The sequence below is a fragment of the Pelodiscus sinensis genome, chromosome 11 (assembly GCF_052426305.1).
Source record: "Pelodiscus sinensis isolate ZL-2025 chromosome 11, ASM5242630v1, whole genome shotgun sequence".
Lineage (NCBI taxonomy): Eukaryota > Metazoa > Chordata > Testudines > Trionychidae > Pelodiscus > Pelodiscus sinensis.
The window spans coordinates 26,966,026-27,038,114 of NC_143062.1; the positions used below are offsets into that span (position 1 = coordinate 26,966,026).

The 72,089-nt window shown below is 43.3% G+C and overlaps 1 protein-coding gene across 10 annotated transcripts; it reads right to left on the reverse strand.

The window, feature by feature from the left end:
• Positions 1 to 6,014: 6,014 nt before the first annotated feature.
• LOC112545315 (uncharacterized) lies at positions 6,015 to 50,926 on the reverse strand. 10 transcript variants are annotated; one of them, XM_075938817.2, is made up of 7 exons: positions 50,590 to 50,926; positions 27,626 to 27,739; positions 14,859 to 15,071; positions 10,133 to 10,180; positions 9,713 to 9,766; positions 8,123 to 8,934; positions 6,015 to 6,304 (listed from the first exon to the last, which is right to left on the reverse strand). In XM_075938817.2, the coding sequence occupies exons 6-7, from the start codon at positions 8,816 to 8,818 to the stop codon at positions 6,212 to 6,214; spliced, it is 789 nt and encodes a 262-aa protein (XP_075794932.2). In that variant the 5' UTR covers positions 8,819 to 8,934; positions 9,713 to 9,766; positions 10,133 to 10,180; positions 14,859 to 15,071; positions 27,626 to 27,739; positions 50,590 to 50,926; the 3' UTR covers positions 6,015 to 6,211. The 10 variants fall into 10 exon arrangements, with proteins under 10 accessions (XP_075794932.2, XP_075794931.2, XP_075794936.2 ...); XM_075938816.2 differs by having other exon boundaries at positions 10,117 to 10,180; XM_075938821.2 differs by lacking the exon at positions 14,859 to 15,071.
• Between the last annotated feature and the right edge of the window lie 21,163 nt (positions 50,927 to 72,089).

Consider the following 72,089-nt stretch of genomic DNA (forward strand, 5'->3'; position numbering starts at 1 on the left):
CGGGGGGCGGTCGCATGTTGGGGGCCTCCTGTATTTTGCCCTGACAGAATTTGATGAGAGGGAGCTCACTCTGTCTGCAACCAAGGATGGTTAGAAGAAGCTGGCACGAGGCGCCTAACATGCATGCACAGTCCAGCAAACTACTGCTGACAAATCTCCTATCTGCCGTGCCGGAACAAGCCTGACACCTACAGTGGAGCGCCCATGGGGACACACATCTCAAAGACAAATCAAGAGCTCTGGCCCCTTTTATCCCCGAAGTGATGAATACCAAAACTACATTCTGTTTCTGCTTGTATCTCCCTATTACAAGGGACAGGAAGGCTCTCTGGGAGTGCAGTCGCCCTACCCCCACAGAGACTTTTCTCCACTTGCTTTCCCAACAGCTTTGCTTACCTTGCACACAAACCTGCTTCTCTTAGTTTTTGATCACACCTTGGTTAACTTATATCGGTGGCATATTCAAGTAGGCAAAACCACATTCCCTTATGTGGAAGAGGCATGACTTAAGGCACTGCTTGCTAAATAATTTTAAGAACATATGTGCAGCATATATTTAGAAAGTCTGGTGGGTTTAACCATCCATATGGATGATAATAAGACCATAAGAAGGGCCATACTGGGTCAGACCAAAGGTCCATCCAGCCCAGTATCCTGTCTGGAAATAGTGGCCAACACCAGATGCCCCAGAGGGAGTGAACAGAACAGGTAATCAAATGGTCCCTCTCCTGTCATCCATTTCCAGCGTCTAACAAACAGAAGCTAGGGATTCCATTCCTACCCATCCTGGCTAATAGTCATTGATGGACCTAACCTCCATGAATTTATCTAATTCTTTTTTGAACCCTGTTAAAAATCCTGGTCTTCACAACATCCTCAGCAAGAAGTTCCCCAGGTTGACTGTATGCTGTGTGAAGAAAAACTTCCTTTTTTTTTTTTTTTGTTTTAAACCTGCAACCTATTAATTTCATTTGGTGACGCTTAGTTCTTATGTTATGCAAATAAGTAAATAACTTTTCCTTATTCACTTTTTCCATTCCAGTCATGTTTTTATAGACCTCTATCATACGCTCCTTTACTAGCCTCTTTTCTAAGCTGAAAAGTCCCATTCTTTTAAATCTTTCTTCATATGGGACTTGTTCCAAACCCCTAATCATTTTTTATGCCCTTTTCTGAATTTTTTCCAATGCCAATATATCTTTTTTAAGATGAGGTGACCACATCTGTGCACAATATTCAATATGCAGGCATACCAGGGTTTTATATAGGGGCAATAAGATATTCTCTGTCTTATTCTCTAGCCCTTTTTTAATTACTCCTAACATTCTGTTTGCTTTTTTGATTACCGCTGCACATTGAGTGAGTTTTCAGAGAACTATCTACAATGACACCAAGATCTCTCTCGAGTAGTTACAGCTAAATTAGTCCCGATCATTTTGTATGTATAGCTGGAATTATTTTTTCCAATGTGCATTACTTTACATTTATCAACATTAAATTTCATTTGCCATTTTGTTGCCCAATTACTTAATTTGGTGAGATCTTTTTGAAGCTCTTCACAGTCTGCTTAGGTCTTAGCTATCTTGAGCAGTTTGGTATCATCTGTCAATTTTGCCACCTCCCTGTTTACCCCTTTCTCCAGATCATTTATAAATAAGTTGAATAGGATTGGACCCTTGGGGGACACCACTAGTTACCTCTCTCCATTCTGAAAACTTATTTATTCCTACCTTTTGCTTCCTGTCTTTTAACTAGTTATCAATCTATGAACGGACCTTCCTTCTTATCCCATGACAACTTGCTTTACTTAAGAGCCTTAGATGAGGGACTTTGTCAAAGGCTTTCTGGAAATCTATGTACATTATATCCACTGGATCCCTCTTTTTCCACGTGTCTGTTGACCCCCCTCAAAGAACTCTGTTAGATTAGTAAGTCATGATTTCCTTTTACAGAAACCATGTTGACTTTCCCTCAGTAAATTATGTTCATGTATGTGTATGACAATTTTATTCTTTACTATTGGTTCAACTAATTTGCCCGTTGAGTTATTAATTTTCCAGGGATACAGTAACTGCCAGCTTTTGAACATATCTCTTGATAACAGTGAGTTAGGGTACACTGAGTGTGTCAAGTCTGAGAAGAGTTGCTGACTCAGAGTACTGAGCCACCTGTGGAAGTCTGTGTCACCAAGTCTTGTATGTGTAATATAGCCTTGCATACACAGACATACTTATCATAAACCAAACTTCTTAAAAGTGAACAGAATGTAACCCTTCCAGATCACGAGATGACACCTGAATACTCCGCTGTCTTTGTGCTTTCTCTTACAAGCATCCAAAATGCCATTTTAAGATTTTCCACATGGTGGTTTCTGTAAATCACCCTACTCTCTTGGAGCGCTGAGGTGCAGGGAAAATTCTGCACTTGTATAAAGCCTTTTATTTCTCTTGTATCATGGACATATTGGAGAGTAGATTAACCGGGGGAGGGGAAAGGGTGAGAAAAGGGGAAAGAGAGAGCAAATGGTATTGCCAGTGATCTAATCCTTCCTATTAGAGGGGGAAACAAAACCCCTTATGATATCTAAGGAAGAACTTGCCTTGTAAACAAGTCTCCTGTATAGAACAGAAACAAGAATGGGAATGATTGACCCAGAGGGGCAACCAAAAGCAAGGAAAAGTTTAACAGATCTTAGATTTTCACTTCAGTGCAGCAGCAGGTATTAGAGCGAAGGTCCTGTCTACATTACAGAAAAAAACTATGCAAATGAGGAAAATTAGTGGATTAAAAGATCCTTTGGCCACAACTATATTTTAACATTATTTGTATGCTATCTATTTAATGTGTATCAGATTGTATAAGCTACAGACTTGTGTTTCATTGAAGGGATCTCTCTATTATAGCATTCGCTCTTGTTAAGGTTTTTGTACTTCTCCCTAGGTACCACACATTAAATCCCCCTGAATCTGCCCCAATATATCACCTAGTGTCATAGTAATCCAGTATTTGAAGACGACTCAATTTTTACAGTATATATAAATGCCAATTATAGTACTACTTAAGTTCTTTTATCTGAGCACTTTAGGAAGGTGGGTCACCAGAATCATGCTCTTTTTACAAATGAGGAAACCGAGGGCCAGAGAGATTATGTGACTTACCCACAGTCATAAAGTCAGGCAGTCAAACCCAGAAGTCAGTTCTCCGGATGCCAGCTTCTTGCTCAATCCACATTTGATACTGAAATGTTTCATTTATCATAGCAGATCAGACAAGCAGTCCATGGCGCCCAGTAGCCTGTCTCTAAATAGAGTTCAGTGAGTAGTTTGAAACAAATCATTTATTAGATGAGTTAGCCTCATTTTCTGCATGTGGAACAGCCATGAACAGCTCATTATTTCCTTCAGTTTTATTATTAAAAAATTTTAATGGGCTTTTTTAGGTTGTTTTAGGAAGTTTGGATAATTATTTTAAAGCTTCTTCATTAGACCAGTTCTCTGTGAGTACATCTGATTTGCTATTTGAGCTGTGACTGGTCAGATCATTGCATAGTATCATTTCTCTTCCCTGACTGGAGAAGCACGCAAGCATGTCAGGGCGCAAACACTTACACATGCAAATTTCACATTAGGCTTCCATGTGATTTTGATATTTGATTTTTGGAATTTAATTTACTCATTGATAGTAAAACTGAATGGCAAAAATATTCGTGGAGCATGTATTCCAGAATAAAGTGAACATGGTATCAGCTAATTCACTTTTAAAATTCCAGTGAAAGTACATATACCTTTTTAAAAAATCTTTCAGTATTCCACCAGCTCCATATTCAGAATATCTGGCATCCAATGTTTCTTACAACAAGGTGGCAAAGACAATTGCAGCAGGAGAACAGGAATTTCTTCCTGACCCCTGCAGACTACCTTTGAAACATAAGATCTAATTCAATCCATCTAGCTGCCCATCACTAGCATATAAAATACTATAGTCCTAGACACTAATTTGACTGATTTGAACTCAGTATCTTGAAATTTCATTTGATTTCACCAAAGGATTTTTCCCTCCTTCATTTGTGTTCTCTAAAACCCCTTAATTTTCAATTGAATGGAAATATAGATTTGGACTCGGGGGGCTATTTCTTCCACTTAATGTGCAATCCCCAAAAAATAAACAAATACATTGACACAATGTTGAAGAATGAGACTCACCAGTTTAAACTAAAGTGACTTTTACAGAGTAGCCCAGCTGGCAAAAAAAAAAAAAAAAAGTATACATTTAACTCTGAAACCTGAAGTGTTCTTTGAATATGTTTTAGCCTTAAAGGGATCACAGACTGCAATTATATAATTCTTGTTAACTGATGTTAAAGATAGGCTGGAAAGAATGTATGCTGAGGCCCTGTAATAAAATGAGCTCCTTTACTCCTTTCAAATGTTTGCAAGTCTTGGAGGTTATCCAAAGGTCGAATACAGGAAAAGTCTTGGTGAACAGAAAACATAATCATAAGCTTTTTTAATATGAGCCCTTCTTGTAATAAAATAAAATTATTGTAGGGCAGGGGAGGGCTAGCTCTGTCTCCTTAGATCTAGGGCCAGGGGGTCTGAGCTTTAATCAACTGCTGCAGTTTTTAACCCCCACCCCGCCCCCCACTGAGCTTGTCACTTAGAGAACCAAGTTTAGGTGCATCAGGGTGTGGTGGAAAAAGTAGCAGCAACATAATGAGTTAGGTCCAGCAGTTTTTACATAGGTACAAAGACAAATGTCTGGAATTGCACCCCCTTGGGTTCACTGCAGTAATGGGGACAGGCACTCCCCAAAAAATAAATATACAGTTCTTCATCATTGGCTACCTCAGCCTAGGAATGACGGAACAATACAACCTTCTGTATACATTATGCTTTTTGGCCTGAAAGCTCCAAAATTACTTTACAGAACAGATAAAGAAGAGTCATCTGCCACTGAAACGCAGCTGCTTCTGAAGTGGAATAGAACCACTCTAATTTCATACAGAAACCCTACACAACAGTGCTGGAAGGAAAGGGAATCATATGGAGAACACCACATCCAACTGCAGATACAGGGGAGCTTGGAGAAGCAGATTATAATAATCCAAATAGAAATTTGGAGAGAATACTAGGGCAGCAATATTTGCTTTAGCAAAAGTGCTGTAAGTTCTTTAATGGCCATGAGAGGTCTCGACAGAAATACGAGCATCAATTTTGCTTTCAATAAAGTACTCTCCATCCCACTTAACCCTCAAGTCATTTATTATGGAGTCTATGTCACATGATCTGAGCTTTACAACCCCACTGAGACTAGGGCTTTCCCATGTCTTCATTGACCAAAAAAAACTCATCTTCCAATGTGTGAAAAACTCTTTCCCTCTGTGTTAGTGTCATGATCAGCATACTGAGGAACAATCCCAAGGGGACTTCTGTGACCTCATCCGGTCAGAGCCCTCTGGCAGAAGTGCTGGGTTAAACAGCATTAATGAGCACACAGAGATCCTGAAACCTGAAGGATCCCCCATTATACTGAGGAAGTTGCTCCTCCCCAGTCCAATTTCTTCCTGTGCTGCATTACTTCCTTTACTCATGCATTTCCTCCTCTTCTTTCCCCATCATCATGTCCTGGGGGAAAGAGCCCTCCCCTCTAGATTGCTGAGCAGAGTTATGAAACAAAGCAGGACTTCAACTTTCGCTCCACCCAACCAAAAACTTTACTCCAGGGTTTACGCCCGACCCAATGCATGCTAGATGAGGTGTTGGGAATTGTAATTAATGTGGTGTAGATGCCAGTGCAGTGTGAACACATGGCTCAATCTTGCATGCCATGGCTCCACAAGTAGTCCAGCTGAAGTCAGGCAAGCAGGATCCAGTCCCTGTTGAGTATATTTACTTTGACTCCAAGTCACAGTGCACGAATTCACCCACTAACTTGGAGTGCAACTGTCACCAGTATATTTTCCTGCTCACTCCTGTTTCCAGAAACAGTATTGGAGGGGCCAGGTTTTTCACAGTCAGACAGACAAGCCTTCTAAACATTTAATAAACTTCTACACTTGGAATACAGGGCATATTTATTATTTGAACTTTTTCATTGAGGACCCACCCTCTCTCTAAAGGGATGTAACTGGTCCATATTCAAACAGCAACAGAACTGGACACTGCTTGTAGACCGTGTTCCTTTTTTGGTGGTATTACACAAAGCAGCACTTTCATTTCACTTCACCATCCTTCATCCCTTCCTCCTCTTCTCTCTGCGTGGGATCCCTCAGCTTTAATCTTGCACCACTCCTTCTGTCTTTAAGCTGAAAATCCAATAACATACATTTGTCAGAAAATTCAGTTAAACCATGCTCTTGAGAATTCCAACTTTTCCCCGTTCAGGTCCCAAATCATGATAGCACCAAGCATGTCCTAAAATCCCACTGATTTCTAGGATATGTAAACACATGCTTACGTAGGTGTCAAAGAGAGCATGTGTCAAAGAGCCCATCCTGAATATTTGTCTCTACAGGGGCCCAAGGTAATAGATGATATCCTATAGAGGGGACATGTGTGCTGAATGGCTTGTTGGGGACAGACAAGGAGAGTGTCAGAGTGAGGTGAGCCCAGGGGTCAGTAACCAGGTCAGAGACTGAGGATGAGAACATGTATTAAGCACCAAAAGCCTGCGGGGTGCTGAGCCCTGGCAAATCAGGTCTCCTAGCTCCTTGAAAAATTGCCTCCACGGATTTAAAAGTCAGGCTAAAAAACAGTTTTTTCACCCTCAGTGAGCTCACCAATAGCACAAAGGATTTTGCAGAAATTTAAAATAAAAATTCACCTTGGGGCAAATACCAGGTATGGGTATTTTCTGATCCCAAAACATGAATGTTTCAGGACATGAGAACGGAGATGGCTGCAATGGAAAGTACTTTGCAATCGATGTGATTAAATGACTGAACAAGTTGAAAGCTCTTACGAAAAAAAGGGGAACAAGATGGAAAAGGAAGGGAAATCCCAAGCAGCAATTTTAGTGAACTTCAAACTCTCTCAACCCTCCCCTGGCTTGAGGCTAAGCATGAACATATTCATTTCAGCTAAGGTACATTCACAAGGCAAAGTTGAAAGACTAGATTTATTCTTAATTATGGAGCAGCCATGCCCTTCCTACCCCATATAACTGGACACTGGCCAGACAATGAGTCTGTGAGCCTATGACTATTTTAAAAAGGCAGTAAAGGGGCACTATATATATCAGTGGTCTCCAACCTTTCTAAGTGCAAGATCACTTTTTGAATTTAAGTGCAATGTAATATCTACCTCAAACCCAAATACCCTGGCCCCTTCATGCCCCTTCTCCAAGGCCTTGCCCCTGCACACTCTGTCCTCTCTTCCTCCCTCCCCCATTCTCCCTTCCTTTCACTAGGCAGGGGCAGAGTGTTGGGGCTCATGCTCTGGTCTCGGGCTAAGGTATTTGGAGTGTATGGAGGCTCTGAGCTGAGCCTGGGGCAGGGAATTGGGATGTGTATGTGGGTGGGTGTGAGGGGGGGTTCAGGCTCTCTAAAGGAGTTTAGTTCCGGGGGGCTCAAGGCTAGGACAGGGACTTCGGGTACAGGAGGGGGTTCTTGACTGGGGCAGGGGTTCGGAGCTGGCTCCAGCTGTACATTGCTTACCTCAGGTGGCTCTTGGGTGGTGGTGCAGTGGGGCTAAGGCAGGCTCGCCCCTGCCCTGGCCCTGCACTCCTTTCAAAAGCTGCCAGCAAACTCCCTCCATCCCAAGCCCTGTTGTGCCGCGCCTCCCCCACCCTTTCCCCACCCCCCATTCTGTGAAGACAGAATACAGGGTAGAAGAGGGGGCACCCTGACATCAGTGCCACCTCCTCGCTCTTTCCTGCTCTGTACCGCAAGCAGGAGGCTCCCAGGAGAACGGGGAGCTCCAAGACAAAGGGCAGGAGAGCCACAGCAGTGTGGGGAGGGGCAGCTGAAGTGCTGCACTTTGTAGCTCTTGGCCATACCAGTCGGGATCCCCTGTCAGAGGCTCCATGATCTACCAGTGGATCCCGATATACTGGTTGGTGACCACTGATATACATTCACTTGATATTCATGCAAGCTGGACACCCATGTTGCTGTGATTGCTACCTCTGCTGCTGCTGACTGCAGCACCTTGGCTACTTCTGCGTTTGCCACCCTCTCTGCTACTTTGGCTATTAACTTCAGATCAGCTTGCATTTTCACTGCTGCTCCTCTTCTTCCTGGTGCTTCCGCCACTGCTGCTGCTGCAGCTGCTCCTTCTTGTGCTTCCACCACTGCTGCTGCAACTGCAGCTCCTACTGGAGCTTCCTTGGCCACTGCTGCAGCAGCCCCTTCTGGTATTTCTGCTGCTCCTGTAGCAATGATTCCTTCTGGTGCTTCCACCACCACTGCTGCAACTGCTGATCCCTCCGAAGCTTCCACTCCTGCTGCTGGTGCTTCCACTGCCGTGGCAGCCCCTTCTGACGCTTCCACTGTCACTGCTGCAGTGACTCCTTCTGGTGTTTCTGCCACGGCTGCTGCAACTGCTGCTCCCTCTGGAGTTTCCACTTCCACTGCTTCAGCAGCTCCTTCTGGTACCTTCACCACTGCTGCCTCCAATGCTGCTGCCGTGACTCCTTCTGATGCTCCCACCACTGCAGCTGCAGCAGCTCCTTCTGGTGCTGCCATGGTCACTGCTGCTGTGACTCCTTCAGATTTTTCCATCACTGCTGCTACAACCGCTGCTCCTTCTGCCCCTGCTGATACTTCCACTGTTGCTTCAGCAGTGGTTCCTTCTGGTGCTTCTACCACTGCTGTTTCCATATCTGCTGCAGCAGGTGGTGGTGCTGTTGTCTGCAGTGTAACTGAGCAACTATTCAGCAAAATGCACCTCCCAGAACACAGTGCAGGCCTGCAGAATCTGAAGAATAGCCCTGATCCTTTTGACAAAACATGCAATAAATAAATAAATAAATAAAATCACATAACTACCTTCAAAAACATTGCCTCACAGTATAACAAACAGACGAGCAGTGTGGAACCCTGGAACCAGATTAGCTGAAGGACTGTTTTTCAGCATCCAGTCCCTTCTGCACAGGAACTAAGGAAGCTCCTAAGCCTGCCAGCCTGAGGGGCAAGACTCTGAGGTGTAGAGTTCACATAACTCAGCCGCCATACTCAGATTCCAGTATTACTGCTATCCAGATCAGAGTCGCTTAGGATTTGGGACCTGATCTAAGTTCAGTGGCACAGCCATTTACCAGCTTTTTCAGTATTTGTGAGAGTGAGTGTGTGTGTGTGCGCGCGCGTGCAATCAAGTATGAGACCTGGGAACATACAAATTGAAACGTGTGCTTTTCCCAGACTACCCTATGGGCAGGAAAAGTTAGGCACAAGTCAAGGAGTTATTGTATTATCTTCGCCCAAAATTTCTGCCGTGCACCTCAGTTCTGGCCCAAAACACCCCTTGCTGTTCCAGTACGGGGCTCCCAACATAGTTCTGCCAATGCAGTCCAGAAGGATACTTTTAAAATAATGCTGCTATTGAACTATGCCTTGGACTAGGATATTCCTTCTGGTGGCATTGGAAAATCATCAGCCCATATGGAAGGGGTTTTGACAATCAAACAACATTATTTTTGGTAAAAATTTGTAACAGTGTAATACACATAACTGACACTGGCAGACATGATTAGGCAGTTCCTGTCTCAAGTTTACCTTCTCTTCTTCAGGTTTCTTTTCAGAGGCTGTATTAAAACTGTTGCATCTGACCTATTGGAAAGATCAGGCATTATGTTATCCAATCCATATAAAACATACTTATTTTTAATTACAGTATAAATACCTTGTATCTAAAACAACACACTCTGAAAATATAATTTCTGTGAGGATACTGCAATCTAGCTGCCAGTTACAGGAGCTGGTTTCTGAAATTCTGTTGACAGTCCTTTCCAGGAATGCTAAAACCAGGACATAGGGAGGACCTGTGCAATGATGCTAGACGGCCCAAAGTGTTTTTAGTTAATATGCAAGTTAAAGAGTAAGATGGATCTATCAAAGCAAAGGGATCTGTGATCTATCAAAGCAATACATATATAGGGCTCCTGGGTCCTATTCCTCACTTGGCCACAGACTCACTGTACGACCTTGGACAAATCACGTCTCTTCAGGCCTCAGTTTCCCCATCTGTAAAATAGAAATAATGATACAGGGCTAAATTCATTAATGTTCACAAAACCCTTTGAAATACTGGCATGAAAAAGTGGTCCAAAAGCAAAGGATTATTATTTTCTCAAGGTGTATTTTTCTATCACAGCATAGAGTGTATATATTTGTTCTAAAAAGCAAATGATAAGTGTTTGGTTGCAAAATTGTATGTAAATTGCTTTGTCAAAGAATAAGTGTCTTACAGGGATCATCTTAAGGGAAAAATCCAGCAAACAGGGTAGAAAAATATGAGGTTTTCCATTTGTGAAATGGTGGTAGCAGACCACTCCTTTAGTTGTATTACCAGGCTCAGAGAACTGGAACTCAAATTCAAGCAGAGACTTTTTACTGGGACCCCCAAGCTAACAACTCCAACACTTGGAAAAACTGGTCAGGAGGGTGATTTTATGTGTCATTCAACAAGGTGATAGTGGGGATGGACACAACAGTCACTCCCAATGAGTAGCCCAATCAGAATCAGCAGACATTCTGAGAGACTGTGGGATTTGCAATGTGAGCACACTCCGGACACTGCAGAAAGGACAGTGCTGGCTAGTCCCAGTCCAGGTACACTTCACATATTGCTACACAGGAAGTCTTGCAGCATTTTGCGTTATGAAATGGTGATGACATGATCATTCAGTGCCATTTAGTGGAGTGAACTAGAGAAGAAAACAAAAATAAGGCTAAAGATGCCATGAAAGAAAGGGGGTGGGGAGCTAAATGCCAGGTGTTGAAGAAGAAAATAGAGACGGTGAAAAGCATAAGAAAGAAAAAACAGGAACAGGAGAAGATAGAGAGATGGAGAAAGATTTAAGGTAACAGAAGAGAAAGGGAGAGAACAAGCAGGAGAAGAGAAGGAGGAAATCACCAGACCGTTGCTCAAGGAGGAAACAGCCATGCTTAGATTATGTGTATGCTGCAATACAATATATGATTGCAACTGGGGAGACCATCCTTGTATTAGCTTTATCCTTGTATTTGATAAGAATAGCAGTGTGGATACCGCAGTGCGGATACCGCAGTGCAGGTTTCAGCAATGCAAGTAGGTATCCACGTTCCGGGCTGACTGGTAAAATACATGCTGCCACATCTTCATTGCTATATTTAAGAAATGCCAGTGCAGATAGAGCTAGGCAGGGATATCTACGCAAACTGCAGGCACAGCTTGGCCTGCAGCATACTCATGCTCTGTGCTGTACTCGAGACCTGGTAGGAGATGTAAAGGCAAATGCTGCCTGAACGAATCCTGCTGGATGCATGTAGGTGACTCGCCTAGATGTAACTGCCGCATTAACAACCTACCTAAATATCTACTTCATTAAATAGTAGCCCTGTAGGTCTGCTGACAAGAACCCATTTCTCTCCCCTTTGGTAATTACCCCAGAAGACTGTCATGCTCACTGGCCAAGAAACATGCAACAAGCAGCCTTTCGTGCTTTGTCCCTAGCTGTTCACATGCAGCAGGTAAAGGAAGGCTGATGTCTACCTGACACACCCACCCCCAGCCACATTCACACTTTCCCATTGCCAAGACTTTTCTGGGTGGGGTAAATATAAACTCAAGAGAAAGACAGAAGGAGCTGGAAATGGCCCACGGCACCTCCCCCACTGCCCACAGAAAAGTAGGGTAGGTACCGACTGTGACAATTCACAGTTGGTAAGGTTGGTTTAACTGTGATTCAATGTTTGGAAGGAAGGAGGAGATAGCTGGGCTCTACAAACATAAGGAAAGGAAATATGGCCTTGAGACTAAGGGCCTGGTCTAAGATTCAGGACACAGGCTTCCCATGCACCTATGGGGGAAATCTTTTAATCTATACCTGTTTCCTACCTGTAAAATTAATAATGGGTATGTTTACACTGCAATTAAAAACTCATGGCTAGTCTGTGCCAGCCAACTTGGGCATGAGGGGCTTTGGTGAAGAGACTATCAACCTGCAATATGATCTAGAGCCCTGTAGTAGAATTGGGATCCCGTGGGTCCCAGAGGACCAACTGACATAATAATTTGTTAAGTGGTAACAGTGTACTGTACTATGTAATAACTGTGTAATGTACTTCATTGTGGGCAGGATAGGGTGGCCAAACCCAGACTTCAGTAATTTGTGAGAAAACACTTAAATCTCTCATCCATTTGTCATACATAGAATTTCGGCAATGTGAAGCACATTTTTCTTGTTTTTTAATAAAGGTTTTAATACTAAAATTTAAAAGAAGGATTGAAATAGATTTGATGGCCATTGCAACAGGAGTTGAAGTATTTTTACATGATATAAGCAAGAGTTATTTTATTCTTTTAGTGATAACAATTATGTCTAAATTAGGGTTTTTGTTTATTTGCTTTGGGAGCAATCTGTCTCTCTTATGGGATTTGCAGGAGTTAAGGTTTTTGCATGTGGAAGCAGGATTAAAATGCAAGAAGCATTACAGGTGGGTGGGAATGGGTACTGCAGGGTGAGACAGCATCAGGATTAAAAACATAGTCCCATGCAGGGCTCTAGAGCAAATGTTTGGATTGGGCTAGAGCTTGAGCTCTAGGATCCCATGAGGTGGGAGGGTCCCATAGCTTGGACTGGAGCCCAACTGCCTACATGGCATTAAATAGTCCCACAGCCCAAGCCCTGTAAGCCTGAGTCAGCTGGCATGGGCCGGAATCGGATTACATTGTTCTGGCCATGTTAAAAAGCCTTACGACTATTTCATTGAAACTCTCTAGTGCCTTGATACTAGAAGGAGGGACTTGTAATTTGGCAGTGCTGGGAAGTCAGGGTTGTGTCTTTTGCTGTCCTTGTGAAATTCATCCACATTTGGCCAAGTTATAAACTACTGAAAAATCAGAGTTCAAACATACTCACTGAAGAGCTGAGTTTGGCAGCTAAATTCTCTTAACTTCCCAACCTTAATGCTCTTTTATTATACGTTTTAAAATGCAATGTATAAAAACAATAACTAGTAACCTTTAGTGACATCGAGCCCTGCCCCACGTTTCCTTTCTTGGTTTAGAGACAAACAAGCCCTAGATAACAACAAGCTATCCTGTGGCATCTTAGGGTACATCTACACAGCCACATTATTTTGAAATAAATAGCATTATTTCAAAACAACTTAGTCTGTGTCTACGCAGCAGGCAGTTATTTTGAAATACTGTTGAAGTACTGTCAAGCTGGAGGACTTCTTACTCCAACTCCTGTAACCCTCATTGTATGAGGAGTAAGGGAAGCCAGAGGAAGAGTGCTCTATTTCGAAATAAGTGCTGTGTAGACACTCCCAATTTCAAAATAAGCTACACAATTGACGTAGCTCAATTTGTATAGCTTATTTTGAGTTAAGCCCTGCTGTGTAGATGCACCTTTAGACACTAATGCTTTCATGGGTAAAACCCACTTTATCAGATGAGTAAGCCTTAGAAAAATGGCATGTTATGACATTACATTCAGCTACTGCACGGCAAACTATGCTGATGGGGTTCATTCATTTACAAAATTGGTTGTTGGTCAGGAAACACAAGGAGATTCATGCAGTTGCAAAGCATAGTTGGTTACATAAGAACGTCCATACTGGCTCAGACCAATGGTCCATCTAGCCCAGTATCCTGTCTTCTGACAGTGGCCAATGTTAGGTGTCCCCAGAGGGAATGATCAGAACAGGTATTCATCAAGCAATCTGACCCTTGTTACCCATTCCCAGCCTTTAACAAAACAGAGGTTAGGGACACTGTTCCTACCAATCTTGGTTAATAGCCATTGATGGATCTATCCTCCTTGAATTTATCATTCTTTTTTGGACCCTGTTAAAGCCCTGTTCTTCACAACATCCTCTGGCAAGGAGTTCCATAGGTTGACTATGTACTGTGTGAAGAAATACTTCCTTTTGTTTGTTTTAAACCTGCTACCTATTCATTTCATTTGGTGACCTTTCAGTTCTTTTGTTATGGAAACAGGTAAATAACTTTTCCTTCTTCACTTTCTCTACACTAGTCACGATTTTATAGACCTCTATTATATCCCCCCTTTTCTAAGATGAAAAGTCCCAAACCTTTTAATCTCTCTTCATATGGCAGCCATTCCAAACCACTAATAATTTTTGTTGCCTGTTTCTGAACTTTTTCCAGAGCTAAGATATCTTTTTTGAAATTAGGTGATCACATCTGTACACAATTCAAACAATCCTGGGCCACATGAATGAAACACCTAAGATTCAGCAAACAAACATCCTTCCTGCCCCAGATTCCCATGAAATTCCAGATGAAGAGAAGAGTCGTCCATATGTCCCAGGCAGAGCTCCACTAGGATTGGTGTCATTCCTTCTCTAGCATCTGGCCCCTGCAGCTAGTCACAACAGTGTAGGACTTAAACAGTGTAGAAAGCAGAGCAAGATAGGAGAAATACAGCAGAGTTGGCAAATTAGCACTAGAGCTACTCTGAGACCGGAGAAATGTTGACCCATCAGACATTCTCTTCTACATTCATGTCAAAGCTGTTATTACCCAACTCAATCACAGAGCTTAGGTCATTAAACAATACTGATGAGAATGCAGTGGAGAATTCTAGCCTCCTATCATCATATCACTGAATTGCTTCTTCATTCTCTCACATCAGGAATATATGATTTATATCACACTTTAACAGCTCCCAAAGAACCTAAAAAAATTTACCACGATGCTTATGGTAGAACTCTTGAAAAATCAAGGTAATCATTGACAAAAACAGAATTTCTAACGTCAAAACTTTCTAATTAACAAGAGGGTCCTCAGGAACATGTAGCCTCTCCAGCATGACAGCTACACTCCGAGATGAAGATTTCTATCCACAACTTTGACAAGAGAAGTGTGGAAATATTTGTCAGTTGTTGATCTTTCCACAAGAGCCTGCAGAGATGAAAAAGAAAGAAAAGGTCAGCCTAAACCATTTCTGTCAGTCTGTTCTAGGGATGTAGTACAATATGTGTAAAAGGCAACTTCCTTCTTAGTGCAGTCCCTCTTACTTCACCATAAGGAGACTTCTTTGCCATTCCTATGAAGTAGGATGTGTCCATAAGTCTGAACATGAAAACAGGTATCAAGTCCAGAAACACACAATGGATGGCCTGGTGTAATTGGATAAGGCTGTGAATTCAAAATCCACCTTCTTCTCTCTGCTACTAAAGCCAGATAGCCAGTAGAATTCAGCATACCTCATGTGGACTACATAAAGGGCACATATCCTTTGGCAGGTGCACAAAGAACCTTTCTTGTTACAATCCAACCTTCTCCCAAACAACATTTACAAATTATCTGATGGGGTATTTTTATTGGCCAGTCTCCGGTAAAATGGGGATGAAAACAAAATATTCTGATTCCATATGCTGCATAGGCCAAACTGGTAGAGTCATACAATTATGACAGAGGGAAATCACCTTAATGGAAAAGCTTTGCTTAAAATTTAACACAAATGTTAAGCTGCAAAACAAATTTTTAAATGACTGTTACACTAATAGTAGAACCAGGAGAGAAGCTGCTTTGTTCTGCTGGAAATTAGCCTTTCAGCGATGCTGTCCCAAGTGACAATTTGTTTAGCAATAGGGCCGGCACCATGAAGTAGCTCCAAAACACCACCTAGTACTTAAAATTCTATTTACTAAAGGTCGGATCCCTGACACAACACTCAGCCCAGCGCTGCACTGGGATTGTACAGGTGCCTGTGAGGGTGAAGGAAAGAATCCCTGCCCCCAAGCAAATCACTTAACAGGATTTTGTGGCTGATCTTCGTCTATTTAGATTGTAAGCTCTTCTGGTCAGAGACCGTGTTTTGAAGTAAATGGGAGGTTTGCAACCAACTTCAATGCAAGCAGGGTGTGACTGTATTTCATATGGCATCAAAGTCCATACCACAGTGCACAAGAAGGAAATACTATTTTACTCACTCTTGAAGGCAGCTATCTCTGGCGGGGAATGTTATGCTCATTTACTACTAACACTACACAATAATTTAGGAGAAGTAGGAAAGAAAAACATGAAAAAACAACCAGCACTGCTCATATCGTGGAAATTATTATTTGTGAATCAATGAGGAAAATGTGCCAAAATTGTTACATATTTTATTCAGTCACCTCTAATAACAGAAAACATAGAGCTAAATCAGGGTAGCCACAATGCAATTGACTGAGCTGGAATTTAATCAATTTTTGCAGAAATTTCTGTGTGGTCTTTAATTACTGCAAATGATCAGAGATTTTTTTGGCAGGGAAAGGGAAGCAAGCAAAACAAAGCATTTCTGGGTTCATAAGGAAGCACTAGCCCAAACCCCTATTATCCAATGAGAAAGACTTCACCTCCCTAGTGAAAGGTTTCTTTATCTTTTGAAATAAGCCAAAAAGTTCAGATAAAATGTTAGCAGTCTTGAAACTTTGCCAGAACTTATGGTTCTCAAATTCATATTTTTCAGGAGAGAAAAATGGTAATTTGTCTCTTCTTGCTGTGTTGCACTGCATAGTTATTGCGCACTTCACTTGCAGCTCAGGGCAAAACTTGGGATATACTAAAATCCCAAAGGAAAATCCACTTGTGGTATTGCCAGCATAAACCAAGGAGCAGTAAAACTCTCCTAAGACTGTTCTTAGGAGATTCCCAGACCAAAGATCTCCAGATTAGTTTGTATAAACCTCTGGATAAACATCTGAAATGTGGAAGGTTCAGTCACAAATTAGCCTTTTCTACTGCACCTCTCACACAGACCCTTCATATGCTCCTGGTCTATTTGGGTTGTAGAGTCTTGGGGGCAGGGACTATGAACTTTTGCATTTGTGCAATGTCAGCACTATTGGACCTTGATGATGAGCCTTTTAGACATTGTTGTAATATAATCATAATCTGATGCTATGGGCCAGGACTAAACAATGTGATCTTCTTCCCCCAGCAGCCCACATCAATCCAGGCCACTATAATATTGGTGTCAAATTAATCATACGAGCAAGTTTTAATACATGAAAATTCATTAGACACTGTGCACCCAAGTGATCAGAAAGCAGCAAGTGAAATAAAATGACCAAGTCAAACTAGAACAAAAATAAAAAATGTTTATGGGGGAAAAATAATTGATATATCCATCCAACCATATGCTACTTCTGGAAGAGATGAGGGGAGGAAAGAAGTGGTCCCATCAGTGGGGTCAGTTTTCTGCTGGTCCTAGTTTGGGGGAAATAAATCCCATGAAGACAAAGTGGGCATTCTAACACTGAGCTAAAATTCCACTCTTTTCCCCCTAGTATAAAGCGAGCAGTCTCATAAAGAATCAAAATGTAGATAATCTTCAGGGTTATTGTGATTTGACTATGAGCTTTCTCATCAGGCTGCCAATGGGAAAAGAAGAGGGAGAAAGCTTTCTGAATCAGGCTGTTATCATTTATACCACATTACAATCCAAAATGAAAAATGACTTGCTCCAGATTTGATAGAATAAAGCATCTTGAGATGCAATAGAAGTACCCAATTTTCAATAAAGATATTAAACCTAAGCTTCAAAAAAAAGGGAATAATTACATCGTTTTTTGCTTTGAGTTTTAATGTTAAAAGTGTCAATTTATAAAACTAGGTGAACAGCCACAATGCATAAGCAGACTGTAGCTAATTAGGCCCCTTTTGATCCTTTATTTTGCCTAGAAGCTTATTTAACAACTTTACACAAAACTCAAGGTTTCTGCACACTCATGGACTGAGGGAGAGAAGGAAGACTCAGCAGGGAATAATTCTTTATGCTGCTTGTTTAAGGTAGACATCTCATCATTTCCTAAACCATACAGCTCTATCACCCAAACCAGCGAACACTTCCTAGCAGCAAGATCTGCTCTTATTTGAGGTTTTTGGATGGGAAGCACTATACAGCCTTATTATAAATAGTAAGGCATTAATATATTAATAGTATGATCCCCCACCACCACACACACTCAATTTGAATGGCTTTAGATTAAGAAAAGAAGAAAGAACTAATGTCAAGCCTTCATAAGAGCTCATAGTATGTGTGTGTCCCCATTACAGGCTGCCTCTGAGAACAAACTGACGGCTGACTCTGCCCAGTAATGTCGTTCTTAGAAATCTAAAGATGCAACATAGAAAGAAGAAAAACATTGGTGTTTCATAGCCGAATAGATTTCATTTGAATTGTAGTGCAGTATTCCAAATGAAGATGTAAAATCCCTCTCACCTGGGACAACTAATACTAAACCATGAAACAGTGCACAAGGGCCAAATTCTGTTTAATTTCACCAGTGCAAATCTGAATAACTTAGAAAAATTATGGCTTTATTCTGGATTTACACTCAAGTAAATGAGTGTCAAATTTGGTTTTCAGAGATAGACAATATGGGACCTAATAAGACTTTTCCACCTGTACATCCTTGGTCGTGCTATATAACACCACCTTTTTTTCTTTCCACAATGGGGTCCTCCAAAAGCTGCCTCAGAGACTTCAGGATCTAGCATCACTTTACCACCAATTTGTTCTCTCTGGGGCACACAGATGGGCACGTCTCCTGAACTGAGATGGGTAGCAGGAGACAGGATTAACAGTCCTGAGCTCCTGTCTCTAGAGTTCGAGGAGACTTGCCACAGCAGCAGACACAAAACTCCCGATCTTTTGGCAACATGAAGGAGAATCATCAGGCCCAATGAACAGACATCTGGAGGGCCAGGAGAGCCAGAGGGACTTAAAAAACAATAGTCTCAACTAACAAAAGCAGTTGCTAGTTGAGTTGACTCCTGGGCTCAGTAGAGGATTAAAAAAAAAAAAAACGATCTTGCATCATCACTGAGACTAAAATGTGGGGTGAAAACAATGAGGTTACACAAATATTAGCTGCTATGTTGCAACAGGAAGATGTTTACTAAGGAAGTATTTCAGAAGAAACTGGCATTCCTGGGAATATGAACTGGCAGGAACTCTTTCCTTTTAGCCAAGACTCATCTGCAACCCACACAGCTGACAAAGCAAGACTAGGCGTTGTCAGGGACCAGTCCAACTGGGAGAATAACCCCAGCCAGTCACCCTTCAGACCACAATTGTGAATTATGTATAAATTCCCTCTGCCAAAGACTTTCAGATGGCCAGGCAAAGGATGCTGATACTATCAGAGAAGGAATTGCACCCAGGCCTGCTAACCCACAAGCCTGAGAGTTTGGACTCCTGATACCTCTTATGAGGTATCAGCTGCTAGCTCCCAGTGAGGGAGGAGGAGGATCCTGAAGTCCATATTTTACAGGTATTTAGGAGCTGTTCTACTCAGTAATACTGAGTGATTTAGGAGCCAATCATTTTTCAAAGTAATTTAGGCACACAGAAGCCTAAGTCTCATGGAAAATCAATGAGAATTATGTTCTTAGGTGCCTAAGTCGTTTTGAAAGTAGGCTTCTATATCACATAGGTGTAATGTGATCAGAGCAACACTTAAATACCTTTAAAACTCTGAAAGCCCAAGCTTCTCTGAGTCTTTGTTTCTATAAAGGAGAGACATGCCAATGGCACAGGGAGGAGTGGGGATTGCGAGTTAGGTTTAATACATTAATGTCTGTACAGAACTTTGAGAGCCTTTGATTAAGGTGCTAAAGTAAGGCAGCATTGTTGTTGCCTCAGCCTGATCCTAAGAACTGTAAAGTGAGAAACACAACTCAAATCCTCAGTCCTCCTTCTGTCTCTGGAACAGAAGGGGAGGTACTAACCCCCTTCTACTGTATCCCAATTGCAAAATAAGCCACTCCCACTTCTTTTGGCCCTGCACCAGTAAGCAGTTGCAAGTCTCTTGTCCCTACCCATCTCACTTCTGACTCTCCAGGAGCTCTCTGTATTGCCCACCTGAGCATGCATGAATTCACACCACCCTCTGCTTGGGCTTTAGCATCAACCTATGCCCACCTCTGCTGCTTCCTAAATTGAGGGAGGGAACCTTGGGGAGCAGCAGGGAGGTTCCAGCAGCAGGGAGTGGGGTGAGAGTTTAGCTCCAGCCAATTTCTCTCTTCCTCAGCACTGTGTTGCTCCTACAGGGAATCTGTGTCATTCTGAAGATATAACACCCCTCAGAAGTAGCCAATTAAATCTTGGACTGTATCATGTCCCCATTAGAAGGGCCTAGTCCCAGAATTGAGATCCTTAGCCAAACTCAGTCCACCCCCATCTCAGGTCTTTGCCCACCTCTCCTCTTCTACAACATGAATGTTTTCATTTTAACCTCATTTACAATTCCATCAGGTGTATAAGATGTTATAATTTATCAGTTACTGTCATGGTCATGAGGGATGGCCAGCAGCCTGGGGACTAAGAGGTTAACTATGTCCCTAAACATAGCCAGATAGCATTCAGGCAATAGAAATGCAGATAGAGATTTTCAAACTGAGACAAAGGAATTTTGGGGTTTTCCTTCCTTGGTCTCTGTACAATTTTCTCTCCAGATACTGAGGGGGACAGACAACATGTCCCTCTCCAAAGAAAAGACTCTTCACCATCTGAAAGTAGGGCAAAGTCTAGAATAATTCCATTAGGTTTTATTGTTTTATGGTTTGGGAATGGGAATCTGATGTCTGTGCATTTAGAAATGGGTTTTCCTTTCCTTTGTAACTAAGTTGGAATTGGTCCTGCCTAGAGCAGGGGGCTGGACTTGATGACCTTCTGAGGTCTCTTCCAGTTCTATGATTCTATTATTCTAAGTTTTGTTCCCATGGAAAATTACTCATGAGTTCATTAATTGGTGGCTCTTACCATCTAGCCAATCCAGCTATGCTTGTAACAGGAGTACTGTTGTAATAAGAAGAAGTTACTCACCCTGTGTAGTAACGATGGTTCTTCGAGATGTGTCCCCGTGGGTGCTCCACTCCAGGTGTCGGGTCCCGTCCCGGCGCCGCTGGTCGGAAAGTTTTCCATGGCTGTAGCCGGGCCGGACCGCGCATGCGCGAGCGCAGCGTGCGGCGTTCGCGCCTTTGCAACGGTCCGGCCCCTGCTTGTCAGTTCCTCTCACCGCTCGGTCCCTGGAAGACAAAACAAAGAGACCCGGAGCGGGGAGGAGGGTGGGGCGTGGAGCACCCACGGGGACACATCTCGAAGAACCATCGTTACTACACAGGGTGAGTAACTTCTTCTTCTTCTTCGAGTGGTCCCCGTGGGTGCTCCACTCCAGGTGAGTACAAAGCAGTAACCCAGAACGCGCTCCGGGTCAATTATTTTCTACCGTGGACAGTACCGCCGAGGCTACCGCAGCGTCTGAAGCCCATCTCTTCGTTATGGCATAATGACGTGCGAAAGTTACACTAGAAGCCCAAGTAGCCGCACGGCAGATATCCGCTAGGGGAACTCCCCTTGCGAAGGCGGTGGAAGTCGCTACCGCTCGTGTGGAGTGAGCCCGAGGCAAAGAAGGAAGAGGTTTGTTTCTAATTGAGTGACATTCCGTAATGCAGAGCGTAATTAATTTTGCAATGCGCTGAGTGGAAAGTGCCTTGCCTTTCGATATAGGTGCCAGGGATACCAATAACCTGTCAGTTCGTCGCCATTGGCGTGTTCTGTCTATATAGAAAGACAGCGCGCGTCAGACGTCGAGTGTGTGGAACAGAGCGTCTCTACTGGAGGAATGAGGTTTGGGATAAAAAGTCGGGAGAACGATAGGCTCATTAATGTGGAAAGAAGAACAGACTTTGGGAATAAAGTCCGGGTGTAATCGGAGCGTTACTGTGTCTTTGGAAAAAATCGTAAAGGGAGGGCTTGCCATCAGCGCCCCCAGTTCCCCTACCCGTCTTGCCGATGTAATCGCAAGTAGGAAGACTATTTTCATCGTTAAATAATGTAGCGAAACCGATATCAAGGGTTCGAAAGGTGGGTACATAATGGTATCCAACACTAAATCGAGATTCCAAGACGGGGAGGGTGCGCTTCGTGGCGGATATAAGTTTTGGAGTCCTTTCAAAAACCTCTTTGTAATCACGTGGGAGAAGTGCGCTGAACCTTCTACTGGATGGTGAAAAGCACTGATGGCTGCCATGTGCACTCTTAGAGATGATAGTGTAAGACCTGAGTTCCGTAAATAAAGGATGTAGTCCAAAACATTCTGTAGAGGGGATGATAGGGGGTGCATGTCGTTCTGAGTGCACCAGTCAGAAAATCTTCGCCACTTTGCCAGGTACGTATTCCGCGTAGACTCCTTCCTACTGTGAAGAAGTACTGTCTTGACCTCTTCAGAGCACAGATTTTCGTCTCCTTTCAACCACTGAGAAGCCACGCCGTCAGATGCAACGGCTGCAGCCTGGGGTGTACTAGCGCACCTCGTTCCTGCGTAAGGAGATCTTGATGGAGAGGAAGAGGGTAAGGTGGCTGAATTGACATCCTGTGTAAGAATGGATACCAGGCTTGTCTGGGCCATGCTGGCGCTAGCAAAATGACCGTCGCCGCCTCTAATCTGATTTTCTCCAGTGTCCTGGAGATAAGTGGCGTGGGAGGAAACGCGTACAGAAGTGCCTTCTTCCATCTGATCAGAAGTGCATCGCCTAGAGAGCCTTTGCCGAGTCCTGCTCTTGAGCAATATAGGCGACACTTCCTGTTGCTGTATGTTGCGAATAGATCTACCAGTGGGGTACCCCATCTTCGAAATATCGCAGATAGTATGTCTGTCCTTACTTCCCACTCGTGGTCCGTGGGGAATTGCCTGCTGAGGGAGTCTGCAATTACATTGGCGGTGCCAGGTAAGTATGATGCTGTTATGGTTACGCTGTTCTGTATGCACCAGTTCCAACACCGTACTGCTTCGGCGCATAGGGAGCGTGATCGTGCTCCTCCCTGCCTGTTGACATAATACATCGCAGCTACATTGTCCGTCAATATCCTTACTGTGAGACCTTTGATCTGAGGAAGAAAATGTTTGCATGCGTAGAAAATCGCTCAAAGTTCCAACAAATTTATGTGCAGACGCCTCTCGCTGAGCGACCATTTGCCCTGGATTCGTTCGCTGTCCATGTGGGCCCCCCAGCCTATGAGCGAGGCATCCGATGTTATCTGTACCGTTGGTTGTTGTCGATGGAATGGAACTCCCGGCAGGAGGTTTTGCTCTTTTGTCCACCACTGCAGCGATCTCTGAACATGCGGAGGTAACCACACTAGTTTTTGAATGTCGTGTCTCACGGGGACATAAACCGTGGACAGCCAATGTTGGAGACTCCTCAAGTGGAGGCGCGCATGAGGGACTACTGTAGTGGCTGCTGCCATATGTCCCAGGAGACGAAGGCAATTGTGTACCGATACGGTCATGTTCCTTGTGAGTATAGTAATCAGATCCTTGATTACATGGATCCTTTCTTGAGGTAGATAAGCTCTCGCCATGCGCGAATCTAGGTTTATCCCTATAAATTTTATGAATTGAGTTGGGACAAGTGTCGATTTTTGCTTGTTGAGAAGGAGGCCGATTCGAACGTTTGCTCGACTGTCGCCACCATCTGTGATGCCTCTCACTGCGTGGCAGCTTTTATCAAGCAGTCGTCCAGGTACGGGTATATTATCACCTGTAACCGACGCAGATGCGCTGCTACAACAGCCAGGGTTTTTGAAAACGCTCTGGGAGCTGACGCAAGCCCGAATGGTAGAACCCGATACTGGAAATGTTCATGGCCTATCACAAATCGCAGAAAACGTCTGTGAGCGGGATGTATTGTGATGTGAAAATACGCATCTTGTAAATCGAGGGCAGCGAACCAATCGTTGGGATCGAGGGATGGTATTATAGAATTCAGGGTCACCATTTTGAAATGCTGTTTGCGAAGATAACGATTCAAACCTCTTAAATCGAGAATGGGTCTCCAACCCCCCGTTTTCTTTTCCGTTAGAAAGTATCTGGAATAGAACCCTCTTCCCCTGAACTGATCGGGGACCCTCTCTATTGCTCCGATATCCAGGAGGTGATGAGCTTCCTGTTGCAAGAGATTTTCGTGAGATGGGTCCCTGAAAAGGGACGGGAAGGGTGGGGTGGTGGGGGGGATAGAGACGAAGGGAATGGTGAAACCGTTGTTTATGACTTCCAGAACCCATTTGTCCGATGTTATTTCGACCCATTGGTGATAATAAGGTCGTAAGCGGTGGTGGAAAATGGGTTTTGCCAGAGTGATTGGTAGTGTGCGCTTGCCCTCGACCAGGGAGTCAAACTTGCTGTTTTGAGGCAGGTGTGCCCGACATTCTAGGTGATGGTGGTGGACGCCTTCGTTGAGGGCGCTGTCTTGATCGCGATTGATCGAAAGGGCGATTTTGCTGCCTCCGAGACTGATAATCATACCGTCCCTGGTATGGGAAATAACGCCGGCGACGGAATGGTGGTGCGTACATGCCGAGCGTACGAAGCATTGTTCTTGAGTCTTTCCCCGTATGAAGGACCTCGTCTGTTTTTTCTGCAAACAACTTTACCTTATCAAAGGGAAGGTCCTCTACCTTGGAGTGCAGCTCCTTAGGCACCGCCTCCGTGGCGAGCCAGGAAGAGCGCCTCATTGACACCGCTGTTGCTACTCCCCGCGCTGCCGTATCAGCTATGTCCATAGCTATCTGGAGGTTAGCCTTTGAACATGCATAGCCCTCCTTGAGGATAGATCGGAGCAGTTCCCTGTCCGCGTCTGATGATCTCTGGGATAGCTCAGTAAGCTTCGCTATACTATCGAAGCTGTGATTCGCCAGGAGAGCTGTATAATTCGCTATGCGAAGGAGCAGCGTGGCCGATGTATAAACCTTCCGGCCAAAGGCATCCAGTTTCTTTGCCTCTTTATCAACCCCCGCATTTTTTAGCTGTGGGTTCTTAGCCCTTTGGAGAGCTGCGTCAACAACCAAAGAGTTTGGCTGCGGATGAGTAAACAGAAATTCTGAGTCTTTAGATGCTATAAATTAGCGCTTCTCCACCGGTTTCGAAGTTGGTGGAGTCGAAGCCGGAGTATGCCAAATCGCTGCTGCCGATTGGCGAATAGCCTCGTCCATAGGAAGGGCAACTTTAGATTGTTGCTTAGGGTTTAAGTTTCTCCAGAGCTTAAATTGTTTCGTTGGAGTGTCTAGTATCTGCACATCTTGAGACTGGGCCACTCTCTTAAAAAGCTCTTGAAAGTCCTTTGTGTCATCTGGGGGAGATGGGTCCCCTTCAAACACTGCATCGTCAGGATAAGATGACGACATATCTTTTTGGGACGCAGTCCGCAGTTGATCGTCCGTATCTGATATCTGTCCTTCCTCAGGCTCAGATAGTTGTACTGAAGGCGAGCGGTTCTGCTGTCGAGGTGACGCCCCCTTCCAGTCTTGAATTGGTGACAATTGTCGCGCTTCATGAGAAGTATGGCAACAGCAGTGCCGAGAACGATAGTGAGGTCTTTCATATTCGCAAGATGAGCGATTGCGTCTATATTCAGGGTGATCAGGAGATGACCTCCGCGAGGAGTATCTACTGGCATACCCCCTATGATAGGATCTCGGGGGGGAAAAACTTGGTGAACGGGATCTGTATGACGATTCCCGATGATAATGATGATACCGTTCGCGATGATCAGAATAACGAGACCTTGATCTCCATCGCGGAGACATTGGTTGGTTATGCCTAATCCCTGGTGAATGAGAGGGAGAGATTGACGGCTCAAGTGAGGGTGAAATTGAATGCCTCATTGATGACTTCCTAGCAGCCTTAGTGGGGACTGCAGAGGTAGGAGGAGCCTCCCTCCCTTGTGTTGGTAAAGCATTATTGGCAGAGGGAGGAATAAGAGAGACTGCACCGTCATGCTGTTCTGCTGCCCTGCCCGGCACTGTGGTCAGCTGCTCCTCCGGTGCGGCTGTAACAATAGGCTGATTCGCCGGTGCCGACTCAGCACAGTGGGGGGCGCTCTGCCGGCCCCGTTCACTAAACTCCCCGGTGCCGTCTGTCAGGGCTGCGTCCGGTGCCGGACCCTGTGCTGGCTTGCCCTGGCTTAATGCAGCCATTTGCGGTGCCGCTCGGGTTTGCGGCTGGGCAGACTGCCGCGGCTCCAGCCCTTGCAGCGGTGCCGCGCGCTGCGAGTCATTGGCGCTGTCAGCGGGGCGCAGAGCCGGTGCCGATGACGTGCGGCTTGATGCTGCCGCCTGCGGCTTATGCGACCTCTCCGGCTGTCTTGTGGCCCCGGAGGCCCCTTGCTTATGTCCCTGAGGAACGCGGGACATTGAAGGAGGCGGGGGGGAGCGCGTAGGGGAAGCCCTTTTCTTTTTCGTTCCCGTTGCCGGTGGAGACCTTGATCTATTACCTTGCCCTCCGGGAGCTTCTGAGAACTGCTGTTCAGAAGGCTGTAGTGCCTTATCGCAGAGAAGGAGTTTTAAACGCATATCCCTTTCTCTGCGCGCCCTGGGAGTTAATTTTGCGCAGTGAGCACATTTTTGGGGTACATGCGCCTCTCCCAGACATCTTACACAGGCTTCATGCCCGTCAGATGCGGGCATGGCTTCTTTGCAGTGTAGACACCGCTTAAAACCTGGTGACCCAGGCATAATTTTTCTTCTTCTTCTTTTATCCTTTTTTTTTTTTTTTTTTTTTTTTTTTTTTTAGTATTATTATCCAATTCGACTAACTATTTCTATCTGTTTACTTCTTCTTTCTCTTTTTTTTTTTTTTTTTTTAGGACGTTCCTGTGAGGAGAGAAGCGGCGTTCCGCCAGCGACCACGGGCGGCTGAGAGGAACTGACAAGCGGGGGCCGGACTGTTGCAAAGGCGCGAACGCCGCGCGCTGCGCTCGCGCATGCGCGGTCCGGCCCGGCTACGGCTATGGAAAACTTTCCGACCAGCGGCGCCGGGACGGGACCCGACACCTGGAGTGGAGCACCCACGGGGACCACTCGAAGAAGAATAAAAGTTCTTTCTTTTTTATTAACCTGGTATTGGTTCAGTTCTGTGTTCTGGAAACTCTGTCTGTGGGATCTGCATGCCTCTTACTAGGGGATAGCAGCCACAGACTGCAGTTTGCTTTTTCTCTTTTCTTTTTCAAGCTCTTTGGGGAAAAGAGCTTGGGGTGCCCTGTGATTGGTTTCAAGTGTCCACCCTGTTTGTGGGTTCAAAAGCACTTGATGGTGGCAGCAGATTTTTATCCCCAAAATCTAGGTTTTTACGATTTTGGGGGGAAGTTTTATACCAAAGCCTGGAAAGATAAGGTTTTGGGGTACTTTTTCAGGCCCCCACTTCTACATTCATCGTGCCAGAGTGGGGAATCAGCCTGGACAATTACTAATTAATAACTTTCAGACACCATTCATCTCTCACAGGTTCCACATGGCCAGGCTGAGCAACCCTCTAACATTCTAGCCTCACCTTAGGTTGTGCCTGGCTTTCCACAACCCCCCAGTTCCAGGCTACACAATATTCTGGTTTTCCTATGCTGTGCAACCCTCTGATCTTCCATATAACATGATCTCTCTCCTTAAATCTTTTGAAAGTTGATCTCACCCTGATCAGAAACTGTCCTGTTGTGTAATTTTACTGCTTTCTTGTTCTTCTTCAGGTACGTCTCTTAAATGAGTCTTCATCAGAAAGAGGAGGAGGAAACAGAAAAGAAGGTACCTGTAAGAAAACAGGAGAGTTATTTTGCCTCTTATGCTACGGTTTACAATACTAATGATTTAAAAGCAACAATCAGTACAAGAGCGTTAGACAGCATAAGAAATGGTAGCTTCTTTAATTTATTCTCCTTGTCATTTTCATACAGCTATTGCATTCCAGATGCTGGCAGCTAAGTACTTTCACATAACAATTTATTTTGTGAATAGAGTGAGACCTAAAGCTCAGGTTGGATAGAAGACAAACAAAGTGGATGGGTTAATATCTTATTGGACCTTTTTGAGCTTTACAGATCTTTTTCTTAGCTATAGGGATGGAAACCAGTGTTCAAGCTAACTAAAAGGTGAGATAGATTGGTAGGGATATACATGTTGAAAGTAGACCACTGAAAATGGAGCAGGCAGTTAACAGCCCTATAATACATTGAAGGTAGTAAGCAGCAGGATGTGTTTCAAATCATTCTTCTTAAATCTGCAAAGTAAAACAAGGTTATAACATAGCAACTCTTCAATCCCATTCAAAAGTCACTAATCCCATGCAACCTACCCATGAGTCCCTAACCACTCAGTGACAATTCCTTGTCTCAGTTACAATGCCCCACTCTCCTGGCCCTCTAACAGAGAGTGTCAAAACCCTGCATGTCTCCTGTGAATTTTCTCCTGCACCAGAATTCCCCCTTCTTAGTCTTGCTCAGGGAACTTCCTTCCATAACGAATCCCCTTATCCTGGGCTTAGCTTCCTAAAACCTCCACCCCAGTGTGCCGTGGGCTTCCCTTCTGAGAGGGTTCCACACACCCATGCATCCTTGCCTTTAGGTGCATAAGCTCTGCATAAGCTCTCCTTAGTACAGCAGCGGTTCCCTAACTCTAGCAAGTACTCTTCTCAGTAGCTCTCAGTACCAGTTCTCCCCTGCTGCTACTGCATCTCCTCCTCCCTTGGTCCCTCCTTTGCTCCTCAGGTAGCTCTCATCTGCCCTTCTTCGCCTCTCTCAGTTAGTGCTTTCAGGCAGCTCTGACCCACCAGCTCTCTCCTCTTGCTAGTGCCCAGGATTCCTCTTACAAGACAAGTTGCTGGTGCTCTGGCCTCTACCCTCTTAAAAGATCAGTGTCCCCTGGTAGCAGGCTGGTAAACAGGTGGTTTAGAAAACAGATGGAGAAACTAGGCACAGAGAAATTAAGAATATTCCCCAGGATGTCATAAAGCAAATGGTAGAGTAAGAAAGAGACCCGAGGTCTTTTGACTCTCTGTTCAGTGCTTTAGCCACAAAAGCAAGCTACCTAGCTTTCTCACTTGCATCTTTCCTTCCGTCCTAGCCATTAATGTTTCCATGGAACACAGGCAATGTTACTGGCTGGGAGCAGTGAGATGGTAATCAAGATGCCGTAGATAAACCACTGGAGCTTGTGAACCCAGGTTACAGTACTAGTGGAGAAAGCTATAGAACACACTACTACAGACACAATTCCAAGGAATCACAAGGGCTCTGTTAGCTCAATTTCTTGTGCTTCTAACATAGAAGAAAGCATTCTCTAATGTAGGTATGGCTGCAAGTCAGATCTTTGCATTGTCAAGACATGACACTCCTATAGGGTAGCTTTTGTTGTGGGCTTTTTTGGTTTGGTAATTTACTGTCAAGGTTGAGAGACTCCAAACTTGATCTACTGCACCTTTTTCACTTTAAATCAATTTGCAAGATCCAAATAGCTATTTTTCACATTATTATTAATAATAATGATTATTATTATTATTTTAACCTTCTTCCCCTGCAGTATCAGCTGGCCTAAGTACATGCAACCTTACAACAACAAAATGATGTGTGCTGATCTACAATCTGAAGCAACTCTACAATGGCAAGACAGGACCTGTGCATCCTAGCTCTCTACAAAACTTATAATCAATCAACAAAATCACATTTAGTAACTAACAATACTTTGCAATTCAATTGCACTTATGTCCAAATATTTTAAAATACTTAAATATTAATTAAGTCTCCTAATATTTCTATGGGGTAGATCTGTTTTATTGATGAGGAAACTGGGGAACAAGGGAAATTAAATGACTTACCTAATGCAAAAGTGAGACATTGCCCAAGTAGGAGAACTCTGCAGTCCTGATTCCCAGTCCTTCTCTGAGAACTAGCCAATGACCTCCTCCACCCCACCAATACATTGCAGTTTGGTTTTTATCTATTAGTTACACCTGCTATTTCATCTCAGAGATTTAAAATAAATCTGTACAGTGCTTGGAGTCCCTCTAAACGTGATCATATAAATTAGAAAGGGAAATAGTCATCTCATTGATTTCTTCACCACCACTCTCAACCAGTGCAAGACCATAAACTACAATTCATTGCTCAGTGCTTCATCCAGCACCCTTCAAATGACTTTGCATTGAGGGATTCCACCATTTCCCTTGGGAGGGTATTCTACATCAGAATGCTCCCTTTGCATTCTGGGATGGAACCTCTGAACTCTGCTTTGCTGTTCTATAATTTGGTATATTTTTTTTTCATTGCAATTCCCATACTTTCTCAAGCTGATATGCAGTGAGGGAGTCTCAGGACACATTGATAGACCATACACTGAGATGTAACTAGAAAAGTATGAACACTTGGATATTTGTTCTTATAAGAAAAATGCATGGTAGCTACCTACAGTGCTGCAGTCAGGGTCCATCAAGAAAATGGGGAACAATCATCAGTGAACACACAGCACCAGCACAGACACTAGCTGCAGCTGTAGTCTCACTCTCACTCAGCCCATGCGGTTTGCTAACTGCTAGGGTAAATATAGTAACAGAGAGTTGCACATATGGCAGGCCACAGGGGCTGTTTAATTTTAGAAATCAAAACTATCAAGTGATTAAATTAGTCATCCTTCCTCAATTCAGGACCAATACAACCAGTTCCAGTGGCAGTGGTCACAACCATTGTGGTTTGCATGTGTTTGTGTGTGTGTAAATGTAAGTAGCGACACATGATTGTACTTTTTTGAGTCTAGTTTTTCAAATCAGTCTCAGACAAAGCTACAATTCTGAAGAGGTACCTTAAGTAGAATTTATTTGTCTGTGTCTGCACTGAAGCATGTCACTATGAGAGTAGGTATTTGAGATTCAGATACAGGGCATTTCTGATATGAATAAATAGTTATCAAAATTAGGGTTGAACAATGTTCTGCATCCACTAGCCTTTTACCTCTGGAGACAAAGGGAAAGGACTTTGAAGGCCCAAGCTTGATGGCTTGTGAACACTTGCTAACTTTGCAAAATCACCACACCAGTCCTCAACTTTTTTTCAGGAGAGGCCTGGGGCTAGCTGAAAAATCAGAGAGCAGGTCAGAATTGAGGTGCACCAGCAAAGCTGCATGGGCACCCAAGACGGAAAAGCAGATGTTGCTGATGAGAATTGAGGTATATTGGCAGAGCTGTCAGGAATCTGAATCTGGAAGAGTAGGTGCTATTCCAGGACAGGCTTCTGGTGGATAGTACAGCTGTGTATACATTGCACAGATCCTAACTACATTATGCCTACCTGCAGCTACTCTAGTTTCAATGTGCTAGCTGAGGGTTCTGGACTATTCTACCTACATGTGAACACCTACTGCACACTTACAATAGAGACCTTGATGCCTCACAGGATAAGCAGTTTGCTTTAGGAAACCTCCTAGTTTATCCTGAGGAGCTGTGCTAGTTGCATCAGGAAGGCTGCAAAACCCATCAATATCTTTCTCCTCCAGTTAAAAAGCAATGAAGGAGGAAAGCAAACAAGGGATTTTCTGTTTCTCTAGTCAAACACACTAAGAGCAGTTCAAAAGAGGCTAATTAAATTCCAAAATCCCTGAGTAAATACGCTAATAATGATTTGGAAATGAGCAGTTAACCAAGGAAGCTTTCAAGGTGGGAACCGCTTGATATAGGCGAGAATGAACATGAGAGAGAAAGAGAGAGAGCTGTACAACGTGTGTGTGTGCGCATCCAAGAATATTTATGTGTTTGACCTCTGTATATAAATGTGCAAGTATATGAACATACGTACGTGTATGTAGCGTGTACACACACACACACACACACACACACCAGTCTCCCATATCAGAGGTGGCATGGACAGGATACTCTCCCGTACTATTTCCCACTACTGAGACAAAAAGCAGCTTGAATGTTCCCAGTGAAGTTCCAGATGTATTGAAATGACTCCCTTTCACTTAGATATCTAGAGCTCCAATAGCTCCATAAAACCAGGCCAAAAAAGAAGCAAATGCATTATTTAGCCACTCTTGCATGGCAATGGAGAGTTTTCTAAAAGCCAGAGTATCCCTCCTTGGTTCACACAGTTCTGAGGCAAGTTCACAGAACAGGCAACATGACCTACAACAGAAGCAGAATAGTTAAATGTAACTGTGTTCGCCAGTAGCCATATGGACCTCTACACGATTCTTTTTGGCCCAGCATCTTGCTTCGTCAGTTCTGCCAGCACAAGGTGAGCTTCAAATGCTACTTTTCTGTTCTCAAGCAGAAAATCAGATCCTTTGCATGTGATGCATGTCACACCCATAGAAAAGCTCTGAGTAACACCATCAAGAATGCCTGGGGAAAACCCCTTTAGTACTATATGGTCCCCAATATCATAGTATTTGAGCACCTTACAATCTTTGCTGTATTCATCCTTACAATATCCTGGGAGATATGGGCAAGTGGAAATGGTGGCACTGCCCTGGCAGAGAAAAGAATTGAATCCAGGTCTTTGAAAACCCAGACTACTAATCTAAGCACTAGAGTAGATAAAAATCAATGAGCGAAATATTTTTTAAGAACAGATGCTTTTAATTTAATTCAATGTATTTATTTAAATTAAATATGTTTTTAAAAAATGATTTAAAAGAATTTAGAAATTATGATTATCTATATGAAGGACTGAAATTATTATAATCTATTTAAATAATTTAAATTAAATATAAAAACAACATTAAGCAGTACATATTAGCTGCCCAGTTTTAAAGAACATCAGGTTGCTGAATTGATGGAAATCACTTACTAAGCACCTGGTATCAGAGTTCGTTGAAGTGCCAAAACAGCTTTTGGCAGCAGCAGTTTCTTCCACAGGTGCAGAAAAAATATCTTCTTCATTTCAGTTTATTAAAGTAGTTCAATTCAATGACTAGTTCATTCAAAGTGAAGAAATCAGTTTGGGGCTGAAAAAGCCAGAAAGCTTGTTTTCCTCTTCCAATCTAGGTATAACAGTATGATATCATCTACATGTTTTGTTAGTCTTTCCAGTGCTACTAGACTTTTCATTGTTTTTTAAGTTTTTCCTGTTACAGACTAACTTGGCTACCCCTCTGAAATCTAGGTATAACAATGAAGATGAGATCTAAGTTCTAAAGTCTTAAAAAACATGGTGGTCAGAAACAATCAGATCAATTCAGCAATTACAAATAAAGGAAGTATTTAGTAAGTTAGTTTTCAATGCAAAACATGATCAGATAAACTTTTCCCCCCTTTTGTAACAAGCATATTTAAGGTAGTTTTATTTAATGCAAAAAATAAAATTTTCTTTTGTATTTTAATTTGACTTTCCATCCAAATACAATTTGACACAAACGGCAAGTAAAATATGCAATAATCAGATAAAAAGTTAAAATATGTCGCTTAACTCCATTTAATTGCAAATAAATAAGTGTCAATGGCTACTAACCAATGAGAATCAACCTTTCTTTAGGAAAATAACTAAAAAGTACACATATAAAACACAATTAAAATCAATAATTTAAATCAAGGTTTTCTGCTTGCTAATTTAAATCCTGATTTAAAATTGATTATTTAAATTGCTTTGATTTGCAATCCTCTTTGCAAATCTCTGGACTATCTTCTCTATCAATCAAATGTCAGCCAAGCATAAGTACATAGCTCTTCTATCTTTCTGCATCAACCTATTCTCCTAAATTCTCATGTTCTCCCTTTCTCTGTCTCCAATTTGCCCTTCTCTTCTATGTGTTCTCACTCAGGCCAAACAGAATTAATCTTTTCAGGAAAGATTTCATGAGATTCAGTCACATGCTTTACTAAAATTCAAATATACCTACCTCTTTACTTTCGTTCACTTATTTTTTAATAGAATTTAAAAAATATATTTTTCTGCAAATATATATTCTTCATATCCCTACTGTTTCTTATTACTTATGACTGGATCATTTAGATGATTAACAATTTCTGTTTTGCTCTTAATCCTTGTTCTGTTATCTGCTAGGTATAATATGTAGGTATAGAGTTAGACTTGTAGGATAGTAATTTCCAAGATCCAGTATGGCTTCTTCTCTAATTAAAATCTCCACATCTGGATATTCAATTGTTTTCTATATAACTTTAAAACCTTTTTGATTATGCCTGAGAAGCTGTATTTGTTATTCAACAGACTTTCAGAGAGTTAAAATCCCCCATCGGTATACCTTTTGGATTCAAGTACCATAAGGGTTGGCCCAGCAATTGTTTTGGCCGTCACGTTACTGAAAAGACACTGACAAGCACAAGAAGCTGTTAAAAGAATAAGAAAAAATGATCAAGGACATGGTTCAGATTAATTCCTTTGAATTCCTAGAGGCAGAAAGGGGGAACACTCCATTTCCTGTCCTGCGAGCCTGAATGCAGTCACCCTGCAAGGTGAATGGACTCTTTTCTCCACATATGTATGCAAATCCAGAAGGTGCCATCTCTCTGGGGTAAAATATACACATGGCAACAGCAATGTTCCCTCTAATCTTTTCCATCCATGAGTGGATTTTTTCCATCCGTGCACAGAATAAATTTTGTTATGTGCACCGAGGCATGTGTCAATGTGCACCACAAGGAGAAACACAAACCTAGCTGTGGGTGCTCTGCTAATCTGCTGGGCAGTCTTACTGGAATCTCTCCTGAGCGGCCACATAAGTACACCACTTAGAGGGAACTCTGGACAACAGTCATTTTAACTTTACACAGTTATGTTCTTAAAAGCAGCTCTTCTTGAAATGACATCACAGAGAGCTATGTGGAAGATTGCCTTGATTGACCAGAGAGTCTATCTAGAGATGACTCAGAACAAGAAACTAGGAGTCACTACTTCCAGCTCTGGAAAGCAGTGTTGTCAGGTAGTTAAGAGCAACTGAACTGGATTTATTTATTTATTTATTTATTTAATTTCTAGAATTGTATTCCACATTCTGCCACCTGACTCACTACATGATCTTGAGTTAGATACACAACAGTTTTATGCCTCAGTTTCCTCCTCTTGAAAATGAGGAAAAGAAAAAGTACCTCACAAATCCCACATATGGGTTTGAAAATTAATGTTTGCGGAGTGTTCGCAGGGTCTGAGGTAAAAGGTTCCAGAGAACAGTATTATTGTCATGAGGTGGCCTGGGCCTGTCTCGAATGGAGCTAGGAGCTCCGATCTATGCATGTGATTTTCTTCCAGCACTCCACGAGTTCTTCCGCATAGCAATGTGAAAGGGAGTGAGAGTGAGAGACATCCACATTTGATTGGCTGTGACTAGCTGCAATTAAAAACTATAATTTATTACCCTGGATTACGAGCATAATTTCAATGCAGAGAATTAAGGTTTTCTTCTGAGATGGAAATAAAGATTAATTTTTAATTTCCTTTCTCATTGCACATTTAAGAGCAATGGACTCCGCAGAAAACTACAGGTCAAAATAATTTTATGGGGGGATGACAGTGTTCCATTGCTGAATAATTTAATGCTCTTGTTGCCTTTTTAATATTTGACTGCAGCTCCCTCATGTGAGACGACAGCAGCAGATATTGTGTGTGTGCTTGCACTGCAGCAGTTAGGTCAACGTGACTTTGAGACAACAAAAAGTTGCTCTGTTCAGCACTCGGGTGAGCTTCAGGATTTCCCCTGCAGGTGTGAGCTGCCTCTTACAAGACAGGAAGATACAGTCTTTAGAAAGGAATAGACAGTGAGTGCCAAAATGGAATTGCGGGGGAAGGGGTGGGAGAGAGAGGGAGCTGTGGATTCAGAAGGTGAGAGTGCAGGGGATGCAGGATAAATCGGAATAGAGGGTGGAAGAGTGCTTTTAGAAATGCACCTGCTGTGCAGAATCTGGGACATGATAGGCATATTCAAACTGTGCATTCCCACTAGGGTATGCTGGGTATAAGTAAGCAACAACCAAAGATTATGTTTGCAGGTAAAGCCTATTAATTATATTTCCATAGCACATCAGTTGAATACAATGAAAATTCTGGTGAGTCCCACGAAGGCCTTGCTATGAAGACTTCCTTGTTTTCAAAAAACAGCTCTTCAAGGTAGCTAAATTGGCACAGTTAAATCTAGGAAATCCTCTGCACTTCCAACCCAGTAGCACCCGAAGTAGGGATGAATGCAGCAAGAGAAGGGAATACTAATTCACGTGTCTCCCCATTGCTTTCAGGAACCGTTTTTCCTATAAGTCACTCTTCCTGCTGCTTCAGGATGATACTTCAATGCCTTGAGCCCAATACTTGAACCTTTAAAAGCTGCTATTAAAGGAAATCTCATCAAACTTCTAAAATGACTTATAGCATTGCTCCAATACTCATAAATTAACAAAAATAGCCATGCTAATGACTTGGAATTAAACGAATAACCCCCATACTGGCAGTGGCAAGCACTAGAGTAGGGATGTTAAAAATCATGTAATAGGGTAACTGTGTAACTACTAAAAATCTCTTACCCGCTCTGCAGTATAAAGTTCAACTTTATACTGCAGAGCCCACAGTGAAGCCTCACCAGTACCAGGGCCGCTAGTCCCTGCAGCAGCAAAGCCTTCTCCCCGGGGACCGGGCAGACAAAAACTGTCTGCTCTGCTCCTGGGCAGGAGGCTTCACTGCCAGCTCTGCTCCTGGAAAGGCGGCTTCTTGCCCACCCAGCTCCTTGGGAAGCGGCTTCGCTAAGTGTAACCGACACAATTAACCAATAAGCAGATGCTTATTGGCTAACCAGTCATTTAGGGTGTGTCTACACAGCAAAGTTATTTTGAAATAACTTTCCTAGCGTCTAGACAAGCCAAATGCTATTTTGAAATTAATTAGAAATAGCGAAGCGCTTATTTTGAAATTGGCAAACCTCATTCCACGAGGAATAGCGCCAATTTCAAAATTGCTATTTCAAAATAAGAGCTGTGTAGAAGCTTATTTCGAAATAGGGGGCCCCCAGCCCTTCACAGGGTGCCCTGCTAGCCACCCTGGCCAAAAGGTAACTTCTGACCTGATGCCCTACTGGAACCAGTTCTGGCTGGCCTTAAATGCAATTCAGCGTCCAATCAATGTGGACGCACTATTTCGAAATAGCAAAAAGCTATTTCAAAATGCATTTTGTGTGTAGATGCGTTATTTTAAAATAAGATATTTTGAAATAACTATTTCGAAATTAGATATTTCGAAATAATGCTGTAGTGTAGACATACCCTGACACACAAACATCCCTACACTAGACGACCTAATACTTGGCCTTTCCAGCTCTAGTTTTTATGTTTTATTTATAATACACAATAATTGGAATTTCAGGATATAAATGAAATGAAATGCTTAACTATAGCATTTGCTGCTCACTTGAGGGTTAAACTGATGACTATTGAGAGTCAGGGAGGAATTATCTTTCAGGTACACCAGCAGATACATCAGGTAGAGGAGAGTGTTTTGTCAGAAGAGGACTTATTCCATGAGACAACTCAGAACTATAGAGCGATTTCAACTCCTCTTGTCTCCTCTATGTTTTTAGTGTAACGCTCTGGTAGATGACAAAAAAGGGGACATTTAAAAGTGATCGTGCCAGAGAGATAAATGACAATTGCATTGTGACTTTATATAGAACCTCCCACCGAAGGATTTCAAAGCTGTCTGTCCTCTGATAAATTATACTTATTTTCTAACTGGGTTTCAATATGTTCTAGGGACACTGTTCCTCTGAAAGGGGCAGTGCAGAACACTAGCAGAATTAAACACACTGAAAGCCACTGCTAGCTATGGCTGTTCCTGCTCAGTTACTGGAGGCAGAATGCGATTGCAATTTCATGAAGCAGAATCTTCTCTGGGAGGAAGTGTGGCTCTAGGAAATTAATCCCTTTTGCTCAGCAGGCAAGCATTTGACTTGTCTTATGCTTTACCTACAGCTGCAGGAAGTCTGTTAGGAGTCAGCCAGTCCTGAGCCTGTGGAATGGAAGGTCATTATATTGTGCTGCTCTCATTGGAAATTATGTTTAAGATTGTTTCCCTCTCCATTCTCACGGCTTTCCAGATTGGAAAATTGAAACTGCATGTATATTCACCCATACAGACATACACACATTTTTTCTTACTGGGACCACTTTTCCAAAATTAACATGAATATCATTTTTCTATCATCTACCACATGGTCAACTTGATTAGACCTCAAGGTTGGCTGAGTAGATGACTATACTATGTGTTTCCAAACTGGGGGACATGAAGAAATTCCAGAGGGGGCATGAGGAGATCCAGCCCCCGCCACTCCCGCCTCCCCTCCCCGTTCCCCTTCCCCCATCAATCTCCCCTCAAGTTTTACTGCTATTTTTGTTTCTCCTTCCTGGTCAGTTCCCCCCCCCCTTTTTTTCCAACAAGTTTTGCTGCTATTTGCGGGGGGGGGGGGGGAGGCATGAAGGTTTCTCAAAAATCAAAAAGGGGGCGTGATGCCGAAAAGTTTGGGAACCACCTCAGTATAGACCAACTATGACTCTTAAATTGGATCTACATAAAGTGGAAAAATTAAGGAAAAACAGAGACAGCAGTTAGCATACTATCAGACTGGATAACACAGAAGAAAATCCACATGCAGAGATAGCAGGCCATACCACCACATGCTGAGACATCCAACATGCTGAGACAGAAAGCTGTACCACCTTGATAACACGCAGATATCAAGTTCTACATAGATTCCATCTCCTTATGCAGGAATTCAACTTCTCCTGAGGTTTGAAATTCTGTTATATGTTTTCCCCTTCCTTTCTCCAAGTTGCAAAGCTAAAGACAGTTCCCGTAATGCTTCCATCCTCACTAGACATAGGAGAAGCCAGAACTCCATGGGAAGTCCCTTCCAGGTGAAGGAATTCATATATGTGGCAATGGGCCTGCTGTCTTTGGGTGCTTATTCAAACCATTCTCAGCCTTTCTAGGTTTATTACAAAAGTCAATGAAAATTAAGCTAATTCCTACAAATAAGCTTCCCCAGGTCTCTGACATACCCACTGTCTCACATCCACTTATCATTAATGTAGCACCTGGCAACTGAGGACTGTTCTGCCCTTTCAGTGCCTGTTTACTATCATAGACTTACTCCATTTCAGGCTAGGAACTTATTAGGGATGTTAGTTATTGGCTAATCCAATAGTCAAGTAACTGCATGAAATCTTCACGGTTACACAACTATTTAATAGTCCCCAGGGGTGGGGCAGGCAGTCAGTGCACTCCTGGTCCCACTCCCAGGAAGGCAGCAGTGTGGAGTGGCAGGGGGAGCTGGTCCGTGAAGGGAGCCAGTTTAAAAACCTGCTCCTTGCACAGACCGGTGCTCCTGATACAGAGGCAGCAGTGTGGGGTGGCAGCAGCCCCTGTCTGCGAATGGGTCCGAGTTCCCTGCAGACAGAGGCTCTGTCCACGGGGAACTAGGATCCCCCCATGGACAGGGATTGCTGCCACGAAGCTGCCTCTGCCCACAGTGGAGAGAGCAGCATGGGGTGGGGGAAGGGGTGGCACAGCGGAGCCAGTGCTGGGGATAACCAGCTTTTAAGCCAGCTCCCCAGAGCACTGGCTCCTGCTCCCCTGTCCCTTACTGCTTCTGATACAGAGGCAGCAAGGGGGGAGGGGAAATGCGTATAGTCGACAAGATTTACCAATAAGCCTAGACAGAAAGTGCCATTGGTGATTCAGTATGGAATGTTCCCTCTGAGTTGGCGCTGAATCAAATCACCAGCATGATGTTAAGAGATGCTGTGTCAAGGATGAGATTTACAAAGGAGGCCCCAACTGTAGCCATTAATGTCCTCACAGAGTTTTTGCAAGAGCAGGAGTATTTATCTAGTGCATTGGGTGATTTCGAACTCCGACAATTATTACGTTGTGCCCAGGCTCACCGACAGAGGAGTAGAGTGTGGGGAAAGAGGCAGTTGCCCTGGGGTCTGGCAATTCAAAGGGGCCCAGGGCTCCCAATGCTGCATGCTCCATGTGACTTTGAGGGCTACTTGCGAAGGCTACCCATCCCCCCACCTCGCCCAGGGGCTCACGGAGACTCAGTTTCCCTGATAGTGCCATGCTAAAATCTCTGTATTTTCAAATTGGAGATTAAATGTTACTTCATTGTCCAAACAGTCGTGTGTCATACATATTTAATCAACCAACCTTTTCAACCCCTTCCCATCCCAAATGTGGATCAATTTCTGTAGTGGATAAACATTTTCTCTGTATAAAAGGCCTTATTCTAACAGTGCAGAGCACCCCAACTCCCATTGATTTCAATTTACAGCTGCAGAACCTAAAGCTTGTGTGAGACCCGATTTTCAAGTTCTCAGTGCCCACAATTGGGATCAGATTTTCAAAAGAGCTCTGCTCCCAGGTAAGCCAGATTTTCAAAAGTGTTCCGTGGCATTGTGTGAGACACTACCAGACAGATGTTCCTAAGAATCCAATACACTAAGCTCTTCTGAAAATCTGGACCTGAGCTTTGAGACACTCTGGGACACAAGGAGATAAAGAATTTTAAGCTGTTACAGGGAATCCTTCTCATGGCCTTTAACACAAGCCCAGTCTCCAATAACCAACCAGCATCTGGGCACAAAGCTTGGTATTTTTCTTCAGAAATGGAGCTTAGATGTTTGTCTTATCTGAACTTATTGTTCAAAAAACACGAGTAACCCTGACATAGCAACTGCCTCCTTCTTATCATAGACACCAAAAAGACCGAAGAGAATCAAGCAGCACAGACTTATCTTCCACAAGTTGTTCAGCACTCCAAGTCTGTCTTACTGATTAGCTTCTACTCACTGTTTCATTGGAGTTTTGCTGTCTTGTTTTTGAACAGTGTGCTTGCCACTTCCTGAGCTGTTGAGTACAGCATAGTTTGCTGATGGTATCAGTTTGCACCTCTGGAAAATGGGATGTTTCACATGGAGGAGCCTCATCATCAGAACCTTTTGATAATCAGGGCAAACAGCCGCCCCAATTTCATGGGAACATGCTGGAGTCCTGGATGATTATACTGGAGGCTGTGAACTAGTTTCACTATATTAAATAGATTTATTGCATGAGTGTTCCCCATTCAGTACTCTGGGCAGATCCTTTCTTATTAACTTGCAGATGAACTCTGGATCCAGCTGCTTCTGTATAGGGTTCCCCAGGCAAGCTGTGCACCCTGCTATGCTGGGAAGCTCCAGACTTTGTAATACTCCAGGCCTTGGTACCCTTAATACTGTACCTCACATTTGTGTTTGCAGACCTGGGGCATCCAAGTTCATCTATAAGAGTTGTGAAAATAGATCCAAAACCAGTAAGGGATTATTTCTAGTGTGACCACGTCCCAAACAGAAATAATGAGATTTCATCCCAATGTAGCAGAATTCTCAAGATGGTCTCATAGGATTTCTAATACTCAAAGCTGGAAAAAATCAGACTTTCAACATTTCAGTACCACTGAATGTGGGTCCATATTCTCTCTCCCAGCTAATCCCCGAACCACAGCGTAATCCAGGGCAGTATGTCGCCTCCTTGGTCCATATCTTTACCCTGTATTGCCAGAAGTACTGATAAAAATACTTGAGTATAAGTTCCAAGAATATCATTACAGAAGTATTTTATATGCACAAATGTAAGTATGCTGTGGAAACAGTACGCATGCATTTTCAAATAAAAGCACAAGTATAAATTCACATACTTTCAGCTCCCAAGCCAATTATCTGATCAATATATGGACAACTACCAAAATAATATAAGCACACAGTGCAAGAGAAAGAAAAAGAACAACAATGAAATTTTATTCAGATACACAAAAAAGTATGGGAGAATTATGAAAATATCTCTTATAAATGTAAATAAATTAATACATCTCCTCTCATTTATATTTATTATTGATTACAATATTATGTACAGACAGTATCATTCCATGAAATGGACATTTTTCTTCAATTACAGCATAATCTTAAACATGTCATCCTGAAGACAGTTTCATGTTGGCAAAAGGATATGCCCAGCACCAATGAATAGTCTTTCCAGAGGAGCAGAGCTTGGCAGTGTGGTGTTAAATTTGATAAAAAGCTTAGCAACTGCTGGATATCTTTTCAGTTGACCCAATTCATGCATTGGATCACTAAGGTATTGCATCTGAACAATCCTTAAGATGGAGGCAGATGGAGGTGCTATAGTTTGTTCTATAGGCTTTGATCACGTCACAACAAATCAGATCTTGTATTTAAAAAAATAGTTCCTCTGAAGTTTTTCCTCTTATCCTGATTCTGCAGCCAATGCAACTTAAAAAAGGGTATGACACAGACATAAAAATGAATGACTTTGTACTTCTGTTACTCTCAGCTGTGTCAAAGGTCAAAATATGCCCAAACTATTTTCTTGGTTGCTCCTTTAAATGATCTCCCAAGAAAAAAGTGTATTTTGGGGGAAATGAGACAAGTCTGCACAACACAGTAGACAGAACTATACCCCAGAAAGGTCATATTTTCTTCCACTAGAAATCTGTGATTTGCCATGGAAACTGGGGCAATCACCTTCAGCTAAGAATTCCAGCTCTGCGTTAGTGAATTTTGGTAGCTGAAGTCACCGTCACAATATTACTTCTACCATGCATGTTGTAAATATGATGAAAGAAACTCAACTCTATTGTGTAGAGACAACGTTGAAGATTATTTCCAAGTTAATCGTTCATAATCTCAACACTCTTTGCACTTTGGTGTACAGCACCGTTTAAGGCACAACACTTACCCACCATATCTCTGAAAAGATGCTTGTATTGAGAGTTCTTGGAAAGAGCCCTACAAGCATAGGTAGTTGCTACTTGTTCAGTGTGTCCAAAAAGCAGGTCACGGATGGTGTTAAGTAAAATGTACAGTCAACAGTATCTCTTGACAGAACTTCAGTACTCAGATGGCAATATAGATATATGTATCACCACGTGAGTACTGAACTTATATATATCAGAAGCTAGCCTTTCCACTTGTTTGTTAGCATCATCCTCCAGCTCTTCAGGTCCTGAAAACACCATGAGGCCTTTTAACAAATTTGCTACCATTGCCTGTGACCACATGCTATTTTCATTGAGTCCAGATCAAACTGTGCGTGGCTTGTCAGCTGGTAAAGAAGTGATCTTGTTGTATGGATGTGTCAGATACCTAAGACTAGTGACTCTCTTGTTAGGCTAGCTCAGTCATGCAGTGAACAGGTAATACCCAGGTAAATTCTCACTTGATACGTCCACACATCTGCAGTTGTGCAAACATAAGGTACAGATGCCAGTTTGTTTTTAATTCTTTCAAGAACCATGATGTACTGTCCCACTAATTTTGTAATGTTTCTGTACACATAACAATGGCCTTGTGAATATTTCTGTTAAGTAAAATGTGAAAGTTTTAACAGTCAACAGAGGCAGTATATCACTAACAACAAAACTGAGAATTAGCTTGTCTATTTTTTCTTTGGAAAAGCAGAAAAGTAGCCAACCAGAGGACCATTTACTTTGGGATATCCTTAACCATTGTAAACAAGTCATCACCAGCTTGCTTGCCGCCAAGAGCTTATTTATTTATATCATCTTCAAATATTTTCTCCAAGGTTCCGCTACAAAACAAGTAACTGTATACTGAGAGCTGCGATTGACATATATATTTTAATTATTATTCTGATTGCATACAAATGAAAAAACAAATGATAAAGTCATTTATAAAACATACTATAAATATTTACTGTGCCTACATTTTATTAACAGAATTAGAATAAATATGGCATTCATGGCCTTTTTTGGCCTGAAAACGTATCAAAACAGCACTTGAAGAAATAATAAATATGCCCAACTGAGAGGAAAATATAGCTAGCAAAAATTTAAATGAATTTAAAAAGATTTAATAAATATTATGATGGTTTTTCCCTGTCCCCCTCACACTTTGTGAAATTGACTTATGGATACAAATATTCAGAACTTGAAGATGCTTTGGACAAAATACCACATGTAACCTAACAATGTTAATGTCACAATCTGCTGGATCTGTATATCTTATTTCAGCGATTCCCAACTGCCAGTCTGCCTACTGGTGCCGTGCTGTGAAACACTGGTTGGCGGGCCGCAGCAGCTCTCGGGACCGGGGGTGGGGTACACCATCCTGCGCCTCCCCTCCCATCATGGCTGTTGGGAGAGGCATGTCCTGGCCCGCCTCTCAGCCAACCAGCCCCAGGCAAGGGTAGGGTCTCCTCCCGGACACGGAAGAGCAGTTTGTTGTGCAGCAGGAGGGCTACATGGAGCCCATCACAAAAGCCTTAGAGCAGCTGCAATCCAGACAGCAGTGTTCTGCTGGTGGCTGGGAGGCAGCACAGGTCTAGATGAGGGGGGCAGGGTAGGCACTGGGAGTTCTGGGGATGGAGTTAGTCCTGAGGGGCAATAAGAGGTGGGGGGCTGGCACAGGGGGATCTGAGGGTGAAGCTAATATTGGGAGCTCTGGGGGCAGGGCTAGTACTGGGGAGCTCTAAGGGGTGGGAGGCTCTAAGAGGTGGGGGGCTGATACTGAGAGGTATGGAAGGGTTGAGTTCAGTGGGGCTCTGGAAACAGGAGGCTGGAACTGAGGGGTCTGGTGGTGGGGGCTGGCACTTAGGAGGTCGTTGCTGGGGACTCTGGAGTCAGTGGCTGGCACCAGGGGTAGCTGAGGAGTGGGGAGCTCTAGAGGTTAGGGCTTGCACTCGGGGCTCAAGCACCGGGGTGTACTCCAGTTCCAGCCCCCAGAGCTGCCACAAATAGCCAGCTTCAGCGGTGGCGGCCGCCTGCCACATGGCTGTTCACAGTGGCCTGGGGACTGGGGCTTTTGGTGTCCTTGGTACATTTGATTTGCATATTCAGTATTTGCATAATGAATAAGCAAATAAAATGATACCTGTCTGCCAAAAGTTTGTGAATGGGTTTGCCTGTTTGTGGTATAAAAAAGGTTGGAAACCTGTGTCTCATTTTGGTGTTTGTATCATTCTTGTATTTAAAGTTAAATATCTGGGATATGGAGCAGTTTATTATTGTATATGTGCAAATGAAACCCATCAAGAGTGTTTCCCACAATATCTGGGTGATCACCTGTAGACAGAGTCCTTTGTCCTTTAAGTCTAAGCAATGGTTGGTCTTAGGAAGACATGTGACCACTCCAGCTGGTAGGGCCTGACCTGGTAATTTGCCATGTAAGGAGAAAATGTGAAACCAATAATTCCTGCCCAAAAGGAAGACTATTTAAGAGGCAAAGTTTTCAGGTTCTTTGTCTTTGGCTGGAATGTCACTCCCAAGAAAATGAACCAGAGACTCCAGAGAAAAAAGATCTTCCCTGGCTTGGAAATTTAGTGGAAATAAGAACAGCTTTAGGGTAAGTCTGTAATAAGCTCTAGGGTGTTAGAACTATCTACACGTTTTTCTGTTATTTAAAATTTGTAATTCACTTTGCTCTACCTGTTTTCACTTGCAACCACTTAAATCCTACTGTTTGTACTTAATAAAATTACTTTTATTTAGTATCAAGCCCAGCATACATAATTGTTACCTGAGGGAGCAATCAGTGTGTACATCCTTCTGTCAGTATTAAAGGGGGCTTACCTGAATGATTTATTTGGAATTCTAATCGCATCTGGGGAGCAGGTTTTCAGGAAACTGCCCAAAACTTCATTCTCCCCAGCCCTGAAGAGGTTCAGTATCTGCATTGCTCTTCGGTGGGGGGAGGGAGGGGAGAAGGATGCAGTGATCTCAGCTCTGTGCCTTGGCTGGGGGAGACCACAAGATATGACCCTGTAGGACAAGATGATGAGAAGCCCCAGAGAGCAAGGAGGTCAAGGAGTTTCACTGGCTTTGTCAGTAGTCCAGGAAGCAGCCCCAACGGGTCTTCTGCAACTGCACCCATCACACATATATAATTAATACATAATTATTTACCTGAAATGTTTGGTGAAGTTTGGTGGTGCCTTATCTAGCCCACAAATTGTTTACACATCTTCACTTATATCTCAGGGTACGTCTACACTGCATCCTCAGGAGTAACATTAGTTCGGACTAAGGGCTTTAGTCCGAACTAACGCGTCCCGGCGCGCACTTCCTGGTTCGAATCAGCTGTGATTCGAACTAGCGCGCCGGTGAGATCATGTTAATGGAGCGCAGGATATTTAAATCCCTGCTTCATTAACTACTTCGGTTGTCTCCATTTGCATCCCTAGTTCGAACTAGGGATGCAGTGTAGACGTACCCTCAGACTTTAAGTCCAAAAGGGCCCGTCATGATCTAACCTCCTGCACACTGCAAGCCACAGAACTCACCTATTTGCTCCTGGAAAAGACCTCTCATCTCTAGCTGAGTTACTGAAGTCCTCAAATCATAATTTAAAGACTTCTGGAAGAATTATTTGCCAAGCAAGAACAATGCTTTGGACTACAATTTGAAAATAGAGATTGTCTTTATTTGCAAATTCCATGGCTAAATATTCCAAGATTAAAGATGACAGAGAAACTATACACAACTCAACAGGAAATGATACAAGAAGTACCACAAAAACAACCACTACCAGTGGTGCTTGGCAGAAGCAGACAAGCAATTCCATAGGTCCCAATTTCCCAAAAGTCTGGAACCAGACCAGTAGCTGGTAGCCATTTCCTATGCATCCTGCAGGGGATAGAGCTACTGGTCCTGTTCTCTCAGGCTGTGTCTAGACTGCAGGCTACTTTTTTCGAAAAAACTTCACCTGCGTCTAGACTACAGCTGCGTTCTTTCGAAATTAAATAGAAAGAACGCGGCTTTTCTTTCGATGGCGGTACTCCTCATTTCAGGAGGAAGAATGCCTTTTTTCAAAAGTGCTCTTTCGAAAAAAGGCGTTCTTGAATGCAAACAGGGCTTTTTCAAAAGAGAGCATCCAGACTGCCTGGGTGCTCTCTTTCGAAAAAGCAGCTTGCTTTTTCGAAAGTATTGCTTGCAGTCTAGACGCTCTTTTTTGAAAGAGGCTTTTTCAAAAGTATCTTTCGAAAAAGCCTCTTTTGAAAGAGGCTTGCAGTCTAGACGTAGCCTCAGGGTGTGTCTAAACTACATGGCTCCATCAATGGAGCCATGTAGATTAGGCTGATCGGCAAAGGGAAATGAAGCCGCGATTTAAATAATTGAGGCTTCATTTAAATTTAAATGACTGCCACACTGAGCCGACAAACAGCTGATCAGCTGTTTGTCGGCTCAGCGCGCTAGTCTGGACGCTCCCGCGCTGATCTGAAAGCCTTTTATCGACCTCCCCGTTATGCCTCGTAGGATGAGGTTTACCGGGGAGGTCGATAAAGAGCTTTCATGTCGGCAGGGGAGCGTCCAGACTGCCCCGATCTGCCGACAAACAGCTGATCGGCAGAGCGGGGCAGCCATTTAAATTTAAATGAAGCCGCGATTATTTAAATCACGGCTTCATTTCCCTTTGCTGAACAAACAAATCTACATGGCTCTGTCGACGGAGCCATGTGAGACGTACCCTCAATGCAGAACCCTCAAAGGTATGTCTCAGTATGGGATCTTTCGAAAAAGGGCTTTTTTTTCCCAAAAGAACCGTGTCTAGATGGCGCTTTCACATTCTAAAAGCCCTTTTTCGAAAAAGCGCTCGGACACCATTATGCAAATGAAGCACAGGATATTTAAATCCCCACTTCATTTGCACTTTGGATTTGCCTAGTTTACATCCCTCTTTCGAAAGAGGGAAGTAGTCTAGACATAGCCTGATTTACCTCTCTGCTGGGCCTGGCTACCAGTCTTTCTGCAATTGGTGCAGGGACCATTCAGAAGTGAAGTGTATGTAACCATCATCTTCTGTGGCTGGTGCAACAGCAGAGCCAACCGAAAGAATCCCTGGCTGAAGGAACCCAGATCCTGAAGTTCCCAAGACGGGACAGTGAACTTTAGGGACCAATCAGAATCCAGGACTATTGGAATGATGTGAAAGTTTCAAAAAAATATTTTGCAAAAATGCATGCAGATAAAAAAGTTAATAATAGGTGGTATTTAAAGCACCATTAAAGTACTTTGAGGAACTTAAGTATATAGTAACATTTAAACAATGCTCTTTTCATTGACAACATACTGGTATGATTAACTCACTCACCCAAACATACTGAATAATACATAGCTATAAACTACTGAACTTTTCCTTAAAACATTCTTAGAATTCTAAGATGATTTAAAATAATAAACATTTTTATTTATAGGATGCTCAGGACCCAAAGACCTCTGGAAATAGGCATCTGCTTCTGCTACTTATTAGTTAAATAGTGCCACAAATGTGCAATAGTGCTTTACTGACAAGAAAAATGACATCCTGCCTATGAAGAGCTTACAGTCTAAGTTCAGACATGTCATAAAGAAGGAAGGTTAAAGTACTGAAGGTGAGGGAGCAAAGAGAGGACAACAACAATGTTATTATATGCCTCTTGAGGGTTATACAGGTTTTTTTATGAATCACTAGCAGATTTACCCTGTGATGCTTGGTAGGGCCAAAATTGACTCAAAAGTTCTCCATTTTATCTCTTAGCTGTAAGAGTTATTGAGAAGAAATCCTATTCCAGGTTCATCCTATTTTTCTGGCTCATTTTGGTTAATAATTCATTCACTTATGTCAGTTGTGAGGATTGTATTTGCTTTGGTGATTCTGCCTCTTTTCTGTTTGGTTTTATGAGAAGCAATCCCATTCCAGGCACATCCCATTTTGTTGGCTCAACTAAGCCCTTATCTCGCTTTGAGTTACAATAAGAGGAAGCTGTATACTGAATTTGGTAGCCCTAGCTCTTACCATTTAGGAGGCGTTCTTGATCAGACAGACAGACATATAGTAGACTAAACCTCAATTTTTAGGACTCAGTATAGTCTGTCTAATAGAGTGACAGGGAGACAGACAATCTGGATTCTACTTCTGGCTCTACCACCAAGTTGCTATGTGAGCATGAGGGAAGTCATGTCACTTCTCTGTGCCCCTTTTCCCCCTCCAGCCATTTGTTGCAAAGGTATTCAGTGCTGAGATTTTCTTTCACAAGTTTTCTCTTCAGTGCCTCGCACAAAGGAGGCCCAATGTAACTGGAGGCCTTTAAGCACTACTGTAATACAAATACTAATAGGCATTTATTATTGTTTTTTAAAGTATCATGCAAATACGCTTTATTCATTCATGTAGTTTTAAATTTTTCTCTAAAATCAAAACAAAAAGAAAGGGAATTCTGTTTGTAAAAATTCAGGATGGAATTAACCACAGATGATTTATACAGAGAGATTTAACCAATGGAGCTCTGCACAGCTCCGTACGCTTAAGTTTGACACCCGGCAAACTGCCTCCCTTACAATTAGCACATGGACTAGCATGTGATCAGCACTGATGCCTATGCCCCTTTTCTGCTGCTGCAGATCATAGAGGTTTGGCACACTGAAGAGGTTGTTGTGTTTCAAACTGCTCCCAGTTCACACCTAGTGAATGGGTGTCAATCCAAGATGGTGAAATTATGAGGGTGAGAGGGAGTTTGAACTCCATGAACTATTTAGTTCTAACCCCCCTCTGAGAAAAATGTCAGCAAGGGAGCCACAATTTGTGCCACTTGAGACTGGGTTATTTAGAGAGGTGGACACCTACCCCAGTTGGAACTGGACAAAGACCCTCCCAAAATCATTTCTCAAAGGAACCACCAGTTTCAGTCAAACATACTGTACCTGAGGCCTGATTGGAATACGTTGACCTAGAAAAGAAAGGCTTCATATCCTAATTTACAGTCCTCAGTGACCTAAGAGAAGCATTTCAGAACTGCTTACACCTGGCTGCATAGTAGTCATATCATTTATGGCAGAAAGCATGACACAGGAAAAAGGCTGGGGAGCAATTGCTGGGACCCAAAGTATTGTTTTTTACGATAGAGGAGCTGTAACTGAAAACTCTGAGAAAAAGCCATTAATCAAAGACACCATACAGATAACTCTGATCAGCCAGGCCTCACAGAGCCCCCAAATGACTCAGGACCTCACATACCAAGTGAATAAGGCAGCAGTTTATCCTGATTCAGGCCTACCATACACAGCTTTGAGAGAAAGAATACTGGGTTTTAATGTTTTCCTCCTTCAGGCACTGAATGAAGAAAGAAAAAAAAATCCAAGCTCTGATGAGAAAAATAAATTCTCAAAAACAGCAACAGATGCCCAGAGCAGATACCAGGGGAAGAACACCACAGAGATCCGATTAGCCCAGTGAATCATCACCGTGGATGGTATTTGTAAACCAAAACACCCTTCCCCTTTCTCCTCTTACTCTCCCCTTTTCATCCTTGCAAAGCCCCTCTCTCTGCCCCCCAATTCAAGTTAGGGCCCAATAGCATGAACTTTCATGTACACAGGGTTTCCTGTGACACCAGTGATGGAAACGCTTGGGTCTGCAGGGCTAGGCCCTCTGGAAATAGGGTGAGAAAGCCCTTGCTTTGTCTCTCTCTCCAGAAGCTTCCCTGTGCAGCTGCTGTTGAGCTGGATTCTCTTGTCTGCTGTGCAGTTATGCCCTCACCTGTCTCGTTCCTGTGCACAGGGGAATTGCTGGGCTGGGGTGATTTGAAGGGATTGGCCTAGAGGACAGGAAACAAAACATTAAAAATCTCTTACCTACCAGGGAGTTGAGCGCCCCTTCACAGCCTAGCCTAGCGATCCTACTCCCTGACCAGCCCAGTCGTTCTCCAACTGTCAGACTCATTCTAGAACCTTCTTTGCAAGGACTCTCATGTCAGTCCGTGACTCCCGGGCTCCCTTGATCATCAGGTTTCTAGATGTTTAAATTCACTCCTACTTCAAAGAAATCAGAAAATAAGACTGACTGTAGGGAATGAAGCGAAGGAGACTTCCAGGAGAGAAATGTCTTCTCTACTTCCCCTCGTGGAATTTCAAAGAGCCACGAAGGTGCACCAGAAAAGAAGTGTAAATAAAGGTGGGTGAGAGAGCACACCGAAAGTGTCAAGCAAAGAAAAGAGTAGAGGGAGGAGCATGGGCTACATGTGCTGCTTCTGAAAGTCTCTAAAACATTAATCCTTTCCATGTGAGGAATAATGGGAAACCCTGAAAGTGCTGTAGAATTCATTGTCCTCTGTAAGAGGTGTCCATTATTATTTCAATGCAATGGCTTAATGTGTATATAATACACAATGTTATCACCCATCACCAATTTTTCACGACCCATCTCCCAGATCAGAGAATTTCTTGTTTGCTACTGTACTGTATTCTCTATAAATTCCCACTGGCAACACAAGTGCTATCTGTCACTGAAGAAAGAGTACAGGAGAGATCCAATCCAACCAGTCCCAGGCAAGACTTCACTGCCATTCTGTAGGCCAGGAAAGGAACACAGCCAAATCAGGCTTTTGGCTTGAGTGGGCGGGCTTTGAGTTCTACAGAGAAATCTTTCCCAGGTGTCTGGCTGGGCGGTCTTGCCCACATAGTCAGGGTCTGACTACTTTTTCTCCTGGGTCAGTTGGGGAGAGACCCGGGGTGGGGGATTACTTTCCCCTGCAGTATCGGGTCACTCACAGGTTCAAATAAGTGTAAATGGTGGATCCTCTGTCATTTGACGTCTTTAAATCATGGTTTGAGGACTTCAGTAACTCAACCAGGGTATGTCTACACTACAGCACTAATTCGAACTAACTTAGTTCGAATTAGTTAATTCGAACTAAGCTAATTCGAACTAGTGCATCTAGACTTAACAATTAGTTCAAATTAGCATTTTGCTAATTCGAACTAGCATGTCCACAGTGAGTGGACCCTGAACTGAGGTTAAGGATGGCCAGAAGCAGTGCCGGCAGGGCATCAGATTAGGACTTAGAGTGTGGAGCTGCTGCCTCAGGCTAGCCGAGGGCTGTGCTTAAAGGGACCCGACCCCCACCCCGGACAGACAATTCTCAGGGGTTCCCCGCTTGCAAAGCAGTCCTGGCTTGGAGTGCCCTGAGTGCCCACACTCGGCACATCACAGCACTCGGCCATCAGCCCGGCTGCACTTGCCGCAGGCTGCCATCCGGAGGGGGGGATCAATCAAGGGGCTTCAGGAGAGCTTCCACCCAGAGAAGCCCGCAGAGCCACCCCAGTCCTCTCCATCGGGGGCTCGTAACCCATTCCTCCCTCACCTCCTTGCACTTACCCTTCCCTAGCCCCCCTTCCTGATGTACAAAATAAAGGACACGTGTGTTCAAAAATAGAAACTCTCTTTATTGAACAAAACTCGGGGAAACTGGGAAAAGGAGGTGGGAGAGGGGAAGAGAGAGGGTGGGAGAGGGAAGGGCAACTAAAATGATAAGGGGTTTGGAACAGGTCCCATATGAAGAGAGGCTAAAGAGACTGGGACTTCTCAGCTTAGAAAAGAGGAGACTGAGGAGGGATATGATAGAGGTCTATAAAAGCATGAGTGGTGTGGAGAGGGTGCATAAAGAAAAGTTCTTCATTAGTTCCCATAATAGAAGGACTAGAGGACACCAAATGAAATGAATGGGTAGCAGGCTTCAAACTAATAACAGAAAGTTCTTCTTCACAAAGCAAAGAGTCAACCTGTGGAACTCCTTGCTGCAGGAGGCTGTGAAGGCTAGAACTAGAACAGAGTTTAAAGAGAAGTTAGATAAAGTCATGGAGGTTGGGTCCATGGAGTGGTATTATCCAGGGGGTAGAAATGGTGTCCCTGGCCTCTGTTTGTGGAAGGCTGGAGATGGATGGCACGAGACAAATGGCTTGGTCATTGTTTCGGTCCATCCCCTCCAGGGCCCCTAGTGTTGGCTGCTGTCGGCAGACAGGCTACTGGGCTAGATGGACCTTTGGTCTGACCCAGTACGGACATTCTAAGCTCAGGGTCGGGGGTCTCAGTGGACCACCTTGATTTTCATGCAAACCTGCTCCCGGGTGGCCAGGCTGGCAGCTATCCTGCCCTAGATGGCCACTTTCCTGTGCCTAGTGCGGAGGTCGTGGATGAGGTCCACGATCTCCGCACTAGACCAGGCGGGCGCCCACCTCTTGCGGACCCGGGCAGGCTCCCGGGAGCCGCCAGCCTGGTCCCGGGAAGAGGCGGAGGGCTGGGTGGCAGCGGGTGGCTGGCTCGAGCCATGCCAGGTGCAAGGACTGCTGGCTGGGTGCTGGCAGGCTTGCACCTGGCACAGGCACTGTAGCCAGCCCGTGACCCTTTAAGGGCTCCGGGGCCAGGAGGGGGGCAGACGAGTTTCCCTGGTGGTGCCCAGAGTGGCCACCAGGGAAAGCTGGGGAGGGCTAGCCTCCCACTAGTTTGAATTAAGTGGCTACACAGCCCTTAATTCGAACTAGCTAATTCGAACTAGGCGTTAGTCCTCGTAAAATGAGGTTTACCTAGTTCGAATTAAGCGCTCCGCTAGTTCGAATTAAGTTCGAACTAGTGGATCGCTAGTGTAGCGCCTATCAAAGTTAATTCAAACTAACGTCTGTTAGTTCGAATTAACTTTGTAGTGTAGACATACCCCCAGAGATTAGCAGGTCAGGCTAGATGATTGTGATGGTCCCTTCAGACCTTAAAGTCTAGGAATCTATGAGACAGCACGGTCACGAGAAGTCTGTCACTCTAGTCCTGACAGAGGGAAGCCACAGAATGGTCGTTGACGACCAGTCCATTTTCTGGGCAGCACTTGGATTCCCCTCAGAAGCCATGTCTGAAGCACTTACATGTTGTGGCCTTTGTGGTTCACTGGCAGGTGCTTTACCAGGAACTGTGATATGCTTCTCTAAGCACTGTCTTAATGGCAGACTTAACTCCATTAAGAAGCTCTTTTCTTCCAGTTCTTTCTATTTACTACTTTTGCATTCTATGGAAAAAATTGTATTTGCTGCTGTGGAACCAAAAGAATGAGCATAAGAGTACAAATTATTGACTTTATGTAAGGCTTAGATAAACAATATCTATTAAAATAAGGGCTTAGTGGAATAACTTAGGCACTGTCTACAATATCAATGGCCATATGAAGACATAGCTATGCTGACATAATCCTACAACCTACACCAACGGAAGGACTTTTTCCTATCTGTGACAAGTGACAGCTACTAGGTCAACAAAAGAATTCTTCCCTCAACCTAACTAACTGCATCTTTACTCAGGACTAGGTCATGTCACCCGGGGGCACATTTTTCAGAGCACCATAGCTATGTCTATGTGAATTTGAAGGGTAGACTTGGCCTTAGATACTGAGGATTCCTAGGATTCCCCTCTCCAACAACTGTAAAACTGGCAAGATTTGGGGGTTAGTTATATTTCTCTGTAAATCTATTTTTAATGGTGTGTGTGTGTGTGTGTATACACACACACATACCCCAAACTGCAAATCTTGTTTACATAAATTGTTTAATTCTTCCAAATAAATTGTTGCAAAATGTATTTATTAATTTTCTACACAGAGGAGCCAATCCTGCATGCAGATTTGCAGGCAATACTCCATGCGGGATAAAGAGTCTGGAAAGATGGATCCACTCTCTGGACCAAGTCCTATACATTTGTTATTCTGACCGATATTTGGGATTCTCAGCGCTGATCCATCCACTGACAGTATGTGGATGAGCCCATGCACCTGCGTAGACCTCCCAAAAGTCACAGGGCTTTGTCTGTATAGAACTACTAATTGGCTCAGGGGAGCCTCGGGGTGCATCTGCACAGCACAATAACTCGAAATAGGATACGCAATTTGAGCTACGCAAATTGCCTATCTTATTCTGATGCTATTTCAAGATAGCTTATTTAATCATTTGGCACTATCCACACAGTGCAAAAGCACTATTCCAAAACATCCCTTACTCCTCATGGAATGAGGTTTACAGGGATGTCAGAATAATGAGCCCAAAATAACAGGCTTGCTGTGAAGACATGGGATAGCTATTTCGGGACACTTCAGTATACTGAAATAGTGTTGCAGCATAGACGTACTCTTAGAGTCCAGGCAAGCAAACTTTTGTGCAAGTGCATAACCTTATTTATGTGAATGATTTCATTTATTACAATGGGACCACTTGTGCGGCTAAAATTACCGACCTGGGTTTCCACATTGATTTCAGAGAAAGCAAACTTATGCCAACACCACCAGTGCCAACTTCCCAATCTTTGTTCCTTCGAGGCATTCTATGACTGCCATGCAATTTGGTGAAAATCATTATTTCTGTTTAATTAAAAAGTAAATTTCTAGTCCTTATGGCTGTAGAGAAAAGTGACCCCCATGACTCCCAGAGGCTTGGAAACCAAAAGAACAAAATCAAACAGAACACAATTTTCAAGCCAATCTCCTGATCTGTGTGGCCTAACCCATGACTTTCAGTGCTTGTGGTTACCAAGACTGCAACATGGAGCTCTTTTTAAAATCCCAGGCTGTGTGTTTGAAGGATTAGGCCCTTATTAAGCATGTGTCTTCCAATTTATTTAACAATTTTTGGGTCAGTGCCACAGAGATTGAAACTTAATTTACAAAAGCTCATTGGAAACTTTAAGAATATTCCACATGTTACTCCCTCCAGCATGGTTTAAGATCCATGAGTGCTAAATAAATAAATACATACATAAATACATAATAAACAACTTACTCTTGAGTTATAAGCATGCTCTCTTTGGGCTAGAAGGCAAGCAGCAAAGACTTTACAAAATTTTTAGATATATGCACCTGCTTACGAGTGGATATTTTGTCCCACATTTCTGTAGTAGGAAAAGAAACCAGAGATTTTACCTGACAGCTTTTTACAATCCAGCCAGTCTAAGGTATAATACAGTCTTTTTTTCTCCAGGCTTCTCAGATCTCAGATGCGCGTGCCAAAAGACTGTCAACTTGTTAAAAGTACATTAATGCAAATTCCAGAGCTTTCAGTTATGTTTATGCTAATAGAAAGCCTCCCGCTCTGTGACAGGCCCAAGTGAAGAGTCAGTAACAGGAAAATTAATTCCAGCTGTTGAAATTGATTTAAAACTAGCTTATTCATAATATAAAATAATAAAGAATTCCTGAAATAAAAAATAATTTAAGGAAAATATGAAAAGCACAAAATCATGTTTACTGCATGAGAGTTGAATAGGTTCTCCTGTTGGGAAGAAATCTTCCAAATTTAATCAACCCTGGTTAGAAGAACGCTCAGGCTTGTTATCAGGTTGTAAGCATAGATTAATGTGAAAAGAATTAGCTATGTGTGCAACCAGATTTCACAAAGAAAATGTAGGGAGTTTGTCTATATATTTTTGTTTTAGATTCCTTGTGTCTAATTACAGGCAGGGAAACCAAATTTACCTGCTGTGAGTCAGCTAAATACTGTAAATGAAGATAAATGTTGAGTAGTGGGGAATACCGGGGTTCCAGAATGACAGTATCATTTGTGTCTTGACCAACATAGGTGTTCAATGCCTTTACAGTCATTTTGGCTGATTATTTCACTTTGGACCATTTTCAATGTTTAGTCAAACCAAATCCCGAGCATTCCCAAGCTCTGGTGGGTTCGGAATCCAAATCTAGAACTAAATGTCCTGGCAGTCTTGTCATCACTAAAATGGGCTGACTGTTCATACTCTGTGTCTAACTATCACAGCTCTATGCTTTGGGTGTTGAGGAAGGAGCCTCCAAACTCTGGAGCAGGATGCATATTTTTCAGGTGTGGTTTTGAAACATTTCATTCACAAGAGCTTCAATAGATTTTTTTTAGCATGGTTAATGATCACTGTCATTGGTACAGTATTCTTCAGAGAGTACCTTTGTTCGACACGTAAGTGAAATGCAAGTGCTGTCCGGTCTGAGGAAGAGTTGTCCTTGCATTAACCCTCTAGCACTGTCCCTAATAACTTTGGCCTGTCAGTTTATAAGGCTTGATCTTGCAAGATGCTGAACAATCGGATTCCCACTACCAACAAAAGGAACTGAGGTTACTCAATACCTTGCAGAACTGAGCCCTCAGTATCCAAGACTGAGGAAATATTTTCAACGGAGCTGAGCTCCCATTCAGACACCTAAATACAGGTAGATTTTCTGAAGTACACAGTCCTTAGCGACTCCCATTGTGACCTTCCTTATTAGATGTCAGCAGTCACCAAGCTGAGCACTCATGAAAACTTGTATCCTTATCTAGGCACCTAAATAATATGAGTGCTTTGGAAGCCTGGCCCATAATACACCATGGTACCTAGCTGCCTGTATTCAAATCATTAGCAGCAATTCAATTACATCACCTATATAGGACCACATTCTTTGCTCCTCCCTAGGGGACTGACCCAAAGCCCTTTGAAGTTAATGTTAGTCTCTCAATTGACTTTGATGAGCCTTGGATCAGGCCCTAGCAGAAGGTCTTGTTTTTAATTATGAAAGAACCTAATAGCCTTGAGCCAGTTATTGCTTTGCTGCTTTTGTCCTGTTGGGAAGCTTCAAAACTGAAGCTTTACAAACATTTGCTTTTTGCCTCCATTTACAAGTCTGCATATTTTCATGGGGGGAGAGGGTGAGTCACGGATTCCATGACTTACATGGTTATTAAAAACAATATCCCTGACTTATGACATTGAGGAATTTTTATGTGTGGGTGGATATGATGGTAAAGAGATGGACCAATTTCACTGAGAACCCAGAGAGCAGCCAAGTCAAACCTATAGTTACATGGGAGGCTAATAGGGAGCAGGAGCTTAGCCATAATATTGCAGGGAAGGACAAGCCTAAGGAATTTGCAGTGGGAGCTTTAATTCCCTCGAGGGGAGAAGAAGTTTCTTTGGAGTGGTAGGTTGAATTTCCAAACTTCAGCTCTTGAATGTGAACTACTTATGTTCCAATCTATTTAGCATACCACAAGGAAATAAATGTTACTCAGGGATGAAACAATGCCCATGACACTTGACTTTTTTTTTTTTTAAAATATGTACTTACTATATTTCCATGAGCAACCCAGGACTTTTCCTACGACATGCCATGACACAAAGGCCCTGTTCATTTCTAATTAAAGAAATTGTGGCTGGGATCGTCAAGTGGACTTCAAAAGAGCCATTCACAACTACATCTATCATCTATTGCTCTTTATACAACACACGGTCAACTTGTGGTACTCTTTGCCAAAGGATGTTGTGAAGGTCCAGATTATAACAGGGCTCAAAAAAGAGCTAGATTAGTTAACGGAGGGTAGGCCCTCAGTAGCTATTAGCCAGGATGATCAGGGATGCAAAACCATGTTCTGACATTTTCCTAGTGAGATGCTGTGAATGGGTAATGGATAATTTGATGATTACGTGTTCTGTTCATTCCCTCTGAGACACCTGGCACTGGCTGCGGTTAGAGGACAAGTTACTGAGCTAGATGGATATTTGGTCTAACTCAGTATGGGTGTTCTTATGTTCTGAGTTAATTTATATGAACAGATGAATCATTTCAAATTAAATACCAACTTGATTAGTTGGGGTGGAAAAGAACAAGACTGAATCATCCATCCAGAAAAGGGCAATTTAGCTGGCCTAGGAAGGATTTGTGTGCAAGAGTTGCAGTTTTAATACAATTTCTAAATAAAAAAAAAAGAATGTTCTCTTTTGAGACTATAATGTTACTCTTGATGGTCCTTCTGTAGGTGGATGCTCACTGGTTAATGGGCCTCTTTGAAAATGAGTCAGGTTGGAAAACCAGAGGGAGCTGGATTCTATTCCCAGTTCTGACACTGACTTACCAGGTGGCCTTAAGCAATTCATGCAACTATTCTGTGCCTCAGTTTCCTCACCTGTAGCATGAGATTAATCTGATCATACTTAAAAACCATGTAATTATTCTGTGAAAGAAAGTGCTACATGAGAATCAAGTGTTATCGTGTTTAATACACAAAACTTCATTTCTGAAATAGTCGTACATTAGGCTGTAATGAAACAAGAGTAAAGAAACAAAAGTTAAGGTTCTCACAATAACATTTGATCTACACAGATTGCACCTCAATAATATTTAATTTATTACATTGTCAAATTGTAGGCCAAATTGTATAGGGCCAAATCCTGAAGCTCTTACTCCATCTTTATTCAGACCATCCCTGAGGTCCAACTCACACTAAAGCAAATGGGAATTTGCCTGAGGAAAGTCTGAGTTGCACTGGTGGCAGGCCCTCAGGATTTGGTCCATGAAGCATGTGCAATGTGGACAGTTTAAAAGAACTTTTCATTTACAATTCCCCTTCTGTGGCTGTTAAACAAAACACTTGGATAGTTAGTAACTGTGCTTGGAGGTGTGCAAGTTGTTTGATAACTTACAGAGAAGGAGGAGAAATTTTATTACTTCTGTGAACTCTTCACCACTACTGCAAAGTCTGAGTAGATGCATACAATCACAGGGCAGACAGGAATGGGCAGAATGCCAGACACACAATGCCATGCCTCAGTCAAATCAGTATTGCTCTACACTGCAAGATATCCCACTTTAGGGAGCAGAGAGTTAAGGGGCTGAGCAGAGGGGGACAGGAGGAGAAAGGGGGGAAGGTCAGAGGAGGGGAGGGGAGAGGAGAAAAGGGTGAATGTTAAAACTAACATCAGTTGGTAGGAAGCTGAACACTTGAAAGTGTTAAGAATTCAACCTGTGCAGCACACTTACACCTCCTACTGGATTAGACCTTTATTTCAAAATTTTGTAGCCTTGGAAGGGAAAAGAGCTGAACTCTTTTACAAGGCATTAAGTTTCATTTGCAATTACTTGGGATTTTATTGCCCTATTGAATAGAACAGGTTCTCCAACAGGGCCAGTTTTTGTATCCACTTCCCTTTTTAATGGAGCTGCTTTGTTATTCTTCCCTTATTAGTCTTTTCCCTTTTGCAACATCTAACTGGATTTTACTGGTGTCCCAGCTTTTCATTAGGCTCCAGGTGACTACCAAAGAATGAGGTTTATTTGCTTGCTGAAATGGTGTCTTGGGAACGAAGTAAATCTTTGATCAGAAGCCCAAGACATTTCTTCACAGTCAGTGAGAACAAGCCAGAGAAAGACTCCTGAGTGAGACCTCTGCCTGAAGCAATACCTGTCCAGTTCATCCTGGATGATGAAGAGGAGAGATAGTCTTAGCTAATATAACTACTTCCCTTTGCAACTATCAATGACTTTGCTTCTCACCAAATCCTCTAGTCAGACAGGCAGAAGCTACAACAGCAAGACTTTTTGTACCATTGTGAACTGAGATGGATACATGGAAAGGAGCAGAGCTAAGAAAATATCCACCTTGCAGTGTGCCTGATACCATTGCTAATGAATAAAGTGGTGGATTGAACACACCCCACTGTAATTTGTCATTGTTCTATTAGTTACCGAGTATCCAAGTGTGCCCAAAACCAGGGAAACTATGGCTCCCTCTCCAAGGATTAAGGTAGGGAGATTAGGTGTGGAGTGCCGTGCAGGATGTTCTCAGTTACACAGAGAATTGTGCCCTAAAACAAACAATATAGATTAGACATATAGGGGCAGATTTTTTTGAGCTAGATTATCAAAAGCATTCAGTATGCAGCAGTTCCCATGGAGTTCAGTGTGCTGACCACTTTTGAAAATCTAGCCTCAACCATAAGTGCTTGAGCTCTTTGGAAAATCTGGTGCCCATTCACTAGATACAAAAGGTGATGGTTAAATTTGAAGGCCATGCAGAATTCTCTCTATCTCTGTCAAATAATGAATTTCTTTCTATGATGAATCAACACTGAAATGCTTTGAGGGAGAAGTATGTTTGAAAAAGAGATTGAATGATTGGACTCAAGATTGAGGATAGATGTTAAGTGGAAAAGGAGGGAATTTGAAATGGACCTGGTTGGGAATTTTCCTCCCCCCAAAAATACTGATTGGCCATAAACCAGGCCTCTTTGTAGGGAAGGTTCAGTTCAGATGAATGTCCTGATTTGGGGGGGATAAATGTTGACAAAATTGTGGACTTTTTATTTTGAAATTTTAGTTAACTTTATCCTAAAAAATTTAAAATTAAAAGATTGAAAGCAAAATGAAATGTTTCAACTGTCCTGCCCAGATGTTTTCCTCCCACATTATCAATTCATGAACATTTTCAAAATTTTGATTCTTCATCTTAGTTCAGAACAGTAAAAAAAAAAATCAAACTCTCAAATTCTCATGGAACAGGAAAACCATTTCTCACCCAAATCTTGTTTCAAGTACAGAGGATGGCATGGGAGAAGGAGTTGTTAACATGTACACCAGATGGTCAATTATTTTTTTGCCAAGGTCCAAATTTCTTGGTCAAGGCACAGTGAAGGTATAGACTCCAGAGAAAATGATAGCAAGTAAATACAATGATTTCGAGGTCCATTCAAAAGCATCTGGCAGTCCAGATTCAGCCCTTGGACTACCTACCTCTGAGGCACACCATCAATTATAACAGATGGAGCAGAGCTACAGTCTCACAGTGGGCTTACAAGATGAACCCACCAAATACAGGTGTATACAGGCCTCCTGCTGATCTCCCTACAAAGCATGTCTCTTGCAGACTGCTTGACTCGGAATAGGTTAAGGAAGAAAATGCATTATAAACCACAACTCAGCTAAGATACCTTTTCATCTCCGCACTCTCCTTTTATCTCATGAAGTTTTTGTCAGAGGTTCTATGTCTTCATGCTATGTCATTTGTGACCACACTTTAAAAAAAAAAAAACAAATCAGATTCAACCCCAGAGTCTCCTATTCAGATAATCCACTGAGGTCTTAACACCCAAACTCCTTCATATATTCCATTGTCTCCTCCTTTTTCAGAATCCATCTAACCTGTAGTTATTTTGGTGGTACCCGAGGACACGAAGCAGTAGGGGCATCCGAACATGTGATCTGTCTCCAAGTTTGAACCTTTCAGATGCCTTCTGGAAAACACAGAGCTGTCTTCTGAATCCCAAACAAATACATTAATTGCTTTCAATTTATCAGTCTCAAATCATTCTTTCTAATTACCATTCATCTAGGGTTTGTTTTTTAATGGTTTATGGGTATTGTTGGTAATCTTTTAATTTCTCATTAAAAACAATATCTTGTACGCACTATGTGTGAAAAGCCCTAATCCGATAAATCAAGCAAGAGTAACACAGTTAAAAGGAAATCAGTGGAACAATATTTGGGTTTATATATTTCTGTCAGTCAATTTGTAATTAAAAGTTGCTACTTTAAAAAACACAGTTGTTGCTGTGAAAGCCATTATCAGTCGGCATTTTCATATGAATACTCCTTTAATTAATTAGCAAAAGTAAATACATTATATATCAAAAATGCTTTCCCACTGAACCCATGCGTTCCAGAACAAAAGGCTTAATAAACCACACAAAAGAGGGACAAAAAGTAGGTGATCCCACCCCCACTTCCTTGTTAGGTGTAGAGACTTTTTAAAGTTCTCTAAGGTTTTCCCCCAGTTGTTATGAGAGAGTGTTTGTTTTTCTTTTGGGTGGGAGGGATCTAGACAAACATAAACCAGGCTCCATTCAAATGAAATGATTTGGAAATCAGTTTTGCTGAGTTTTAGAAAACAAGAGTGTTTATGATTATTAAAACCCAAGTATAATCAGGATCACGTACAACACGGTCCCTCTGGAACAAGTTATTCACTGAAGATGGAGGGCTTGATTCACAAAGGGAAATGATGTATCTGAAAAATTCTCTGGGATGGAGGGTACTTGTCAGGGGCTGGAGAGAACACTTCTCTTCCAGCAACAGACTTGGGAGGAAGTCAGGATGAAGCATGTCACTGCAGGCTGATTAAGAACTTAAAGTGAATATAAGTGCATCTCCTCTCAGAGGATCCTGCAAGAGGGCACAAAGATGCATCCTTCACTTATCTACAAAAAAAGGTTAACCCCAGCTCAGATTTCCCCCTCTCCTTGTGCAGGTGTTCACAGAAAGCCTTGCAGACAGTGTCTGTTTGTGAGACAAGATGGGTGGAGAGGAGTAAACAACTTAAGGAAGTTTGGGCACCTTCCTGAATGGGACTCCAGTCTGTTCGCCTGTCCACCAATTACCATATTCCAAACCTTTGTGTAGGCTTATTTACAAGTGCCTTTCAGCCATCAATGAAATGCAGCCACTGCAGTGCGCTCTTCAATATCAACAATTTAGGACTGAAAGTGGAGAATACCACATAGCTGGGATGAATTTTGACTACAAAATATAATGCCCTGAGCTAGAATTTGGCCTTTACTTGTCTTTTCCATGGTAATACTGAAGTTTCACACCTAAAATAAAGGTAAACAACAACAGTGCAGGTTGGAATCAATTTAGTTGGGTTGTGTAATTGTTTGACCTTGAACAACAGGTGAAGCCATGCAAATGATGCTAATTAGCGAATCAAACCTCACACATTCGACCAAAACCATACTACGACCATCTCTTCCTGTCCTCCACGCCCAAGGGTCTCATCACATCACTCCCTTTGACTCTTCTACCCAATCCTAGCCACATCTCTCTCTGTCTCTCTTCTTCCTCCCTCCACATCTTTTTCCCCCACTCTCTCTTTTCTCTTGTGTTTTTAGATCATCATCATTGTGGAGAAGGGACCGCATTCTTTTGACACTGGCCCATCACTGTGCATTACCAAGCACATCAACAGCGCTAGATAAATGATTAATCCCACTACTTCAAGACTGAGCTAACTATCCAAATGTTTCACCTCTATTCAAAAACTGATCCATCCACTGTGAATGCAGCTCCTTAGCTCTATGGGAGTGAATTTGTTCAGGCTCCTTGCATTTCATCCAACAGAGTCCATGTGACCCATCTGTCACCTCACCAGGTGCAGACACAACCCCTCAAGCAACGACTTTAGCTGAGTTCACATACTAAATACATCTCAATTTGATGGGAGATCTGCCTCCTGCAGGAAATTACATTAGTAGTTCATTAAGTGGATTCTCTCTTCCAAGTCACTGCATCAGTTGGGATGCCACTACCACTATCCTGCTACTTTTCAGACAAGTCTAGAAGTTCCAAATCACTTGTGACCCTAAAAGATCCCCCACTGTGCTTTTCACCGGTTGAGATGTCCATTCTTGCTCTTCCAGTTTTACTTTGGGAGCTAATTACATCCTGGAGACCAATTGCCCCTGAAGTTTTACCTGGAGATTGTAGTGTTCCCTATTTCCTGACATTGTATAGTGTTGCTGTGCACAGCTGAACACCAGTTATGTTCCTTCCTGGTGGCAGTTGCATTTCAGCAGTCAGTGGAATGATTTCTGTAAGCAGAGCTGTGAAGTACATTGAGCTGAAAGGATCTGTATGATCTCATTATTAACAGCCCCACAGTGCGGTGTTTCAGCAGCAGAGGACTGTTTGCCTGATGCAGTCCTTCAGTTCAGACATTCCTTTTCCCTCCACATGACTGCACTGATTTTTATCATTGCTATATTTGGTTCAGCCGCCCATCTGGAAAGTTCTTGCCTCCCCCGCCCTCCATAAATAATGGAACCCAGCTCCAACCAAAGGCAGTTCACCGAGTCAGCTCCACTGGCCTTTGGCAGTTCTTTCAGGAATTTTTAGGGTTTTCACCAGTCAGGGAGAAGGCTTTGATGCTTCGGAATCAGGATTTTATGAAGATCATGTTGTAGGGTTCAGCCAACTCCTGAAGTGTCAGACGTGGGGCACCCTTTCATCTCATCTCAGGAGTGGGGGAAAGAGGATCCTCCCACTTATCAAAATGAAGGTTGGGGAGGGGGCAGCATCTCCCATATAAAGGCTCATCATGAAGGGGAGGGTTTCTTTTGTCTTGGTACAGTCCACTCCCACATTCCCGTCATACTGGCTGCTGGAGTCCTATCTGTCTGCTCTCTAGACTACATCAGATAAGAGACCAGAGAGCAGCACATGCTCGCTCACTCTGGTTTTGATATTCTGCTGCAGGGGCCTCCAGAGCTGCTCTTCTTCACCCTCCCTTCCTAGCTGGCTTTGGCAGAGATGAGCAAGTGAGTGTTGTGTTGCGAGGGAAACATGCGGCTTCAAAAGGACTAGGGACTAGTCAGAAAAGACAAAAATCAGACCAGTGTGAAGAGTTTCATATTTAACAGTGTGCCTCCATCACCCCCTAGGGAATGGGGAAGGAACCCCTCCCCAGTTTTTTATAGGGATATGGGATTTCCTTTTAGTCCAGCACCCTGATAATGACCAGTGTTGGATACTGCAGAGGAAAGTACAAACCCCCAGAAAGCAATAGCATACGCTAAGGGGAGAATATTTTATTGCACCAGTTAGTGATCTGCTTAAGTCCTGGGAGCTCTATTGTGGTTGCCATCCTAGCTAGTATCACACAAATGATAGTCATATAAAGGGACTAGTCCTTTCCTGAAATTTGTTAATTTATTTGTCTCAATAACTCAGTCAGGTGGAAGGCAGATGAAACCAGCTAATGGGATATTGGGCTGATCTCTGAAGTTCTAATCTGATATACAGGCCACTACAAGACCTTTCAACCATTTACTAGGCAGCCTTGAAGTCTTCTCACACGGGCTTGGAGAAATGGAGAGTGTAGCAAGGCTTTCACTCTCTCTCGCTGTCTCTCAAAGGTGAAGGTAGCCATGATATGTTCTTGGACTGAATGTGGCCATTAGCTATTGTTTGGCTGTTCTTTGTACTTTACCAGCCTCTCTTTACTCAGGAACCATCTTGAGTCTTTCTGCAGAGTGTCCAATTCACCCAGTTTTACTATTCTCAGCTTTTCTGCAGAGCTTTAATCATGCTTGGCCACTGGGGATTTGCATGAGATTACCCCATTAATCACGCCCATCTCTCTTCCACTGAACTCAACAGGGATTGTTCTAAACTTGTGGTGAGCCACCTGTGGTCCATGGGCCATATGCGGCCCATCAGGGTTCTATGTGCAATCCGCCAGATATTGGTTTTCCATTGCTCATGCACGGGGTGTCAGATTCCACTGGCTTCCATCTGTAGGTTTTTTTCTTAGCCATATAAAGCAAGGGCACGTGAAGTGGGGCATGTGCTGATTGCATGCCACAATGACTGTGAGAGCCCTGTGCTCCCTCTGCATCCAATCAAAGCTCTGCTATGGTTCATTCGGTGCACCCGCAATTTCTACGTATCCAAGCACAATTAGCAAAACTACCCTATCCCAGGAGACTGTCTTGGTTATGACAAATTTGCAGCCACGGATATGAAGGCCGGCCATTTATACAGCCCACTCACTAACCTAAGTTGCCCTCTGCTGTTCTAACCAATGGCATTGCTCAGCGATTGCTGCTGCTGACTCAGTCTATGAGATGGTGAGTCCCACACATGGAGCTAAAATTTAGCCCTTAGAAGTAGTCCTGCACAAACCTAGTCTTGATGCTGTTCAGCTCTTCCTATTATCTGGCTGAAATATCAGCTGGACCCGGGTAGCTATACTCAAACAGTGTTCCTACCCTGCTCCTAACAGATGTCACCAGGAGTGTCTCTCCCTGAAAAACTTCTCTTCTCTTGCCTCTCCGCATCTCTCAGCATCAGCGCTCTCAGCATCAAAACAGGCTTAAACACTTTTAATACTCCAGATTTAAAGCTACTAGGACTCACTTGCCCTGGTTGCTAGGGTGAGTCAGCAGAATCTCTCTGCCTGCTGTGCAGAATCCTTGCACCTGACATGGTCACTGTTTCTTCTCTCTGCGTCACAGTCAGGCCAATTGACAGGGTTGGGGAAAAGAGGGCAACTGCCCCGGGGCCTGGTGATTCTAAATGGTCCGAGGCTCTTGACTGCTGCCACTGTTGCAAGTAGCAGCAGCAGTACCCGGAGTCCCAAACCCTTTGAATTGCTGCTGGAGCACTGTGTGGTGCACTTCTGGCAACTCTAAGGGCTGGGGTTGGTGGAACACAGTGCACTCTGGGCGGCTACCCTGGCCCTGCCTCTTCTGCCCAAGGCTCCCACCCCTTCTGAGCATGCGGAACTGGACCCCACCCCTCCACACACACACACACACACACACACACACACACACACACACACACACTTACTTTGCTCAGGGGCCCGACATGGCTGCTGACTCCCCTGGTTACAGAGTACAGGCTATGTCTTACCCTGACAGAGGACATGGCAGATAGTCAATGGGTATTATGCTTGGTTCCATCCAGAAGGCCAAGAAGCAGCTGGTGCTGCAGCACAGCAAACAATTACTGGCTGCCATTTATCAGATAGAGAATGAGTCTGTGCTCCCAGAGGAGCAAAAATAGGAGGGAGGAATATACCTAGAGCTGCAGCGACTGAAAAGAACACAAACCTCATAGCAAGAAAATGAAGTCACATGCTGAAGGGGAAAGGCTGCCCTCCAACTTCCCATGCCCATCTCTCTCACATTGTCTCTCATAGTTGCCACAACCAACCATAGATGGAGCCCAGCTTGAGGCTGACAAAGTTTGACCCTGTATGTGTGATGCATGCAGACAAGAGTGGGAGCGGGAATGGGTGTAGGTGACTCTGGTGCGTAAAGGTGGGTGTCAGTGCTGATATGGCATGCGCCTAAGAGATGTTATGGATAAGTGTTTTATGAGCATCATGCACAGATCTTTCCTTTGTAGAATGTCTTCCTTTGTCAACCTTCCATACGTCTTGTGCACAGTATGAGTATCTTCTCTGTGCATCTTGTGGATGATGAACCAGTCTCCAAGGGAACCAGCCTGGGCTACATCATTTCTGTATACCGGATTTTGCACATGCAATTGACAGCACCCTTTCTGAGCACATAAAACTCTCAATGAATTCAAATTGGGTGCCAGCTGTCACTCACACAGTCACAAGTCTTTACTCCTTTAGCCAGACTCAGGTTACTGGGATCAGTAAAGCAGTATCTGGGTGAAATGTTCCGGACAGTGATTTAGAAGAAGTCAAAATGATGATCTATGGTCACATTTGGCCTTAAAGTCTATGCCTATATGCAATGCTGGGGCAGAAAGAGAGACCCCAGGGTGTTTTCAGAATTCATCCTAATGGGAAATGAGAGGGCAGCTTGATTATCCTTAAAACATAGTACAGTAGTGTGTATGGGAATCCCATTTCTCTCTATACACAACACAATCAGAATATAAAATATAGCAGCCACCAGCAACTCACCATACCCATCCACTCTCCCACCAACTAGTCAATGTTTGGTGCTAGTTAATATTGCAGCAGAATTTCTCCAATGCCACTGCGATGTGTAGACTTGTAAGACCTTATGAGCCCATTAACACTGAGAGGAAGGACAGGTATGGCACTAGACTGGGACGCAGGGTACCCGAGTTCAATTTCCAATTGTGCCATCCATTTCCTGCCCTTTTGTGATTGGGAAACACCTCTGTGTGCCTCACTTGCTCAGCCATAGAACGAGGACCTTACGTCTTTCAGCCATCTCTTCTATCCAGTTTGCAGGTTCTTCCGTTCAAGGACTCTCTCTTCCTATGTGTAGGTACGCTGCTAACAAACAGATCTCAGTTGGGGATGCTTGGTACAACACACCCCAAAGTTCTGGTAATTCCAAACACTGATCCGCAACAGCTCACTGGTTTTCATATCAGGTTGAGGTATTATTCTTCACTGCATCCTCTGTATGTGGGGGAGGGTGGAGATTCCCTATAATTCAAAGAAATTGCATAAAAGACAGTTTAAGTCCTTGTGGCTGTGTATTTCCTTTAATTAGTTTATGCACAGTGCATTTGCATGGAGGATGCACAGCATGTGGATGGACTTAATTAGAAGAACAATGCGTTCCCTTTTAAGATAATGACTTGAGGATTAGGAACATTATTATTCCAGATCCATCCATGGGTCATTTGTGGTTCAGTATCCGATGAACCTTTAAAATACATTAAGGTCAGCATTTGGGTACTGGTAGTAAGTCACTTGGATTTTACTCTTGCTTAAATAAGTAATTATAAATAGAGACTGCATCTGTCCAACAAATTACAAAACAGCTTGAGGCATGATAGTATCAAAGAGATGTACACTTATGCACCATACCCTGCAAAGAGACAGACCTGCCAAACTGGCCTACTGGATGTGACATTTATTTGAACTTGCACCTGCACTTTTACAAGTACATCACCTGCTGCTATGGTGACCAGCAAGAAGAGAGAATTCTTGGTCCCCATCACTGGATTTTCATCTTTGATGTGCAGTTTCTCTTTTGAAGAGATGCTGTCATCATCATGAGGGTTAGCCAGCAGCCTGGGAACTAAGGGGTTAACCTTACCTAAGTCAGGTAGATTCAGCCAATAGGAATGTAGGTAGGAATTTCAAACTGGGACAAAGGAACGTTTAGTTTTTCCCTCTTTTGTCCTGGGCTGTTTCTCTCCAGCTATTGAGGGGGACAGACACTAGGTCTCCCTCCAGGAAAAGACTCTTTCTTCACTATCTGTAAGTAAGGTAAAGTTTAGATAAATCTGGATCAGACCTGGGTTTCTAAGACCCCAGAATTTAGTGAATGATTACATCTGGAGTTTTAGCTCAATAAAAGTGGAGACCACTCAAAAAACTGAAATTCAGACCTACCACGAGCTCCTATTTCTATTCTGCTCTGCTCAAGTTTTTGTTGTGTCCAGCACTGACATATCGGAGCAAGTCCCAAAAGTTAAACACCACCTAAGGTGACTTATGCCAGTCAAATGTCCTCTCCACTCCGCCCTAAAGGGGAATGAGCTACGTGAATTGTGTGTGTTCCTGAGGTAACTGCAGACTATTAGCTGCTGTGTAGGAAAGCGAGGTCGGAGACGTGGGATTGACATTTCAACTAGAGGATAAAGAGTCCTGTAATTGTTCTGAGCTCCTGTGCAAGCAAATGTCAAAACCTCAAGAGAGCCCCAGGTCCTGCCCTTAAAGCTCCATCCTGGAAGCAGAGGGTTCCATTTTCCCCAGAGAACTGAGCTGTCAGAGGCAGTCAAGGTCAATAGGTCCCAGGAGTGAGTGCAGGGCCATCATTACAATTTATGGGGTTCCATGCAACAAAGGCCACCCCCTACATGGCTTCCGCTGGGGGCTCAGGGCTTTCCTCCTCCCCTCCCCACCCATGTGTGCAGCTTCTGCCAGAACTCAGGGGCTTCCCTGGAGCTAGTGGAACTACAAAGGTTGAAGGCTCCTCTCCATCCCCAGTGTGGCAGGAGGGAGCCCTCAGTTAGTGGTTGGCTGCTGGCTGAGAGGAGCATGTAGAGGGAAAGGGGGCAGGGAGAAGTCCTGCCAGGCTGCCACCAGCAGGAGAGACGAGTCAGGGAATGGACCAGAGAAGAACCAGGCAATAGAGGGGACAGAGCCGTGCTTGGGCATACACACAAACAAAGCTGCATAAGGACACCTACAAATTTGGTGCCCTGAACTTTCAGGTGCCCGACACAGCCACATACTTCAGGGATGCCTAGGGATGGTGCTGAGCGAGTGGAATTCAGCAGTGATGAGTGCTTAGTAACTCGTGTTACTGAGGGGACACTGCTGCATTCTTTCCAAGGTTGAAGGCTCCTCTCCATCCCCAGTGTGGCAGGAGGGAGCCCTCAGTTAGTGGTTTTATTGTTTTACGGTTTGGGAAATGGGATCTGATGTCTGTGCATTTAAAAAGGGTTTTGCTCTCCTTTGTAACTAAGCTCCTGGCCTATGGTGGGTTTCCCTCCATGAGTATATTACTTTGTGACTCTACATCTAGTTATTATGCTTGCAACAGGAATATGTTGTGGTAATAATAAAAGTTCTTTCTCTTTTCTTTTTATTAACCTGGTATTGGTTAATTTGTGTGTCCTGGTTTTACTTCAGGGGGGTGAGATTTCCCAATTAGTCTCTCCCTGGTTTCTTTATTGTTACTTGGGTGATGGCAGCGGATTTTATCCCCAAAATCTAGGTTTTTAAGATTTTGGGGGGAAGTTTTATACCAAAGCCTGTAAAGATAAGGTTTTGGGGTACTTTTGCTGGCTCCCACTTCTGCATTTATCGTGCCAGGGTGGGGAAGGAGTCATGACAGATGCCCATTCCCATGGTATAGGAAGAGAATTAGATAAGCCAGTTAGGAGGCTGTTGGGTTTCTATGTGAAATGAGAGTGGGTGGCTCTTACTTTCTAAAGTACTCCATCATCACAAGGGCTAGCTAACAGCCTTGCTAGTCTCAAACAGAGATGTCAGGGAACAAATGGGCACAAACTTGCCTCACTTTCCATCAGGCGAGTAACCTAGGTCAATACTGAGTCACAGTGTAATGTGACAGAGCTCACCCTACTGTTGACCCTGCTGTACCTGTTCTGGAAATGGACAGAGGACTTCAGTCCCTGGGGTTATGGTGGCTAAAAGAAAACTGGGCCCATAACTGGGCTTATAAGGTCCAACAAGAATCCAGACATGGAGTAACTACAAATTAGGGCAGTACCCAGACCTGCATGAAACAGTAAATGGTGCAAAATACATCATTTAAATAAAACCAATGAAGCAAAATGAAAGTCACTCCTAAAGCCCTTTCCCTTCGCCCCTTCACGCCAGCTTTCTATGGGTGTCAGATGAAAGCAATTTTCCATTGTCTCTTCTTGTGTATCACTCTGTTCTCACAGCTCTGGGAGATTTTGTTTATAAAGGAACCCAGATTCCTCCCTGCTTCTCAGCGACCAGGAAAAGAGGCCCCTGCTATAATGACCAGCTTTACAAAGACTGGATTTCCAGCCTGCCTTGACCTACAGCTGAACTAGCAGTTATCTGGACCAAGTCCTGTCCCCATCAAGCTCAAGGTAACAGGTTCCTCACCACAGATGAGCTCCCTGAGTGGGTTGACCTTTCTCTTGCCCTGAAATTCCCAGAAGAGCTGGGTGCGAAGGCCACATCCAAAGATAATAGACATGGGAAATTTACGGCACTTCTTTTGCTTGCAGCAAGCTCTCCAAGCCTTAACCACAATGTGTGTTGACCCCCATCAGATGCTTCAAGAAGCTGTGAGGGGGAGATGAAGAGAGTTAAAAGCAGAGCTATGAGGAACAGGACCTGTTGACAAGCAGCACTACATTGTCCAGAGACCACCTTCTTCCTGTCAGCAAGGGTGTCCCAGTCAGCTCTCAGTGGCATAAACCTTTGCTTTAAAAGGAGACACAAAATTTGGAAGAAGGACAAGTTTTTCTCTTTCGACAGCTTTCAGTGGATCCTGTTTAATAAACATGGTAATTACACCTGGGTATTGCTTCTCTGCACTTGCCCTGCAATGAAAAGGAAGTTTT

Excerpts from the sequence above, each read along its gene's own strand:
- LOC112545315 (XM_075938823.2), bottom strand. The coding sequence starts at position 8,818 with ATGGAAACAGCAGTGGTAGAAGCACCAGAAGGAACCACTGCTGAAGCA. Across the intron at positions 6,305-8,122 it reads TGCAGTCAGCAGCAGCAGAG|CTTAAAGACAGAAGGAGTGG; the intron begins GTAGCAATCACA and ends TTGGATTTTCAG.